Consider the following 71,340-nt stretch of genomic DNA (forward strand, 5'->3'; position numbering starts at 1 on the left):
TCTTGGCTTTTCACTATAAATCCTTCGGGTTGCTCCATGTAAATTTCTTCATCTAAGTCTCCATTCAAAAATGTTGTTTTAACATCCATTTGATGAACTACTAAATTGTGTATAGAAGCTAATGCTATGATGATCCTAATTGTGGTAATCCTAGACACAGGAGAGTAAGTTTCAAAATAATCAATTCATTTCTTTTAAGTGAATCCCTTGGCTACTAGCCTAGCTTTGTACTTGTCTATACTTCCATCAGGCTTCAGTTTCTTCCTAAATACCAACTTACAACCAATTGGTGTAGTACTGGGTGGTAAATCCGTTAATTCCAAGTGTTGTTTTGTAAAATAGACTCAACTTCACTATTTATAGCTTCTTTCCAAAATGGAGCATCGATGGAGATCATGGCTTCCTTATATGTTGTTGGATCACCTTCAATTAAAAAAGTATAAAAATCATCACCAAAATTCTTCTCCACTCTAGGTCTTTTACTCCTTCTAAGTTTTGCAGGAGGTTCTTCTTCATTTGTAACTTGATGGCTAATACTTGTGGATGCTTTGTCAGTACTAGTGCATGATCTATCTACCACTTGCTTTTGCATTCTAGTCTTGAAAGGAAATATGTCTTCAAAATATGTTGCATCCTTAGACTTCAATATAGTGTTATTCGAAATTTCATTTATTTCAGAGTTGATGACTAGAAATTTATTGGCACTACTATTATGAGCATAACCTAAGAAAACAGTATCCATAGTTTTAGGTCCTATCTTCTTTCTCTTAGGTTATGGGATTGCAAAGACTAGGAGATTTGGTGTTCTCTTTTTTCAAATTTTATATGGAGTAGTACTGTTGTCTTTAATGATTACTCTATTTAATATAAAATATGCAGTTAAAATTGCTTCCACCCCCACAAATTTTCTAGTAATCCAGAACTCAAAAGCATTGCATTCACCATGTCCAATAAGGTCATATTCTTCATTTCTGCAACTCCATTTGATTGTGCAGAATAGGGTGCTGTTACTTCATGTATAATACCATGCTCTTCACAAAAAATACTAAGATCGGTAAGAAGATCAGTAAGAGTGTACTCACCACCTCTATTAGACCTAAGTCTCTTTATCCTTTTCTCTAATTGATTTTCCACTTTTGTCTTGTAAATCTTGAATTTACCAAATACTTCATCCTTGGTCTTTATCAAATAAATATAACAATACTTCAAACAATCACCTATAAATGTAACAAAATACTTATTACCGGCTCTAGTAGGTAATCTATTTGAGTCACAAACATCACTATGTATAAGCTCTAAAATTTGGGTATTCCTTTCCACAGACTTAAAAGGTTTCTTGGGTTGTTTTGCTTGTACACAAATTTCACACTTATGCTTAAGGTTCATATTTGACTTTGGGACTAGGTCCAAATCCATCATTTTTTTAATTTTGAACAAGTTTACATGTCCCAAACGTCCATGCCAAACATTACTAGATTCAACATTGAGAACTTTTGGAAGATTATTGCACTCAGAAGAAACACTTAACTTAAATAATCCTTCACTGATAAAACCTTTTCCAATAAATACATTATTCTTAGTAATTACAGCCTTATTGCATTCCATTATAACTTTATAGCCTTGCTTTACTAAACATGATCCACTAATTAAATTTCTTCTAATATCAGGTACATGTCGCATGTCCTTCAAAATTAAGACATTTTTGGATGTCATCTTTAGTTCTATGTCTCCAATTCCAAGAACTTGCGACATTGAGTCATTTCCTAAAGTTACATGTCCTCCACTTGATTTCTGATAGGTTTTAAAAAATTCACGATCAAAACAAACATGTACATTAGCTCCATAATCTACCCACCAATCCTTATTTTCATAAGTAAAATTGACAAAGGAATCATACTTAAAATGTGTTTGAAAAGATTGTTGCTCCATCAGCATATTCACTTGAGCTTTTGGACCATTATGATTTAACTTAGACTTGTTCTCCTTAGTCTTCTTGTAGAAGTAATCCTTAGCCTTATAATTGGTTCTTCCGCAAACAAAGCAAACCCTCTTCTCTCTCCTTTGATCCTTACTCTTGTGGAAGTTCTTATTTTGGTTGGTTGATTTGAATTTAAAATTTGTTCTTCTAGGTTTGAAATTCTTCTTAATGTTTATGGTGAACTTGTTTTTCTTTTTTCCATATTTGTTGGTGTCATTTTCAACTAAGTTCATAATTGTTTGCTTTTCGATTTCCTTCTTTTGGCTTAACATGTGTTTCTCTTCGATTCTAATTGAATTTATGACTTGAACCAAAGTAAATTCTCCTTGTTTGTGCCTTAAGGTTCTAGCAAAGTCATTCCAAGATTGAGGTAGTTTATCAATAAGGCAGGAGACTTTAAAGTCCTCACTGAACTTCGTTCCTTTCTTTTCAACACCTCTTAATAGTTCTTGATACTCATGTATTTGTTCCCCCACAAACTTGTTATTAAACATCTTATAATCATTAAAGTTTGAGACCGTGAACCTATCCATCATGGCATCTACAATTCCATATTTTGCTTCTAAAGTTTCCCAAAGTTCTTTGGCGGTGGATGTAGTAGCATGATACACATCATAGAGGTGATCAGAAAGGGCACTTAAGATTCTATTGTGACAATGATATTCTATTAGTTTAGAAGATGACTCTTTAGAAGAGGAATCTTTGTTTGATTGAGTTTCTTCAAGTACAGATACAAGTCCTAAGACAATTAACTAATATTTCACTTGTTTTTGCCACCTACGAAAATTATGGCCACTAAAATTTTCAGGCTTAACACTATTGGCTTCTTCTAGACTTGCCATTTGTTATGTAATATTGACTAGTAATAAGTGAGAGAGAAATAAGATTGCTACAACACTGTAGAAATTAAAACAAATTTGTCACTCAAAAGTTTCAACACATATAGAATGAACTATACTATTGTATAATATCCTTAGATCAATTAATAGTAATAACTATAAACAGATTTGATTAAAGTACCTTAGAGCAAGTAATATATCAATATTCAATTACAAATCAAATATAACAATTAGATTTGATTACCACTGGGCAAGTTATATATCAATATGCAATTATACGAAATAGTAAACAGTTAGCTAGAAGACTTAATTAAGATATCAAAACACAAACTAATCTGAACCATGCCCTAATTATTCGGGTAAACCAGTGAGGGGTCTTTATCTGGTGGTTCGAAGGTGGTGCTTAGTAAATGACAGATAAGCAATATGCTACAATACCAGAAAATTCAAAGATGTAGAGAATAATATACATGACCCTAATATCACTACCAAATAAATTCAACGACTGAACCCTAAAATCCCACTTTCAACACAAGAAAAACTACAATTCGTAGGGCCTTCAAGGTACCGTAAAAACATATTGTAAAATTTGCAATTATATTATCACACTTTTACGGCTTTAGATTGTGAAATATATTGCAGAAATATACCAACTATTTATATGATCAAATATAACAAATCAAATGTATAATCACTATCGGACTTATGAAAATTAAATTAGGAAAAAGGAATAAGAATATCTGGTCTGTGAACCGAAGAGAGGTGCAATGTCGCTGCCCTAAAACTGTAGATGCCTTCCTAATAAAATAATAATAAATTTTGAATCTTTAAAATAAAATATAATTAAAAAAACCAACAGTGATAACAAATGACTTTACTGTACTTGATATTTGATCCCAGTGTTTTTTCTTATCCGGTGTAGAATACATCAATCAATCTACAGTTTCTAACAATATTCACGTGGAAAAAAATTATGACATACCCTATTATTTAAGCCTATGGATTTAGGATGATACATTATGGAGTGACTTAAAAAAAATGTGTCAAAAAGATGTGTATCTGAATTCAAAAAATATATATATATATATACTTATTAAGAGTCAGAAGAGGACCGACTGATGCCACTTTATAACGTTATTATAGTCAACTATAGTCAACTTAACCCTTAAGAATGTGGGGTTTCTTTTAAATATTTTGGCATAAATTAAGGATAGTCTTGCTTGATATATCAATGACGGCAGCTTTATTCATGCTTCCTATACCACCTTTTGAATTCAATTAGGGTTGGTCGAGGAGTATGATGACATACAATTTGTCCAAAAGCGCTCAAACGCCATGCACCCTACCACCCCGCAACTGCCATGAATTTAAAAATCCCTCCACTATTGTTAAGGGCCATCCTCTCAATTGAGATAGAATACAAGGATCCCTTTAGAATAATATATATCAAATGTATATGTGTATATATAGGATAGGCTAAGACTAAAGAAGCTCCTTTAAAGCATACATGAACCAGTTCTATTCGCATGCTCAAAAGAATCTGTTTTCACTATATATTGTCTATAGTTTGAACGATAACGTCGGTCGATTGATCTTAGCACTATTTTTCTTCACTAGATGTGAGAGCTCTCACTATTACTTAGAGACTAATTAATCACTGGAGTATATGATTTTATATTAATTATAAAATGATAAGAAACTTATAAGGTGAGATGATATAAATACTAATATTATCAATTAATTATTGTATATTAGAGTAAATTACATTCTCTCCTTAGCTTATATATGCAATGATTGTTAATATTGCACGGGACCAACGATCAACTAATTCCCATATAATATATATACTTATGATTTGTAGTGCGATATTGGGACGTCCAACGACTAGCCCTCACACCTCGTAATCATATTATCCTTATGATGACAACTAGGTATAGCTTAATTAGGCAGCAAATTAAGTAAGTTGCTAACTCTAATTTAATTACATGTGTAACTGTTTGGGCCCAAAATATTGGTTTGGGCCGAGTTTAGAATTGTTCTCGGCCTGGAAACCTTGCTCAGGGGTCGTTGGGGGTCATCCGGTTCATGGGCCGCATAGCCAAGGCCGGCCGTGTCCTATCAGGAAGTGGGTGAGTCCCATTGCGAGATGGACAGATGGCGTAGTTGAATCCTGATACAAGAAGGAGTCTCGACAGAATGAGGATGCTGAAACTTAGGAATGAATGCGGCATGATAAGGGGTTGAGTTCAAAGTCCTAATAGGAGTAGGACTGGCCGAGATAAGATTGGATCAGGGTAAGGAGTCCTAACCCGAATATAGTTTTGATTCGATCAGAAGCAGGTTTGCTACTATAAATAGAGGGAGGTGTGCATCATTCAAGCCCTTCAATTCAACGCACAAATTGCCTTACGCAAACTCTCTCAACAACTTAGAGTTTTTTATTTTCTTTTTCCGCCAACATATCTTCAGTTTGGATAAACAACACTGTGAAGGCTACCGGTGATACCTTCAATTTGGATAAACATCACTATCACCGTAGAACCAGCCGACCGTGGAACATCTTCAGTTTATATAAACAGCACTGCGTCGAGGTCGACTGGTTATCTATCTAAGTCTGGGTTGAGAAAGACCTTCGGGTCTTTATTAGCAGAGGTCATCTCATTAGCCTTTTCGGCGAGGTGAGGTGTTACAGTTTACTAGGGCTCGGCACATTGAACGCCGAGTTGTTTTATGATTAGATACTCACGAGTAAGCTTTAGAGTTCGGCATTCTGACGGCCGAATCATATTTACCATCAAGACATATATCTATTTTGAGTATATGTGCCCCTATACTCTGGTGTCGATTCGGCGTGCTTATACCCTTACAAATATAATCACCGTGACCGAATCAGACGCCGACAATTTGTGAACTTCGTAGAACTAGCAACCTTGTTTTCAAGCTCTAGAACCCAAAGGCCGAGAGTGTTCCTTCCTTGGTCGCAATCGCAAGATCGAGAAGTCAGCAGCGCACCTAACGCAACATTAACACATTTTACTCGTCGGCCGAGCTCGGCTGACGAGTTGGCACGCCTCGCATCAACCGAAGGACATAGTTAGCTCATTAGTTACTTGGCCTGCGCGCCACGTAGGTTTAGTAGTTTTTAGGGTCAATAGTAACATAAGTACCTTGTCTAGGCTCTAGAATTTGAAATTTTCTTATTGTTTTGTTCCTTGTCACAAACAATCGCAATTGGCACAACCTGATTTTCATTGTTCATATCTATTGGTACACAATAAATCTGGTTAAATCAGTGAATGACTGAGAAGGACTTGCCCGACATTGTTGAATTCGACTTTATGTTATGATATGAATGGACAAATATTTGAAAATATACAAAATGACACATCGGAGAGGATAAGGGATCACAAGCGATCACCCTAGAAACCCTAGGAATCCTAGGAAAGGAATCAAACAAGTAACAAATATCAGAAAGATCTTACTAGGGGTGGGCACTTAGAACCGAAAATCGAAACCGAAACATGAACCAAATCGAACCGCACCAAATGGTTTGGTTTTGCGATTTTGAAACGGTTTCGGTTTTGAAACGGAACCGCAACATAGAAAACGGTTTGGTTTCGGTTTTGGCTTTTGAAAACCGCACCGAAACTGAACCGCACCGCAAATATTAATAAACATTTAATTAAATGTCTATATTAGATTTCATGTTTTAATTGGTTGTTTGTTAGAATCCATACACTTAGTATGAGACTCAACCACACTAGAATATCATCATTCATCACTTTCTTTCGTTCATTAACTTGAAGGACCTTTGTTATTTTATACCATCACACACACATATATGTATAAGGATGGACTAATCTTGTTATCAAGAGTCGAACAATGATCTAATGAAGTCCACTCATTTGAAGCATGATATCACATATTCTAGTATCAAAGTTTCGCTCATGTTTAATGAATTCAAATTTATTCAACTTGTTTTATGATAAACATTGTAAGGGACACCCTTTTGTTGCACAAACATGTTTTAACATCACAACTGCATGCAACATGCTAATTGTTTACATAAAAAAAAGTCTTTTTCCTATTGCTATTGGGAAATGCTTATTAATATGTTAAATTGCAAATTGTACATTTTTTCTTAAAAACCAAACCGAAACCGTTTGAAACCGCACCAAACCGAACCAAACGGTTTGGTTTTATTTCGGTTTTAACTTCAAAACCGCACCGAACCGAACCGCAAAAAAATTCGGTTTCGGTTTTGGTTTTACTTAAAACCGCACCGAACCAAACTGTGCCCACCCCTAGATCTTACAATACTAAAACCCGAATTAAACACATTAAATGACATAATTCGCCCAAAATCCGACTGGGCTTGTTGCAAGTCTTGTTAATATCTCATCGATCATTTTCTTCGAATCCATATATTAAGGGTCCAAAATTTACACGGACAATGAAAGTAGCATTAATCCGAACAACCTAAAAATCCAAAACATCCACCATCGATATATTTGTAAACAATTTGTTAACTCGTGAACTACCAGTTCTCCAATCACTTTTCTTAACTAAATGGTGCTTCTTTCTTTTAACTTTCCTCCATTTAATTTAATACCAATTCCGTCCTTTTTAAAAAAAATTAATAGGAAACTAAATTTCAAGGTGATTTTATTTTTGGTCCTAAGAATTTTCAGTCCCATACATACTATAGCTTGTATGTGTCCAAACACCACATTACCAAGGAAAAAGTAACATTGATTAATCCATTTGACCAAAACAAATTATATATTTGCCCTAGTAGTAGAAAGTAAAGCACCTTTTTTCCTCTTCTTTTTTAGAGATGTGTATACATGAATAATCATCATGTACAAAGATATCTACAATATATTAGAGAACTTATTTTGTGTGTGTACTATTTATCATATTGTTGAAACGCGTCTTACACCCCGCTAGTGAATTTGACATATTATTTTTAAAATTATCTTGCACCCCAAGCCGTTTAAATATCGTTGTAATTTTAGATTTCTTGTGTATTAAGTAGAGTACGAAATTTCTTGTACAAATGTTTTGTTATTGATCAATGAAAAATTGGCTAGGAAATTCATCTCATTCTATATCTCCTTCTCATTATTCTTTCACACTTTTTTTTCTCATCATTCCCTGACTTTTTTGCCCATTAACTAATATGTATATTGGCCCAAATGGGGTATTTTTAATTTCATCCCAAATATTCTTAATCTTAGTTAAGTTGAAACTTAACCTTTCATATTAGCACTTAGAAATACCAATAAATTATTGGAAATTGATATGACTTGGAGTATGGATTAATATTGAACACCTAATTATTAGTACTGTTGACTGTAGTCCTCCATCTTCGAGTGCACAAGAACAAGATAGCTTTTAGGCCTTTAGCCTTTTAGATATTGCTTCTAAAATCTTCTAATCACTTCTTTGCTATGCGCCTAATTATGCTGAATTAATAGTCAATATATTCAGTTTAGCAACTAATCCAATATATAATAAGTTGAAATTTCTTTCACTGGATTGCCACCATTGTCAAAAAATCAATAAATAATGGCAATGCGTGCAGGAAATATAATATATATTATATATCCTTCAACCATAAAGTTCATGCTCATTCAATGGCTGCAAAATAGGGATCTTTACGTGGTGGGGCTGCCCTCAGCATATAAGAGTGCATGTATTGTCTTGGAGAACAATCAATCATATAAAATTTAGGGTTCAGAAATGATTGAAGATGAATACGTGATATATGTTCTACTTATAATGTGAACATTCGATCCAAAACCAAAAGTTAATGAATGGAGAAGTTCAACATCTTTTTGAGCATTTTATACAAGACTTTATAAATATTAATAGTCTTTGACTCCTCTAATATAAAATACTCTCAGCAACACTTACATTTAGTGATGTATCATCTTATATAGATATTACTATTGATTTTGGAGAAGTGCTTGATCAATATTAAAAACATCTTAGTATTCTTTTGTATTGATGATGACCCTTAATTTGGATCTCGGTATTGAGTAGCGATAGGGATGCTACTTAATTTGCAACCCTAGTTGTCAAATTTTCAATAATTGTAATTAATTTATGGGTCTCATTTTCAGATTGTTCATTTGGTGAATTCCTTCCTCGTTCCTTAGGGTAATGTTAGGGAGACTAAATTTGTAAACTAAATTATGTGTCCCCAATAAGAATTAGCACGTTTATCAACGTGTAAGTAATAATTCAATCATCAAATTTCATGTCATTTAGTTCACAAAATTTTGTTTATAAATTTAATCTCCCTAGCATTACCACATTCCTAATTAGTGGATATTAAGATACTCGTGTATTAATTAGATTTTAAGACCGACCAAAAGTGATATTATATATTAATGGAAAGTTTAAATAATGGATTATAGAATAAAAAGGAAAGTGAAAGAATCAAATATATTCTAACCGCCAGAACTGAAAATGGATGCTAGAATTTGGAACCAAAAATGTGTCGTGGGAAGCTGGGAATCCCCATAACGACGAGAATAGAAAGTTAGAATGGTGACCAGTGAGGTGTATATAGAGTCCCACAAATGTGAAAGCAATCGGTTCAAATCAAAATAGAATTGCTTGGAAAGTTGGAGTTTTCTCTTGGAGGCGATATGGGACGAAGTATTATGTTGAATTGTATGACATGCACATATCAATCAAGATTCAATGTTCGATCAATAATTCAATGATCAACCTTCAACAACTTAATAATTGCTGTGGAAGGAGAAACCCAAAATTATTTAAACAACTAAGCCACCTTTATCAAAAGACCTAATAGAATAGTAGTGATGATGAGAAAAATAGAAATTGAACATTGAAAACAGAAAATATTACCAAGCTCTAAACAATGGAAGAGGATCCTCTCCGGATTAATTTTATCCAGATTCAGGGGATCAACAAATCCTGATCGTTATAATTGATCTTACGGTCAGAATTTCTCTTTACTTTTTCACCCGCAACACTCTTTCACATCTCTCTCCTTCTCGCATGCATTGGATTCCAGAAATAGCCACCATCATCCCAACATGTAGTCGCCAATACATGTTTGTTGCAACAATTTTTTTTGTGACAGATTAGTATGGGTGGCGTTTGTAGTTTTCGTACATGTGGTAGTTGTTTAGAAGTTTATTACAGTTGTCTGTTTGAGAAAATTCACTCTAGATCATTTTCTTGGTCACTGGAGCTATATACTTAATTGGGACAAGTGTATTTGTTTCGATTGATCAATGAAATATCAACCATCGTTTCTTGTAAAAAAAATTATATTATTCTCTATTAATTTTATTTCAACTCTATTTTATCTGATACTTGAACATTTAGAATTTGTAAACTCTTGATTGGTTCTTCATATTGAGTTTAATAATTCTTTCAGCTAGTGTAGATAACAAGGTTATCATGCAATATAATTATGAATAAGGTGAACATATAAAAATATCAATACATATGTTATTTTGGATTTTTGATTAATGTGGATAGATATATTATCATATTTTGGCTAATAATTTTATAAATTGTTGGTGTGGAAGCCAGACTTGTGGTTAGGAGGAGGCTGAAATGCTTTTGTGAGTCTTCACGACCCCTGAAAGGGGTGAAAAACCGTGGCTTACCACCATTTGTCCCTTTTTAAAAATAAAAAATAATTATAAATAATTATCCGTTTTTCTTTCACAATTGTGAGAAATATGACTCCACACAATCCTGCCACTGAATATTATGAAAAATAAATAAATAAATAAATATCCCCAAACTTATACTATCGGCTTTACTTGGTAACAAAATTCTCTTCGACAAAACAAAAGTGAAAACAGATAATATATCTTAAGAAACTCATATTTGTTATAAATAGGTAAAAGTTAGAGAGATAACCCTTTTAAGAACAGGAGCGAAGCAGGTGCAAAATATCACACTATAACTTTAGTAGCTATAACACAAAAAAAATGGCAGATAAAGAGAGGGAATGATACTGATATTATTTCTCTTGCTTTCTTTTGCAGTGTATTTGATTACAGACGAAGTGCTCTATTTATAGAGTGACTCCCGTAACTACAACCATCAAAATATAATAATGATACTTTTGAAAGTATCAAACACTATTACTCACTATTACTAAGTCTTTACAACTTTGAGTGGGCATTCATTATTCATCCACTAATTCTATAACACTCCCCTTTGGATGCCCACATATCAACATCAATTGACTCGTTAAAACCTTGCTCGGAAAAACCTAGTGGGAAAAAACCAAAGCGAAGGAAAAAGAGTACAACTTTACCTGGATAGTTGATATAGTGTTAAGTATGCTTATGTTGCCTCATTAAAACCTGGATAGGAAAAACCCAGTGGGAAAAATCCTAGTTGTAGGAAAAAGAGTACAACAAACATATATCATGAATGCTCCCCTTGATATTTATCTCCCTTTGATTCCACATTTTTCAAATTTAGCTGATTGGTAAGTTGACGTAATCTGATACTCTGCACTAACTTCTAAAACGTGCACTTTGGTAAAGACTTGGTGAACAAGTCTGCTAGATTTTCATTGGAACTGATTTGTCTGACTTCAATAACTTTAGCCTTCTGAAGCTCATGTGCATTGAAAAACTTTGGAGATATGTGTTTAGTCTTATCGCCCTTAATGAATCCTTCCTTCATTGTCCATGCCAAATCGCTTTAGGATTTTTTTATTGGAAGTTGATTGGTGGACCAAAATTCCATTAGCACAATGCTTGATCTGCAGGCTGAGACAATATTTTGTTTTCCCAAGGTCTTTCATTTCAAATTCGCTTTTTAGATATTCAGTAGTTTTATTGAACTCTTCAGGAGGTCCAACTAGGTTCATATCATCAACATATATTGCCACTATAGCAAATCCAAAATTGAATTTCTTAATGAACACACAAGGGCAAATGACATTGTTGATATATCCTTCTTTGATCAAATATTCAATGAGACGATTATACCACATTTGTCCAGATTGTTTCAGCCCCAATGATCGCCTTATTTTGATCGAGAGCATACCTTGTGGTTTGTTAGTTGTTTCAAGCAACTTAAGTCCTTCTAGGACCTTCATGTATATGTCAGTATCTAATTCTCTATATAGATACGCAGTGATGACATCCATAAGTCGCATGTCAAACTTTTCTAAAACCACTAAACTTATTAAGTAACGGAATGTAATTGCGTCCATTACAGGAGAATATGTCTCTTCATAATCAATTCCAGGACTTTGTGAAAAGCCTTGTGCAACGAGTTGTGCTTTGTATCTTGCAATCTCGTTTTTCTCATTGCGTTTTCTTGTGAATACTCATTTGTAACCCACGAAATTTACATCAGGCGGAGTTTGAACTACTAGTCCAAAAACACTTCGCCTTTCTAAGGAATTTAATTCTGCCTGGATTGCATCTTTCCACTTAGGCCAATCTTGTCTCTATTTACATTCATCAACAGAGCGGGGCCCAATATCATCACTTAATATGATTTTAGTGGCTACTACAAATGCGAACATATCATCGATGATTATTTCATTCCGATCCCACAATTCATTAGTACATGCATAATTTATGGAGATTTCTTTGCTCTTATGTACTGTTGTTTCTTCAGGGACATGTGTCTCATCAAGGACATTTTCTTTTTCTAGAAGTCTAGAATCATGAATTATGGATTTGTCATTCATTCTCTCTTCCTAAATGATTTCATTTGGATTCAGCTGTGCCTTTGTCTTTCTCTTTCGAGGGGTTGAATCTTTTGAACTTAGGGGTCTACCAATCTTTAGGTGTGCACCAGATGAATCATTCATTGCCACTTTATTTTGTTCAATAGGGACATCAATTCTTGCAGGTGCATTTGCAGTTGGTATATGTGATTTTGTCACTTTTATAGCATCATTAAATGCATCTGGCATTTGATTGGCAATACTTTGAAGATGAACAATCATTTTTACTTCATTTTCACATTGAGTGCTATGTGGATCAAAATGAGACAAGGTGGGTATAACCCATGTCAACTCTTGCCGTTCTTCTGGAACAGTCTTTTCTCCCTTAATGACAGGAAGACTGTCTCATCAAAGTGACAATTAACAAAATGAGTTGTAAACATATCACATGTCAGGGGTTCCAAATATCTAATGATAGATGGTGTATCAAAACCGACATAAATTCACAGTCTACGTTGAAGTCCTATTTTAGTGCGTTGTGGCGATGCAATAAGCACATAAACAGCACAACCAAAAACTCGTAAATGTGAAATGTTTGGCTGATGCCCAAACACGAGTTGTACTGAGGAGTATTGGTGGTTGGCTATAGGTCTCAATCGAACTAATGATGTAGCATGTAAAATGGCATGTCCTCATGCAGAAATTGGCAATTTCATTTTCATAAGCAGATTGCGAGCTATTAACTGAAGCCGCTTAATCAATGCTTCTGCTAAACCACTTTGAGTATGGACATGAGGAACATGGTGTTCAACATTAATGCCCAATGTCATGCAGTAATCATCAAAGGTTTGAGACGTAAATTCACCAGCGTTATCCAGTCGGATTGACTTAAAGGGGTAATCTGGGAACTGTGCTCGTAACTTAATTATCTGAGCAAGAAGTCTCGCAAAAGCTGCATTTCGAGTAGACAAAAGACAAACATGTGACCATCTGGTAGATGCAGTAACCAAAACCATAAAATATCAAAATGGTCCACAAGATGGTTGAATAGGTCCACAAATATACCCTTGAATTCTTTGCAAAGATAATGGAGATTCAGCATCAACCTTTAGTTGTGATGGTCTGATTACCAACTTCCCTTGAGAACAAGCCTTGCAAGGGTTATCATTTGAGATAGCAATGTCTCTGCTCAATAATGGATGTCCATTAGAGTTGGTAATGATCCTACGCATCATGGTGGATCCTGGATAACCCAGACGGTCATGCCAAAACATGTAAACTTTTGAATCAATGAACTTCTGGTTCATGACAGTATGTGATTCAATTGTCCTTATGTATGTATAATACAATCCACGCAACTTCTCCAATATACGCTTCTGGGTATCATTGGAGGTAATGCATAGATACTCCATATTTTTCTGCACTTTTCGTTTCAATGTGGTATCCATTTAAACGTATGTCTTTGAAACTCAACAAAGTTTAAGTAGTTCTAGTAGCATACAACACATTCTGTATGGACAATATTGTTCCATTTGGTAACATAATCTGGGTTTTCCCTGAGCCTTCAATTACATCTGATTGGCCTAATATTGTTGTTACCTTTACTCTTGTAAGCATCAAGCTTAAGAAATACTTTTGATCACAAAGTATTGTATGTGTGGTTGCGCTGTCTGCAAGATAAATATCTCCGCCATTTCTCATGTTCTGAGAATAACCATAGTTTTTATCCATGCTTTCTGAGTAAAAGGGATCATGGTTAAAAACAACTTATAACAGGAAATTTAAATGCCATTTTTATTGAATTGAAATGCTAGTTTTAAACTACAAGTTCAGAATAATAAAAGTACATCAAACATAAATGATTCAGTCAGACCGATACACTTCATTCCCCATTCCACAATGAAATCCAAGACATCTAAATGTGTTATGCTCAACTGTCCTAATAAGTCGCACACTAGATCAAGTATATCCATTGGTCTAGCTTGGTCGAGAAAATTAGTCTTGACACCCTTCTCATTGAGGGAGGCTTGATATAAATCCACAAGATGTTTTGGGGTACGACAGGTACACACCTAGTGCCCATTGCCATCACATCTATGGTAGGCTTCATCACACCTATTCCACCGACCTCGCTTATGGCCACGTCTTTGTTTATGATTATCGCCACCAGAGGATGTGGTGTTCATTTCGAGGGAAGCAACATTCACTTTTGGGAATGGTGCAGATCCAGTAGGTCGGGACTGATGATTTTTCATCAGTAGCTCATTGTTTTGTTCAACTACCAAGAGCGCAGATATCAATTGGTTGTATTCAGTGAAGCCTTGCGCTCTATACTGCTGCTGCAGAAGCATGTTAGAGGCATGAAATGTGCTGAAAATCTTTTCCAGCATATCTTCCTCAGTAATAGTATCCCTACAGAGCTTCATCTGAGAGGTAATTCTGAACAATGCAGAATTGTACTCAGCCATTGACTTGAAATCTTGGATCCTTAGGTGAGTCCACTCATAGCAAGCTCTTAGAAAAATCACCATTGTCTGGTGATTGTATCTGTTTCTCAAGGCCTTCCAGAGAGCTAACGGATCTTCAACCGTTAAGTACTCGTTTTTTAGTCCCTCATCAAGATGACGACGAATAAAGATCATGACCTTTGCCCGATCTTGAAAGGATGGGCAACTCTTCCCTAATGGTATCTCCAAGATTCCTTGCTTCTAGATGGATTTTGGTATACCTAGGTAAGGTAATTCTTCTCAGTAATGTTCAGGGCAGCAAAATCAAGCTTTGCCAAGTTTGCCATTTTCTTTTCTGAAAAAAAAATGAGATGTGTAAGAACTTGCAATAATATGTATTCCAGCAGGAATATAGTGTTAGAACTTCTGGTTTTTACAAATTTTTCATTTTGATTTTGGGGCCAAAAATGATAAGCACTCGAAACTTCACGCTCGAGATTTTCATGATTAATGAGAAGGGCGACTGTACTGCACCATTCTCAACGAAACAATCATAAGATGGGCGATTATTCCGCACCACTTAAATAGCATGAAAATTTAAATACGCAGAGCAGGGTGGGCGATTATACCGCACCACCTAAATTTGCACTGAAATTAAACAGCAGGCAAATTTAAATATGCAGGGTAGGGTGGGTGATTATACCACTCCACCTAAAATTTGCAGTAAAATTAGATCCGTAGTCCAAGATAGGTGATGATACCACACCATCTTGGATTGCAGTAAGATTAAATTTGCAGTTCAAGATGGGCGATTGTACCGCACCATCTTGGATTACAATAAAATATAAATAAACACTGGGTTAATAATCAATAGCTACACACCAAACAAGAAATCAAAGATATATGTAACTGTTAGGTTGAGAACTAAAAGCAGGCATGGTGCAAACATTTCTTCGCGAGGGTATGTCCAGCAGTTGAGGCAGAGGAAAAAGATGAACAGTAAAATCCTTAGAGAAAACATTTTTTTTCTCTTTCTTTTGGTGAAGGTAGATGAAAACTATTTAAGGTTAGAGAGTCGTGCTGATAACGTGTTATAAATAAGCAAAAGTTAGGGAGCTAACCTTTTTAAGAACAGGAGCGAAGCAGGTGCAAAACATTACACTATAACTTTAGTAGCTATAACACAAAAAAGATGGCAGATAAAGAGAGGGAGGGATACTGATATTATTTCTCTTGCTTTCTTTCGTAGTGTATTTGATAACAGACGAAGTGCTCTATTTATAGAGCGACTCCCGTAATTACAACCATCAAAATATAATAATGATACTTTTGAAAGTATCAAACACTATTACTCACTATTACTAAGTCTTTACAACTTTGAGTGGGCATTCATTATTCATCCACTAATTCTATAACAATATTTCAAAAGTGAAAATTATTTGTGTGCTATTTTTGGTTCACTGATATCTCTATAGGTCCCATTATTTCCCTTCCCTTTGTTTGTTATGGTCTCTTAATAATTAACATGTGTTCCTTGTTCTTAGGCTTGTCCTCCTCTTTGGTTAATATATTATTTATTTAAAATTAAAAGAAAAAAAAAACCTTCAGCTGGGGATATTGTTTCAATTTTAACACAAACTGACATACAACTGATTAAATGAGATAGAGTTTACACAGGGTTTTCAGTGTGTTTGGAACATAGTGTGGTACACAAATAATGAGATACTTGTGTTAAAAAATTAATTACTTAAAAAATAAAACTTTCTACCACTTATCTAATAATATGTGGTACACAATCCGTGTTTCAGACATAAAGAAAATTTCCTCGTCTACATTAGCCACACTTCTTAGTGTTTCTGGAGTATTTTGCTTGCATTTACCTATACACACACACACACACAGTACCAAACATGTGTAATGCAATCTTACAAAAAGAAGTATAGTCCTATACAATGTCATGGATTGTCAAGTAAAAAGTTTACTTATTTCAAAGAAAAGATCTCTGAGTTATGTTATGATGATTGATGGACCTTTCTATTGTGATATTTCTTTTTACACATATGCAATTGACATGGAAGTAGTTTTATTCTTTATAAACACATATAAGATCTCCTTTTTTGGGGACATGAGATTTATAGTCTCAACACACACTTTTATGTGTGATGAATTTTCAAGTTTAACACGTGAGACAATAGAAATCATGTGACGTGAAGTATGTGTAGAGGTTGTGCTTCACAAATAGGCAAACATGCTCTATATCATGAAGGAAGTCGATGTGTCACTATAAAATCAATTGACAATATAAGTAGTAACTCAATTTGAAAGAAATTATATAGATTAGTAGCAAATTCTAGTTGCTTCCCCTTTTCTCTCCCACACAAAAACTAAACCAAAACCCCTGTTCTTCGTTGCCGACTCCTTCCCTTGATTGGGGTCGGCAACAACTCCTTTTTTATTGCTTTTCCTCCGTTTCTTCTCTTTCTTAGTATTTATGTATGTGTCCTTCCATTCCGCTGCCTATGGTTGTCGAATTGTGAGGTCACAACTCCTTCACAATTTTCCCGTGTTTTTCATCGTATCTTTCCATTGACCCTAATCCCCATCCTACAACCACCCTCCTTTAACCCCCAACACCCATTCTCTTATATCTTGTTCATTTGTTTCTCCTCCCATTTCATCCCTTCCTTATCTTTGCTTAGAGCCAAGAGTAGCACACTTGTTTTGGTCGTCAGATAACCCTCTCTTCCCGCTCCGCACCCAATCAACCAACATGCTAGAAAATCGGGGCCAAGTGTGTGGTTTTGCCCAAAGCTATGGTGTTTGAGATGCCCCATAGCCCGATCCCGTTCCCTTTTGATTTGGTTTTTTGGTTCTTCTTGCAAAGTCATGTAATGGTGGTTCATATCTAGGATCTCCACCATTGTGGCGGTTTTGGTGCCGAAATTAGGTTGGGGTTTTTTTCCTTGTTGAGGGTTGAAAAGTTTTATGCAGTGCTACCTTCGTCGAATTCAACGTGGTGTTGGTTTTCTTAGGACGGCTGCTCTTGTGACTGTCGGCAAAGTCGTTGCTGCAATGGTGGCATTTTGCTAGATAAGGATTTGGGTTATGGTTTTTCTTATCAATTTTTGTTCTTGTTGAATGGACTTTTTGGCTATCCTCAATTTGCATTGTATTGTTTGATGTAACTTGTATTGGGTCTTTTCCCATTTAATGAATTTCTATTTCCTTGAAAAAGAAAGAAAGAATTATATAGTTTATAAAGAGAGGTGACTTATCAATGTCAAGGGTCTCTTGTAAAAGAGTAAAGTGAAATGTTAAAAAAAAAAAAAAAAAACTGGAGGAGAGATTTGTTGGCAACTCGAATTTCAAACTCATCGATTGGACATCCATTGTCAACACTCTTTATGTCTCTCTATAATTAATTGACCAAGAAAAACAAAAATGAATGCAAAATTATAGAGTGTATAAAGGGGGAGTATATTCGTTTTAATTGACTTGGTTACACTCGTATGAGTTATGTTTACAGCTTCAATTTTATTTATTTTAACATAACTGAATAAGAAATTAACATGTCACTGTATTTGAGCGGCAAAATCGTTCTCTAGCTCCAACTCGGCAAAAAAGTGGGAAACACATTGAGTAAGCAAATTTGGGACGAATAATGTTGATGAAATAAAATTGTTCTTCATATATAGTCCAATAAAATTATCTTATGTGCACATATTTTTGTTATTTACTAAACGCATGTACTAACACATTATTTGGTTAACAAATTTGGGACGAATAATGTTGATGAAGTTATAGCCTTCTCACCGATCTAAAACTGTGGTTTCCATATAGTCCAATCAGACAATTACATATGTCCTTAAAAATTCTCTCAACTAAAAATCATGGAGAGGAGAAAATGAACCCAAACCCATGTTGAATTTGAAAGGGTAGAAATGTGAAGTAGGACTATAGTGGTTGGGGGTGCCTTTGAAAAAGGAACTTAAAACTTAAGTAATAAAATTCGATTGGTGCGATTCATGCGCCTTCTCGTTCGTCACGTGCCTCCGGCGTGAATGACGTGTACATACTTTCATCATAAATATTTCTAAAACTCTGTAGACCAATATCTCTCTAATTCTATAAATCTCTTCCCATGGCTAAGTTGCGGGCTTAGCTCCAACCAGTATTAAAGCATCATATCTTTGTAGTTTGGAGGGAAAAGATATCTGGGTTTTGGTTGAAATTAAGAAATAGAAATGTTGTGGCAGAAGAAGCAGCGTTTTAATTGGGTAGTGCAGATGCTAGTTGCTGTGGGATTAGTACTAGTTGTGATTGGAGCTAGTAATTTGCAGACTGTGGAAGGAAGGCCTCACAGGATTCTTATCGATACAGATGTCGATACCGATGATTTCTTTGCTCTCTTGTACCTCTTGAAGCTTAACAGATCAGAGTTTGAGTTGGAGGTGAGTTCATCATCCATCATCATCAATTGTTTGTGTTCATCCAGAAAGAAAGGGCTATAAGTTGGGTTTGTCAAAGCTAAGCTTTCCAAATCCGTAAATGCTTAAAGCTCTCAAAATTTACATGTCTCTTCGATATACGTCTTTCCAATAATTGTACATGTATGCATATACATATACATATATATATATATATATATGCATGCATGTATATATACACACGCATATATATATATATATTATATTCATTTCTTGCGTTAGGAATCTAAGCAAGTGATGATAACCAGAAAAACTCATCGAATTAGTTTTGGTTGATTTAAATTTTAATTGATATTTGGCTTTGAAGGTGCAGAACTTGTTTTTTTTTTTTTTTTTTTTAATGCCTTGAGGACCGAGTCAAATGATTCATACGGTTGAATAGATTCTATATTTGGGAAAAGGTATAATTTAATAAAAAATCAAGACAATGTTCTTGGAGTTTTAATATTTTCTCAAGCTAAACCTTTTTTAACTAATTAAAAATTAATCTTTTTGGTCAAACGACATGTAAAAGTAAAACAACTTTTATTTCCTTTATGTAAAAGTGAATCATTGTTTTTACCTTAAACATGTTTTCTTGCAAAGTAGAAAAATAAATTCCAACTATAGTTTTCTTCCCTTGCACCCAAATCTTGTCTCCTTCTGCAGTTTTCATCTCTTGCAAAGTAGAAAAATATATTTCGACTACAATTTTCATCTCTGGCATCCAAGTTCGTGCCTTCTTCTACGACAATTGGAAAAGCGTTTTATTTTAAAAAGTAAAAATAAATAAATCATTATTGTTTCCTTAAACCTTGGTAATTATAGAACTGTAAATTTGTTTCACCACAGGCAGTGACTGTAAATGCAAATGCTTGGACCAATCCTGGGCATGCTGTGCATCAAATCTATGACACGTTGTACATGATGGGACGTGATGACGTGAGAGTTGGAGTGGGTGGTGAAGGTGGGATCAAAGAAGATGGTACGATTTTGCCAAATGTTGGTGGATATCTTCCAATTATCGAACAGGCATGAACGGATTATATATCTCAACTCATGAATCATAATTATGCTTAATTAATCATGTTAAATTCATATTTACGGACACTAATTTATATTACTTTAAAAAACAATTAACTTCAGAGGACTACAACAGCAGGAGGATGCAGATATAGACAAGCCATTCCTGTAGGTGCTGGAGGTCGATTGGATATTGATTCTAATTTTGGCCTCAGAAAATCATTTCTCCCCCAGGTAAAAATAATGTACACACATTAATTTTAAGCTGTATTTCTGATATATTCTCTGGTTATTTTTGTCTTCACTTTGAGTCTGCCAAAGTTTCGCATACCTTTTTTCTCCTTCTGCATATAACTATTTAAAAATGTATCTTATTAAAGAACGATGTGAATGAGAAGAAAAAGGACTGTGTAGAAATCATTTTTCAAAATTAAATCTTTGACTTGAAATATAGTGACTCAAATGGCTCTACGTTGAAAGCTGATAGGGAGAAATTATAATTAGCACTATTACTGTAGTAAATCGACATCATCGACTAAGGTTCTAAAAAATGCTAAGCGCTAGTCAGACGACGGGCAGTGACCTAATGCCTAGGCGGCTAGGCGGCTAGGCGGGGAGCTAGGCAGATTAGGCGGAATTAATTAAATTTATTATATAACATATAAATAAGTGCTTACTTACACTCTAAAAAATAATAACATACTTGTATTGAGAATTAAGAAAAGTTAAAAGTTAAAACTTAAGCCATATTGTCACCATAACTGACAAATGCAGCAAAAAAAGAAAAAGAAAAACCAAACACCAAAATTGAAAATTCACTAATTAAGTAGGTTATTTAGAAAAACCTTTAACTTAATTAAAAAAAAATTAAAAACAATGGAACCTCCTAGCCCCCGCCTAGCCCGTGTAACGCGTCTAAGGCCATCTCCAACTAATGGCTGGCCAGACGGCTCGTTTTAGCCCTCTGGCCCTCCAAGATATTAATATTTTAATGAACAGTACATGGCCATATTTGCCTCTATCTCCAACCGAGGGCCAAAGGGCCAGAGGACTTGTTTTAACCCTGTCACAAAAAACCGTCTCCAACCGAGGGTCATAGGGCCAAACATAATTTATTATTTAAATTTAAAAACTACAACAACTTAAATTTAAAAACTACAACTTATATTTAAAAACTACAACTAAAATTTAAAAATGACAAATTAAATTTAAAAACTACAAATTAAATTTGAAAACAACATTAACTTAAATTTAAAAATTTTGTGAGAAATGGTGAATGAATGGTTTAGGTATTGATGGGAAAAAAAAATAGAATTTTTGAGAATTTAAAAAAAGGTCCAAAAAACCTAAAAAAGAAAAAAAAAATTGAATCCAACGGTAACTGGCGCTAGCTAGCCGTTGGATTCAAAATTCTTTAACTGACAGGATTAAGCGGTTTTTTGGCCAGCCCTCTAGCCCTCTCAGATTCTGTGGGGCCCTCTCAGATTCCACAGCCCTCGATTGGAGACGGTTTTCAGTTGGATCCTTCGGTTGGAGATGGCCTAACCAGCCTAACTCACCTAGCCCGCTTAGCCGCCTAGCCTGCCTCGCCCGCCTAGCCATTGCCTAGCCTGCCTCGCCCCTACCCAATTTTTTTTCCACGTTTCGACCTAAATCGCATCGGTCCTCCACCATCTAGCTACCTCAACTGATTTTTAGAATACTGATATTGACCCATACTAATACTCAATTTATGTTATATAACTACTCTTTAAAGCTATTAAGTTATTACCACACCAATATATATCGACAACATATAAAAACGATATCGATATAATAAGACAATATTTACATCATATTAAGATGATATCGATATAATACGACTATTTGATAACAATTATAGTGTTATGGAAGAACACTGCTATAGTGATAATGTTATATCATTATGATAGATTGTCTGATAAATTCATACATGAACTAGTGAAGAACTGTTTTCTTTATTCATTTTTTGGTGTTACATTAATTCTATATCTTGCTCAGGAATTTTTTTTTTCTTTTCTTTTCTGTAAATGAAATTAGGGCAGCAGGAGATATACTCCCTTTCGACAACCTACTGCTCAGCAAGTGATGATTGACAAAATATCTGCAGGTCCCATTACTGTATTTCTGATAGGAGCACACACAAATTTTGCCCTTTTCCTCATGAGCAATCCACACCTAAAGAAGAATGTTGAGCACATTTATGTCATGGGTGGTGGTGTGAGATCGAAAAACCCTACTGGTTGTTGCCCGGAAAATTCCACGTCATGTGTTCCTCGGCAGTGTGGTGATCCTGGCAATGTCTTCACAGACTACACTAGTAATCCTTATGCAGAGTTCAATTTCCTTGGTGATCCCTTTGCTGCGTACCAGGTAGTACTACAGTTCAATATATATTTTTCGGCCGTGAATCATTGCTAGACAGTGAATTTTGACCTCACATTTTGACAACAGCCGTAAACAGAATCAATGGTTCAAATTTACAGTTTGACAACATAAACATCTTATGTTGCCAAGCAGTGACAAGAGAACATTATATAGTTTTATGGAAAACGAATTATTATGTTATCAAATTCACACATTCGGGCGAGAATCAACTTGGTTAATGGTTCATATTCACAGTAGGTCTAGTCTAGTACATACGTCGTCCAATAGTTTGAGAAGAGAAAATTTTCCGGTTTTATAAATGGTCGCGTTGGTGACAACGAAATTGATATATTTCAGGTTATACACTCTGGGATTCCAGTCACCCTTGTTCCTCTGGATGCAACAAACACCATTCCCATTAGTCAAAACTTCTTTGATGCCTTTGAGAAGAGCCAGAACACATATGAGGCACAATATATCTTCCAGTCCTTGAAAATGGCTCGTGATACTTGGTTTGATGATCAATTCTACACGGTACATCCACGATTATTCGATTTTTCTGTTTTTATTAAACTTTGCATACCTTTCTTAAGGAATCAAATAATCTGATATGATACAATGTGACTATTTTCAGAGCTATTTCATGTGGGATTCATTCACAGCTGGTGTGGCGGTATCAATCATGCGAAACAACTCGAATAATCCTAATGGAGAAAATGAGTTTGCGGAAATGGAGTATATGAATATAACTGTGATTACTTCAAATGAACCTTATGGGGTAACTGATGGCTCTAATCCTTTCTTTGATGGCCTCAAAGTTCCAAAGTTCAACTTAGACAAAAATGGTGTGCATAGTGGTCATGTTCAAAAGGGACTAAGAGATCCATTTTGCATTGGGGAGAATGGCAAAGGGAAATGCAAGGTAACTAACTTGCTTTCTAGTTTACAACTTCCAAAATATAATCTCATGAGCCTCGTTTGGAGTCTGGTATTGAATTGGAAGGGATAACTCACTAGATTTAATGTTTGTTGAAAGAAGCAATGGATGTCAAATTCTAAATTTTCATCCAAGGTAGAAGATGGATTAGCCATGAAGGAGACTTATCCTTCCGAGTCCTATCATTTTGTGGGGATTGGAAGAAATTTGTTTTCTTTATGACTTATCCATCTTCTACTTTCGACGTGGACAAGATTCGAAATTTGGCATTGGTTTCTTCATCCAATCCCAATTATAGAAACCAAAAGAGGATTTAGTGGTTGTAAGCTTAACTTACATGAATTCTCATTTAAGGCAAAGTGCAATCAAGTTTATCGATAACATATGCACATTCTTAAAAAGTTAGGATAACTACACTACACAAAACTTTGCTTGCTTATGTTATATTCTTTGTAAACTTGATTTTGTTTTAAAATCTTGAAAGTGCTTAAAATAAGGGTAAGCTTGATTTAATGAACAAGAATGCTAATGTTTAAACATGATCTTCAAATGTTGATGAATTTCCTATTTTGATACAGGATGGTTATACAGAAGAAGTAACAGGATCAGAGGCAGTGTCTATGCTTGTTGCTACAAAAGCCAAACCAAATCAGGACCCTCAAAGCCCACTTGACAGAGAATTCTTCATAAGTTTCTTGGATGTAATTAAGCTCACTTAAATCTTTTTTCCATTTAATTTTTGCAGGTTTGTATAATTTTTTTTACTCTTTTCCAATTTTTTTTTCCTTGCAGGTTCTGAACAACCCTCAACAAAAAGGGAGATTCAATTTAACAACCCAATTTCCATTTTACAAGGAAGTTACATACAAACCAGAATTTGGAAACAGAAAACTTGGAAAACCTGTTGTCTTTGACATGGATATGAGTGCTGGAGACTTTGCAGCTCTCTTCTACCTCCTCAAAGTACCTATTGAAGTGATTAATCTCAAGGTAGAATTTTTGTTGCTTCTTTTTTCTAACTTAAATAGGTTAGTCCCCCGAAAACTGATAATGTTAGCGAGAAACTCTTAAAAAATCAAATTATATGTATAGAAAACCACTCACCAATAGCACAATAACAGTTGGGTTCAGGTTCTTTTCTTCGAAATGGAGCTTTAAACCCTGAAGATGCTTATTTGCGAAGAACCCCTATTTTTTGAGAAAATTGATTGGCGAAAAAACTTAAGAGAGTAGCTTAATTTGTCATTGATTTCCATATATGAGAAAAATCTGTTTGTGTTGGTTTCAGGCAATAATAGTAAGCCCAACAGGATGGGCAAATGCTGCAACAATAGATGTGATTTATGACTTGCTGCATATGATGGGCCGTGATGACATCCCAGTAGGTCTTGGAGATGTATTTGCTACAAACCAGTCTGATTCAATCTTCTCTGCTGTTGGAGACTGCAAATACCTGCAGGCCATCCCTCATGGCAATGGTGGATTGCTGGACTCAGACACTCTCTACGGCCTTGCTCGCGATTTGCCACGAAGCCCACGAAGGTATTACTTTTCCGTCACTCACCAGATGATGTGTCAGATACATGTCAGTATCTAATGAGGTTAACAGCAAACCAGATTTGAATAAACGAAACACTACCATATTATTTAGTGAACTTAACTTAGTAAACAAATTTGGTGAGCTTAGCGATACTCTATGCAAAATCGTATGTTCCTTTAGATGGACCGAGAGTGAATTCTTAAGTCCTCTTTACCAGGTATACAGCAGAAAATTCTTTAGAATTTGGAGCCCCTCGGGATACAGATCAACCTGAACTCAGGCAACCACTGGCATTGGAGGTTTGGAAGGCTGTGGTGAAAACACTGGATCCAGGATCCAAGATTACCGTACTGACCAATGGACCCTTGACTAATTTAGCAAAGATCATTTCATCGGAAAAGAATACCACCTCTCTAATGCAGGTGAGTTCATTGATTTTAATTCGTATATTCTCACATCAAGTATTTGCAGCAATGATGCCAATGTTGCTCATTGCAGGATGTATATATTGTTGGAGGGCATCTCAGCAGCAATGACAGGGACAAAGGAAATGTGTTTACAATTCCTTCCAATGAATATGCAGAGTTCAACATATTTCTTGACCCTTTGGCTGCAAAAACAGTCTTTGAGTCCTCACTTAACATCACACTCATTCCCCTCGGCATCCAGCGCAAAGTTAGTTCGTTCTCGAAAATCTTAGAAAGGATGCGCTGGAAGAAGAAGACACCTGAGGCCAATTTTGCCCGGCGTTTGCTGTCAAGGCTCTACCGTTTGCAGCAATTGCACCATAGATATCATCACATGGTAAATTAGCTTCTGATCTAAGAATATATGCATGAAACACTCTTAATCTATGGTAGGGTGTCTTCTCCAACACTACTTCACATATCAACCGGTTTATTGTCAGACTCACACAATCGGGCAACCATCCACCTGATTAATGGTCTAGATTTACGGTCTAACTTCTTATGTTGCCAGACAGTCTGACATCTTAGGTTCTCGCTTCTCATATGTTATATTATGCTGCAGCAAACTTTTTTGGGGGAAATTCTTGGAGCAGTCCTCATAGCTGGTGATTCCCATCTGAATGAAACCTTCCAAGTGGAGCCCATCAAAGTTTATGCTGAAGGTTCTGAATCCAGTGATGGACAGCTTATGATCGATGAAAATCAACAGAAACTGGTCAGACTATTGGACAGTGTAGATCCTGAGGCTTATTACGATCTTTTTGCAGACCGGCTTAGCGATTCAAACCAGTCTGCTGTATTAGCTAGTTTCGAAGAGCAAGTAAACTTCTGGCGGAAGCCTCCGAATCAGTCCGGCACTGCTCCGTAAGACGTAGAAATTTGTATGAACAAAGTAGAGATTCTGCTTCAAATGTAGCACAAATGGCAAAAACAAAGAAAGGAATACGAAACGGAAAATGCCTTTGGAATGGTTCATTGGCTCATTTGTTTAACAAGGTAAATTGTTCATTGATGATTCACTGTACTTGCACACACAGAGGCGAACCTGCTACATCATATTTTTATAATGCACAGGTTGTCACTAATAAAAGTAATTATAACAATAATTGATCTCATCTCAACAGATTAAGCTTCCAGGAACATGATCATAACCATGTCATTATCACTAATCATTATTATAATCTCACCACCCCAAGCCTGCCAACTTTCCATGCTTTATCCCTTGTTGCACCATTGTTCGATTTAACCACCTATTGCAGGGAGTGACAACTCTCTGCAACAGGAGTATATCGCTTTTCTTCCTTTCTCACACATGCGATGTGTGAAAATGAAAAAAAAGGTGTATACCAAGGTGTGAGAAAGAAGGTGAAGCAGTATAACCCCGTTTCAAGTAAGTTATAATGCATAACAAAAAACCTTTAATATCGAATATTTTCCTTTTTCTATTTGAATCAAAAAACAAAGAAAGATAATATTGTTAAAAGGAACAAAATGTTATTGTCCAGTTGTGGTGATCATTGACCCTTCTCATTGATTCTCCTTTCCTTAAAGAAAGAATTTGACGAGAAATGCACGTTTGAGCAGCAAACAAATGGCCAGCAAAGCAGATCAAGATTGACAATTAGCTTCAAAGCATCAAATCTTTCACATCTATTTTATAATACGGATTTATTAAACAAGACTTCATGAGTCATTTGTTTAATCTCTGCTGGCATCGATGACAACTAAGGATTGATACGAATGGTAGGCATGTAATTCTACTAATAATACACGGGAAATGATTTTCGCACTTTCTTTTCTCCTACCGCGCTTACCTGCTTGTTTCTGTCCTTGATCAACCGTTTGATTTGTACAATCCTGTGGCCAAAAATAAGAGGGGGAGTGCAAGAGGATAAAGAGCGAGTGTAAAATCATTTCCCTAACACAACAACACCAACAACGAGGAATGGGCAACACAAACTTGAGCCCTTTCAAAGTTTCCACAAAAGCAGAAACTGCAGGCTGGAGATTCTCACGATCAAAACCCTAGTCGAATACAAAAACTTGGGATCGGTTTGCGCAGCCGCAGTGTCAATCACAACGACCCAAAGACATGAATAGGTAAAGTAATTAAGCAATAAAGCATATCACCAGCTAGTTTTGGAAGGGAAACTCCTTTTCATAATAACAAGGTTAAAGGTTCATCAAGAAGTGGCACCAGATGGAAAAACTACTACCCATAACATTCATACAAGCACAAATTCAACAGTGAAGAGAAATTTCAATCAATTAAGAGAGGTGTTATACAATACTCATGTGGCGAGATCTCTCCAACCACCCTAACCTTCTTGTTTCTTTTCACAATTGTAGGCTTAGAAATTCAATTCCAACATAGGAATCGACCCGCCAGCTGCCATAATTTGTTGCTCCATCTGAAATCAACAATATTTAATTTTGGAAAGAAAAAAAAAAGAATAAGTAAATGGAACAATTAAAGTTACACATAATAAGCAACATTAAGCGTCTATACAATTCTACTCACCGCGAAGAGAGTTTCAAGCTTGCTCTTCACGAGGTAGTACTCATGCTTTACTTGTTGAACACATCTAACACACCTGCTAACGAAAAGTTTTTCAGTTTTCATGGTTCAAGACCTCACAACTTCGAGAGCTGATTAAGAAAGAAATAAATGCAAAAGAAAAACACTATATAGGAATGCTTAGAGTAAAGTAAAATCACCCTTCAGTGTTCTGTTCCTCGCAGAAATTGCGGAAAGCAATGCAGGCATTTTTAACTCTTTGCGCACCAATACTGTTGAGCACAAAAACTCTCATCAAACACATTCAATTAAACATGAACAGCAATTTGCTCTCAAACCTATGTCCCTATATCTGAACTAGATTAAGTTTAGGCTAATGAATAATGATCACACTCCCATTTTCTCCTTCTGTACTCCTACCCTTTTTCTGTTTGAACTATTCAATCCAAAGACTAGAAAAGAGGGAGTGCAGAGGGAAAAAGGGGCGTGTGAAAATTATTTCCCGAAGTTTAATCTATCCAAGCATGTACAAATTGGATTTATCTCAGGTTGAACAAAATGCAAAACTGTCCAACAAACTATACAACTAGGAGTTCGAAACAGTAAAATGAGCAGTTCCAACGATAAAATCAACTAAGAAATTCAAAAAAGGACCAACTTTTGCTACTTCAATTCATGTTTCTTTTTCATAGGCAAAAAAATAAGCAAAATTGAAGTGTACCTGGAGCTACTACCCTTGAACTGGTGAACATGGGCATCAACCCTTTTGAAGTCTACAGTTGGCTGTTCTCTGTGCAAACAAAAAAAAAGGGAAAATCATGCACTCCTCAAAGTATCCAGAGCAAACTATGAGCACCACACAAATCAATCCGGTCCAATCCAATCCTAGAGAAGAAACGATAGTGAAAAGGTAAGATCTTGGATTCTTACAGAGCTCTGGTGAGATCATTGAGAAGCTTCTCAGAATCTTCAAAGAAAAGGGACACCACTTCAACAACAAAATCTGGGTTGCTCTCATCCTGCAGCTGTTGGAGCTGCAAAAACTGACCATCCAGAAACCCCTTCTCTCACCCCAAAAAACAAAATATCAGGAACAGAACAAGCAAATACAACAAAAAAAAAACGAACCCATCTGTGATTTAGCTTAAATTTCACACTTTTCTGTTGCGTTTACCTCCAGGAACAGGGATTTTGTGTAGTCAACCCACTGTCTCTGCATTTGCCCCACCTCCATGTCTTTGCTTTTGTTCCTCTCCACACAGACAGAGTAAGCGAAAGAGAGCCACCCAGGTGAGAAAAGCTTGTGCCTTGAATTGCAGATCTTGAGGAATTATTGCACAAATCAGGGAGTCCAAAAGTATAAAAACCTAGAAAAAGGGTTTGGTGAATTCAATGTGAAAAAACAAAATCCAAAAGCTGCTTGCTTTGGGGTATTTGTCTACTGTCTAGTACGGGTAGAGTCTGACCTCCCCTTCTACCTCTTTATGTGGATATGTGCTCTGCTTTTTACTATTTTTCCCACAGAATCACAGACCCCACCACTTGCCCTCCTTTATATATAATAATAATATTAATTTATTATTAGCATTTAACCTCCTGCACAATACACTATACACTCTCTCTCTCTACCTTTGTTTTTCTTGTAATTTTGTACATTTTTCAAGTCTATGGGCTTTTTCTCAAGGAATAAACCCTAGGCTTGGAGAAAGACATGTCGACTGGAATGTTAAGGTGGTGGTAAAGTCGTTCCATGTGTTGTTATCATTTGGGAATGCTGCGGTTCTGCTCAATTCATACTTATAATTGTGAAACCAATCAAAGTTTTTATACAGTTCATTAAGCTTATTTCATGAATATAAATTATCAAGAAAAACAAAATCAACCCAATTCTAAACATGTTCTAGTTTGGTTCGATTGGCGGCCAGTTCTATTTGGTTTCGACCTTGACCCATTTGACTTGACGGGCTTTAAAGAGCCCTAAGCCCTAATAAAAAAAATTGGTTGCAAATTTTTAATTAACATAAGACGTAGGGTGAAACTTAAACGAGTTGGAAGGTCAACCTAGGCTTCACAATTTGGACTCAAGTTTGAGTTTGGGATCATTTGGCATCGTTAGGGCTTGAGTTTACTTGGGTTATAGGCTCATGTTGCTCAACTTTGTATTCAACACAGCTCGTTCTGGTTTGATTCATGACGCTGGTGAATTATACAATAGTAGCTAATGAAGGCTAAAATGTCTCTACCCAACCATTGAAATGATAAACTATCGTGACTTCGCTACCAGTTGTTCCCTTTTTAAAGGGAAAAAATAAATAAACTCTCTTTTCACTATCAACTGTTTATTTCGTACCGCCCAATGCTAAGATTATTAAAGAGAATTCTATAACCGGATACAAAAGTAAATTGCATCACCCAAGAAAATAAAATCTGATTAAAATCTTAGCTAACTTTCTACAACTTATTTAAAAAAAAAAAAAAAAAGGCGTGGTCTATGCTCCCTCCACGTATAGAGGGAACAGGACCTGTGATTTACAAGCTGTTAGCGGTTTTGCTGGTTGGAACTAAACCCCGGCCAGCTTGTTAGGGATTTTAGGGTTATTAAAATTAAAGATAATTATTAGAATAATCCCCAACTAATCAAATGCCACCCCATCCCAATATCCCATGTGGCAGAATTATCATTCGCCAAAATCGTGAATTAAGCCGGTTTGGTAGGACGTGTTAAGATTTCTTCTAATTTCATTGTCCGGAGCTTAATGATTAAGAAATATGCACCACTCAAATTAATCATATGGTCCTTATTAACACATTTTATTAACCCTCCTCACATCAAATAAGGGTTCGGATCTCTCTTGAACAATCCAAACTTCTTAATCATTGAGCTCCGAACAATGGGATATAAAGAGGATCTCAACTTGATAAGACCACCTGATCTTCAAGACTTAGAAGTTGGAAGCTCTACCATGTTAAATGTACCTTCCAATCTTCATGCCATATTTGATGAATGTTTGTTTATTTCTCGAGACTTGTAATTCAAGTAATTCAAAACATTCATACCTATACTAGAATGTTGCTCTTGTATCTAAATAAAAAATTGTTTGTTTATTTCTTGGTCCAATAAGCAATCCCCAAATATAAGAGGATCTTGAAATCTATCTTACAGCTGTTGCTGTAGTAATCAACTGTGGATTGTGTTTTGTCAACCAAAAACACAAAGCGCCAATTGTGTTTGTCGAAGCCCTCCTACTTAAACCTAAACCTTTTTCAATTCAAGAAAATTGCTCCGTTGGGTGAGCTTTGGACAGTTCGGAAATGTCAAAACTGTCGAGAGAGAATCCTCCTCTATATTTTCTCTTTGTTTTTTTCTCAAAAGACAAAGTAAGGTGTCTTGTTATATTCTAATTTTTTTTTCATAAATGGTGATGAAAATTGTAGCATTTGGGTGGAAACATATTCTTATATTCCTATAGATAAATGGAACATATTCTTATTTAGTTGTTTAATGCTTCAAAGGTTGTAGCTATTTGTGCTCCATTCATATATAGTTGGATATTGCCAAACTCAAAAGCTCAGTTGTCCACGTGCGACTGGATAGCTTTTGATCGTTGATGCATTGTTCGACATACATCAGCGTCTAGAAACTTGACCATCCTAAGTAAATTCAAGTTACAGACTCATGGTTGATAAAACACGATAAGGAATCATTGGCGTCACCTTAATTCTACAAGTAGCAATTTAGCACCACCTTCCTTCCTTTCTTTATATTCAAATATCCTGTTAGTGGCGCCCAAAATCCGTTACCAATACGTTTACTATGCCCCAATGTACAGACCGAATTCAACAATGAATGATCCAACAACTATAGACGTCAGTGTATAGTATAAACGGTACATACTAGAAAATCTCTTTGTTTACAACCTCAACTCTCGTATAATCGAGCACTGGGGGGGTTGACCGATCTTGAACACAATATTGACATGTGTCCCATGCTTTTTCTATGAGTTACCAAATCATAGAATGCATCGGATGTGCCAAATGACCTAATGGTAGGACATACATGCAAAGGAATAAGGACCACTACTCTTACTTGGGGGAGGGGCCTCCCTCCCTTCTAATCATGGTGGTGGGAATCTAAGTGAGGCCATCTCAAGTTGCAGACATCATGGCATGGCACGACTATTTCAACCCCCAATCAAACAGATATAAGAAAGTACATACTTTAATTTATGTGGCTTACAAAATTATAAGAAAATCTATGTGTGACACCACTGAAAATCAGGACGAATTGAACCTTGCGAAAATTCTACTATGATTTGGTGTATAAGCATATCAAGTACTTGCATCTCTCTTTCTCTTGATGCGCAATAACGCATGTAAATGGCGGTGCGCAAGTGCAAACGTCTCAGCTCTCAAACTTCAAGCATGTGAAATGCGAGTTGCGACATGGATAACATTACAACTCCTCCTTCTAATGGAGAACAAAATGGTCGAATAGTGTGAAATTATAAACATACACATAGCGTAATACTCCAAGCAATCAGCTAGATCTTTAAACGTAGTGTAAAACTTCAAGTCGTTATTTCAGGTCTCAAGAATATACATGGACACATTTCTTTTGGTGGTTTCTATCGCCGAATTTCGTTTCAAATAGTAACAGTACAGTTATAACCCAAAAAATTAGTGAATGACCGCAACAGGAACAGGAAGCCTCCAACAGATGCTCCGCGTGGAAATCACGAGGTGAATTCTAACATACCTTACAACTCCTTCTACAGTAGCCAGGAAGGTCGGGAGTTCCAACCATATACTCTCTGTTCTTGGTGCATTCCCCAAGGGCAGCCCATCTCTCACAACTCTCATTCAGATCTCCACAGTTCCCGCCAGCATCCAAGTTCTTGTCAAACGAGTCAACATGAATCCACTTCGTTGCTGACCATTTCTCACCTTCAATCACTGGGCAACCCGCATGGAGACTGTTCGGGTCTGGAACAGCATGTGGGGTGAGACTGAAGAAAAGAAGGGCATCTCCTCGTCGTGGTTTCACTGAATATTTCCAAGGTGAAGAGAGAAGCAACAGAATACATCAACTTTTCTACAACAATTTCTATATTTTGATAAAAGCTGTATTAATTTATAATTTTATATAGAGCTTACCTGCAATTCCTTTCTTTGCACACTCAGAGAGACTGTGATCTATTTCTGCAGCCTTACGGCGTGAAGGTATCTGCAGCCAGAGTGGTTTACAAAAATAATTATTAACAACATTAACTAAAGCATACAATCAAGCTGGTAAAAACTTCTTTATACTCTACTACCCAACCCCGTCTCAAGACTCTCAACCAATTAACAGAACTAGTAATTTTTTTATCTTACTTTCTATGCCTCCGTATCCTTTTAGTTTTTCATAATTTTTATAATAGACAATTGTTGAAAGAACTATAACCATTACCAACATTTTTGCTAATTCAAATGCAATAGAGAACAACGTAATGCAGATTCACGAGCACGTCAGTCATGCTAATATTACCATTCCAAGAGCAGCCAGGGGTGGCTTATGAAAATAAATCTTCCAGGATACAGATTAGATGATCCCTATGTTGTTAGACAACTATCACATAGAAATTCTGGTAACACTAATCTGTTCAATGGTGCTCGAGTTAGCTCAATAAAAATTACAGAATCCAGGAGGTGAATAATGCAGCTAACCTCTGCTTCAGGGAACACAGTTTCACCACCTTTGGCCACATCAGTGAGATACATCAGTACAGTTGCTACGCGGTGTCCACCCCTAGCAATATTGACCTTGTCAACAAAGTAATCATAGTGTGGTGCATATTTCTGCCCAGGTTCATATCTCAATACTTGTATGTCTTCACCATTTTCTGAAAGTCAAGAAACACATATCACATGTAAGATTGCCCCAGCAATGAAAATGAAACGTTTTTCAAATTTTCATCACATCATTCTTTCTTTCTCAATCCAATATTTGCAATGCTTTTGATGTCGGAAGAATAGATAACCTCTGAAATCTTACAAACATGGCTCTCCAAACATTCAAGTTAGCATCTGTTTTTCCCATGTTCACCCAATTCAGTAGCAGCAACAATATTACCAAAAGTTATGCTTGTCGTATTTTGATTATCTTCCCTTATTTATACTCGGTTTTCACTTCAATCTTCTTCATCAAAACATCTAAACATCAATTATAAGCAAAGAAGGAAAAGAAACACGTCGTATTGCTAAAATCTAAATATATGGCCCTGTCAATGCAACATACGAGGACCTCAATAAAGGGACAACAATTTTGATCCATGATTCGACAAGGTATGACTGTGAATATTAATTGTATTATTCAAAGTTAACTACCTGTTGAAGGTTATAAGAAAAAGAACAATACAACCAGTATTCTTCGGCAAAGGGTTTACCTTTTGGAAGAAATGTCCATGTTGCAAGCTTATCCTCAATACCAGCAACAATGGGATCCTACACGAATTTAAGTTGTAAAAAACCACATTTGATATACATCCATACGTTGGTGACTTGCAATCCAATTCATGACCGATGATCATCCCGTCAACAATCAAACATCCACGGCATGTCTATATACACACATTTATAATGTAATCAATGCACTTCGGGCTACAAACGTAAAATTTAATGGCAATTGGCAATTAGCAAAGCCTAACAAAAGTAGTATATATAGTTAAGGAACACATACATATGATATAAAAATGATCAGAAATGAAAAAGGGAGAGAAAAAAGAAGCAGAGACCTTGGCCTTGGGAATGAACATTCCGGAGCTGGTCCGGACCTCGCTGAGCTTGCTCTGACCGGACAAGTTATCGGCGACGGCGGATCTCTTCAGCTCCGATTTCGCCTATTCACAATGAAATCAAACACATTGATAAAAGCGTGAGAAAAAAAATATATCAGAATTGAATAAATTAAAAGATTGAAATGCGCGTAAACTCACGATGGAGATCAAGTGATCGCACTCGGCGTCCGTCAGCAGACCTTCGTACACGAAAGCTCTGCAAATTGATCATCCAATCCATTCCAATCACATCAATCCAATTCCAATCGAAAAATTAAAAACAAAACATTGTTAGTTTAGAAAGAGACCTAGGGTTCCATGAGATCTGTTTGACTTTGGACGGATTGACGGTGAAGGTGGAAGCAGAAGAGGAGGTGGAGCAGATTGAGAGCAAGAAGAAGAAGAGGAGGAGGAGGAGGAGGTGAAGGCAAGCCCTAGTCATCAGTGCTCGGTCGGATTCTCAATCTCTGAGACGGAGAGAGACAGACTGTGTCAATGTCAATTGAATTTCTAATCCCGATCCTAAATTCCTAACCCATATCTCAGTGCAGTGCTGCTGTTAACCACCTGTGGCTGCCGCCATGCCTTCTGCATCTTAGTTTTAACTTCACTGTTTCGCACATTTATTTTTATTTTTCATACACTCTCTTCCTAATTTTCTTATCAAATTTTTCTTCAATTCATTGGATTCGACTGCTGAGACATGATTTTCTATTTTAAAATCTTTGTCCACTAGGGCAATATTTATTTACTTACTTACAATTGTTCTGCTGTTTCTTACGTTAACTAACACATTCAAAATAAAAAAAAAATACATGTAGTTCTTCTATTATAATACATAATCATAATCTGATATCGAGAAGCTAAAAATTAGTTTCGTTAAGAGAGAAGTTAATCATATTCTCACTTCTATACATAACATTTTTGCTCCATCTACATAAGCATGTTATAACGAGTAATGTTGTTAATGACATGTTTACCTATTTAAAATGTGGAACTCATGAAATCAAAGTGAATATGATCAACTATTTTTCTTAGTCACTCTAATTCTTCGTTTTTCGAATATCAAATAAGGAATTGTGTTATTAAATACACAAGAAACCAAGAATCATATATCAATTCTCATTTCAAGTAAATATTTCACAAGTTCAATCACAAAGAAAATTCTAACTTAGAGATTTCTTTCAACATTGGAAAGAACTTGAATCATTTTCTTTTATGGCTAATGTTTCATGTTTGTTAAACCTTTGTGTTTGTTAGATAAATCATATTTTTTTCGATCTCATTTTATGATAAGTGATAAATTTATGAACAATTGAAGATAATAATTAAGCTTGAAACTAAATTGATTGGGCAAATGAGTGTTTCATTAATTCAAATATGGATTTGTTTGTTGTGTGAAATAGCAAAGCATAGTGCATAACCACTTCAAAACAAGGTTCTAAAAAATGCTAGGCGCTAGTCAGGCGGCCGGCTGGCGCCTAGCGCCAAGGCGGATTTAAGTATATGTGTAAAATTTAATACTTTTTATGTTGATTTTGTAACATTTAGTCACCCTATTTATTTTAATCATTGTTGGACCTTTGTTTTTGATTAAAAATGAATTGGGCCTTGTTTTCTTATTAATAAAAAAACAGTTTATTCTCTAGTTTTTTTAAGACACTCATTGCTGGACATTCAGCTCACTTTGGGCTCCCAACCTCGTGGCCCCTTCACCTTCCTCTCCCTTTAAAAAAGAAAAGAAAAACCCTAGCTCTAATTATCCAAGCTCAGCCGTCGTCCCGCTCCATCACCTTTCTCTACCATTGCAAAAACCTCTCTCTCTCTCTCTCTCTTTCTCTTCCCAGCTAAGCCATCCCTCTTCTTTACCTTGCAATTGCAGATCTATCTCGTCCCACATCTTTACTCTTTAATTGCAGATCCACTCTTTAATTGCAGATCCATGGTTATCGCTCTCATCCTAGCGGCATCCAAATCGTCTTACTTCATTTCTCTGCAATTGCAGATCGAAACTGTCGGGATGGTCGCCCAGTTGTCCAACCACAGTACCACAGCAAAAGAACAACGTTGTAATCGACTTACCATCGAAGCCGCCTAGCCCGCCCAACGACTGTCTAGGCGCTGCCTAATACCCTTTTTGATTTCTTCAACGATTTTGGTTTAAATCGCGGCGAACCACCGCCCAGCACCTAGGTGGCCGCCTAGGTTGCGTTTTCGAACACTGCTTCAAAGTTATATAACTTGTCACTTTGGTCTCTGAAATTTAAAATTAATGGAAGCAATTTCAGAGATTGTTCATTGTCAATCATTTTGGTCTTCCATGAAAAATCTATGTGAAATTGAAGAAACCATCAATTCAAGTGAAGAGGTTGATTTGACAAAAATACCCTCAAATTAATCTAGATTTTTTCACATAATGATCAAAATGACTGACGATAGAAAAGACCACTTATATCCGTTTTAAGTCTCAAGGAGTTATGTCAATTTCAAAGATTATTTTGACTTAAAAACCCAATAGAAAATTCGTTTAATTGTGTTTTGACGGTTTTACCCCTATTTTTAATGCTCTTTCCCCTTTAATCTTATTCCTCGAGGGTTTTCTGATTCGAATGAGAGATTTTTCAGTATGACCGGCATATGAGGTGGTACATCACGTGTCACTGTACAAATGATGAGATATGTGTGTTAAATAGTTAATAACTTTAAAAATAAAATTTCCCACCGCATACATAAAAACACGTGATGTAACACTCGTGTTTCTGTCACAAAAATTTCTCCATTTGAAGACGTTCGCCCTTCATGAGAAATCACCTTCTCACTTGTTCCAGCAGCTGTACATACATGCTCACTAAAACCACTCACCCTCTCCCTTCAAGCTTTTCTCTCATTCAGACGTCGTTTCGATTACATTCATTGTACAGACGATGAGTAATTAACAAAGCACATATAACATTAACATCTCCCACAAACGTCCTTTGCTCTTCTCTTCCTTCTCTTGCATGCTCATCGTTTTCTGCTTCTGAAACTGTCTGGTTTTCGCGCGATCGTTTTCTGCTTCTGAAACTGTCTAGCGTTTTTGGTTCGTGGACGGATTTCAGAGCAATGTGAATCCGGCCTTAAGAAACAAATTCAACTACCCCAACACCCCATACATAGAAAGTTTAGGCCTCATTAGAAGTGCCCAAGATAAACTCCAGTTGTTTCTCTCTATCACTTAAACACTTGGTTGAGTTGTAGTCATCTGCATCCAAGAGCTCCTCCGAATACGTCCTTTGAAGTTTAGACTTTTGACGTTTTGTAGCGTACTCCAAACTGCCTTCATCTCCTTCTAAAATTTCGACTATCTGCAGCGGATTTAAAACAAAATTAAAACAAAACGCAACACAAACTTGTTAGTTAAGTTCTGACCAAAAAAAAAAAAAAAAAACCTTGTTAGTTAGGTCATCACATATATTGGCACTGTAAAATCAAACTTGTGAGCAGTCATTGCTAGAAATAATTACATGCCTGGCTCATTTGCGGTCGATTCACTGAAGACTGGTGTATACAAAACGAAGCAGTTAACACAAGACGTTTCATTTCTTTCAAATCATAGGCATCGCCAAGGTATGGATCAACTAGCTCATTCATATTATTCATAGAGAGCAAAGGTTTGGCCTGGAAAGTAATGTTTCAGTCAGATCGAATTTGTCAACAAGTATTCCAGTATACTTCTGAACTACCTACAAAAATTAAACAAGAAACCTAGGTACACAGAAGCGAACGTACCCACATGACGAGGCTTTTATGTGACCTATCCAAAGCTTGCCTGCCGGTGATGAGCTCTAATATTAGCACCCCGTAGGCATAGACATCGGTTTTTTCATCTACTATGCCGTGCATGAAAAACTCGGGAGGAAGATATCTGTCATGATTGGGGAATGGAATAATGTCAAATGATTAGAAAAACAAAACTAATTTAGTACAAAATAAAAAATCTAAATATTTTGGATTAACAAACCCAAATGTGCCTTCGAATTTCGATACAACATGGTGAGTCCATGAATCTGGTAGCCATTTTGCAAGCCCAAAATCAGATATCTGGATTCAAATTGGAGTAACAGAGAATTATTAACGTAATGCAGCTTTTCGGTAATCCTTTGTGTTAATTGATCAAAGAGGGTGTACCAGAGGCTCGAAATCCTCTGCCAGTAAAATATTAGAAGCCTTAATATCTTTGTGAATAATTCTTCTCTGGCACCCTTCATGAAGATACAGTAGACCCTTAGCCGTCCCTAAAGCGACTTTGTATCTGATGCCCCAATCCAGATTCTCTCTCGGTCCTAGAAAACACGCGACGAAGAAACAAAACCAATGAGTCACTTGTTTGTGAAATTGGAAGAAATTCTGGTGTTCAAAAGATTTGCAATGATAAACAAACCATAAAGTATAGACGATAGGCTTCCATGGGGAGACAAATGTAGAACAAGATGCATCCCTCCTTCAACCCCGTAGCCAATCAATTTCGCAATATTAGGATGGTCAACATGAACTATGACACCAAGCTCAGATAAGAAGTCTGCAGTCATTTCTTCTTGAGTACCGCGAGTCAGGCATTTGATTGCGACAATCTGTCCATCTTCCAATGTTCCCTTGTAAACGTCAGCATAGCCTCCCTCCCCGATCAAGTTCTCTTCAAGAAGACAAATCGAAAAGTTCTATGAGAATATAAGACAATGACAACCTTTCTAGAAGATCATAATTCTAGCGATATACGATTAATGCAATGTAATATTGCTCTAAAGAAATGTGAGTATATAAACCGTGGCTGAAGTTGTTGGTTGCGGCTTGGAGCTCTAGGAATGAGTAATTCTTCCAGGAAGATTTGAAGCGGCAAAAGTCAGCATCGAATGACCTAGGGGCAGGAGAGTTGGGCTGTGGAATGAATTCCTCTCTTATTCTTTTGGTTTTCCTTCTGGTGAGTTTTGGTTTTTTAGAACCTTTAGGAGGGAAGGTTGGGAAGGGATTTTGGGGTCCTTTTTTCAACATTCCAAAAAAACCGCGCCGGTGATGGTTGGCTCTTGGATTCGAGTCTGAAGTAGTAATGCTACCTCTTGCATCCGAGTCTGAAGTGCTGGCCTTGGGAGATGATGTTTCGGATCCTACGCTTCTCGGACAATATTCATCCTCGGAAACTCCTCTTGAAGAGGGCTCATCTACTGAGACATCCTCATCCAAATTTAAAGATCTCAAGTCTGTCATGACAAATCCCAAAAGAATTAGTACCACATTGCTATATATCTGCAATATCAGTAAAAGAACAGGAAACAAAATCGTTACCTTGGCTTGAAAAAGAGTCGGAGAATCCAGCTCGTGCTCTTCTTGATCCTCCGAGAGTAGAAGGCTTTGTTGTAGCCTGCGCTTCTTCATTGTCTTTGGCCGTTTCGCGGGAACCATTGCTGCCCATACGAAGCAATATGTCAGCAAAGAACAGAAAATATGCCAAAACCTAACAGATTAAGTAACCTAAAGAGCAAATTCAGCCAAACCATGGTAGTATTGCAGTACCGACCATCCAAGTGGGGAGGGAAATAGGAAGAAAAAGGCCACAGAATATGACACATGCATAAATAAATAACTCTAGATATATAGAATCAAACAAATGATTTGCGTATGGATTATAGAAGAACCGTTGAAACATCATCTCTTGAGGAACAGGGAAATTCAAGCAAACAAAAATAAAACCAGAAAAAAAAAAAATCGAAAGTGACATTTTAACCAACAAAACCATGTGCAAATGAATAACGTAACAACAAAATCATAATGCTTAGTTCCTCGCATATAAGAAACAAACCATAGTCATGTTGGAAAATATTATTCTTTAGATTTATTTTAATGTTTGGTATTTTGGGCTTAGCCCGTTAGTATTAGGGTTTCGTTTCCTTGCCTATTAGGGTTATGTTAGTTTTTTATATATATGGTACTTTGTAACTCTATAGAAGAATAAGTTAGTCACAATGTAGCATCTTAGGGTTTTGTAGCCGTTTCGGCATTCTCGTTTGATATCAATAATATTTCTTATTTTGTTAGTCTTGTTCGTTGCGCACTCTGATATTCAACTAGTCAGACATTATACAAAGATATAACCACAAAATAAAGAAGCAGACGTAGGCGTAGTCACATTGGTTAGAAGTGGATGTTCTACCCTATGCAATTTAAGTTGGCTTAAAAGAAAAATGTCACTTGTTTAAAAAATGTCAAGAAAAATTTCTACACATAAGTTACATTTTGATTTGTTTGCAAGGAGGAATGACTCGTATTTTTACCCTAATGAATGCAATGTGACAAGTAGATGCGACCTCCTAGGATAGACATTCATATTACTAAGAGGAAATGAAAATTTTACCATTGCAGGATGAGAGTTTGAAAAGCTTACTACTTGGAGACAAAAGCCGCCAAACCAGAAGCTATGATCTGAAAAGCAGGCACGGAGGCGATGACCATGAAGAAGTTTCTGGTTCATATTCTGGGGCCTAAACCATGAATTCTCAGAGGCTGGCACCAACCCAAGAGAGCCGCTGGAGGTTTTAGAAGCCAAGGGAAACGACACACCACACACACAGAAACCTAGAGAGAGAAAATCAAGAGAGAGAAAGCAAGAGAGAGAGAGAGAAAGAAATGGAAAATAGGGGCTGCCATGGTTTTTCCCTTTTTTCCCACTAAATATTCTTGCATTTTTGGACAATCAGCGACTATTAATGCACAAAAATCGGCTTTTAATTGTTATTGGCACATCGTTAATTAGCTTCTTAATCCAGTCTATGTGATCTGTCTTAGACTCTTAAGTAAATAGAAAAAACGTGTAATTTTTGCATGTTTGTGAAAGGGCTTTGCAAGCAAGCATGTATGGTTATGGAGATTCCCCAACTCTTACAGTTTACACGTCTTCTGAGTCTTTGACATGTGGCAATAATTAACAATCAACGGTCTGAAACGAGGAGGGAGTATTCAGTAGGCTGTGTTGTGCATGAGGAGAAAGACTTGTATGGTACGGGTATATCGTCACAATAGTGTTCTGTTCTGATATTAAAATGACATGTGTTAGTTTCTCTCCAAGGTTCCATTATTTTATTGGACTCCAACAATATACTTATGTCATACAAGTTGCTCTATGCATAGGACGAACAAGTCATATGGTCCTGAACACAGATGCATGTAACGAAGTTTTTCTCTCCATGTATCTTATTAACCTAAAAGCTTATTAAGACTTGTCTTAATTTGACCTGAGCATGGAATGATAATTTATCTCTCGTTCACTAAATTTATCCCTCATACTATTAAGTATTGACAAAGAAATCACCCCTTAATAATGTCATATCCAATCAGCTCGTCAGTTTGTTAATTTTATATGAATTAACCATGGTACACTCAAAAGGATGCACTACGTTAATTACCTAAAGTACAATTTCAAAAGCATTTCTTGACGTTGTGACTTGTGAAAAGCCAATCTTCAGGGAAACAACACCACTTACTTTAAGGATGGACTCTAACGTAAGTAATATCAAGTCGTTTAACATACCACTGAGTGATGAGAGTTACGCAAAATTTAGTCACCGATTTTCCGGCTTACTCAATAGTGCGTAATCTCGCAAAGTTACTAGTCATACAGTTAAGTAGCAGGAGTTCAAAGAATGGTTTTAGACTTCCAGTACACGTTGAATTTGTATTTAATTACAGCAAAAAAAAAAAAAAAAACAGATTAAAGTGCCAAGCATACGTGGCGCGCAGGCCGAGTAACTAATGAGTTAACTATGTCATTTGGTTGATGCGGGGTGTGCCAACTCGTCGGCTGAGCTCGGCCGAGGAGTAAAATGTGTTAATGTTGCGTTGGGTGCGTCGCTGACTTCTCGATCTTGCGATTGTGGCCGAGAAAGGAACACTCACGGGCACATATACTCAAACCAGATATATGTCTTGATGGTAAATATGGTTCGGCCGTCAGAATGCCGAACTCTAAAGCTTACTTGTAAGTATCCAATCATAAAACAACTCGGCGTTCAATGTGCCGAGCCCTAGTAAACTGTAACACCTCACCTCGCCGAAAGGGCTAATGAGGTGACCTCTGCCAATAAAGACCCGAAAGTCTTTCTTGATCGAGACTTGGATAAATAACCAGTCGGCCTCGACGCAATGCTGTTTATCCAAACTGAAGGTATTCCGCAATCGGTTGGTTCTACGGCGATAGTGTTGTTTATCCAAACTGAAGATGTGTTGGTAGAAAAAGAAAATAAAAATCTCAAAGTTGTTGAGAGAGTTTGCGCAAGGTAATTTGTGCGTTGAATTAAAGGGGTCTTGAATGATGCACTCCTCCCTTTATTTATAATAGCAAACCTGCTTATGATCGAATCAAAACTATATTCAGGTTAGGACTCCTTACCCCGATCTAATCTTATCTCGGCCAGTCCTACTCCTATTAGGACTTTGAACTCAACCCCTTATCAGGCCGCATTCATTCCCCAGTTTCAACATCCTTATCTTGCCAAGACTCCTTCTTGTATCAAAATTCAACTACCCCATCCGTCCGTCTCGCAATGGGACTTACCCACTTCCTGATAGGACACGGCTGGCCTTAGCTATGTGGCCCATGAACCTGATAACCCCTAGCGACCCTTGAGCAAGGCTTTCGGGCTAAGAACAATTATAAACTCGGCCCAAACCAATATTTTGGGCCCAAACATTGCCTCCTCGCTTCTGAGGTCGTCGACCTACATTCCTTGGTCGAGCCTCAGCTTGAAGAAGCAAAACCGACCTAAAACAAACATTGAACCCTCTCGAGAAATACCACCATGCGTATTTATGAGACATGATCTCACGATCTCGATTCTCCTAACCGTCCTGCCACGTGTCGATCCTTTGGTTAACCTAATAGCCCTTAATCATGAGCCTCGAAAACGTGCGACAGCTGAAACGTCTCTTCTACATTAAATTCGTCGTAATATGCAATCGTGCATCCTCAAATCGCGAAAACCTCGGTCTTTTCACCTGAATTCTCTGAATATCCACAATGATTAGCGACTTTCCCGCTCGATTCTACCCCCAATTTTGAAAGTCAAACACTTAAACTTCCTTCCAAAATGCCTATAAATACCTAAATCATTTCCATTTATACTTTATGCTTTCCAAAACCCTTGAAACCTTCTTGCCATTTTGCTTTCAAAATCCCAGAAAACCCCAAGCTCTTAAGCCAGAAATATTCGAGTCTTCATCAATCGTCTCATTTATCTCCCAGCTTTCTGACGAATGCAACATGTGCAAGGACTTCATCGACCGGAATGCAGTCAAGACTCTGCGCTTCGAGAGTGATTTAAGCACCACTCATCAAATCCTGGGACCACTTTTCAAGGACGCAGTGCCATTGTCTATCACCAACCTCTTCAAATACCACTGCTTGACACCCTTGCTGCAAGGGTTTGATTGGTCGAAGTGGTGCCTAACGAAGCCCCAAGGAGCCTGGCCTTCAACCAACGCGACTTGGGCGGCCTGGGTCGAACGGATGAAAAGATTCTTTGGCAAAGAATAGGAGGCTATTGGCATTTACGACGCCATCAAACTTTCGACCATGGAGATTGCCATGGATAAAGAACTCTTCATGGCAGCTCTGAGCTTCTGGTGCTCGGCCACTAACACCATGATCCTTCCCTTCAGCCCTATCAGCCCCACCATCCTCGACATCTAAGCTATCCTTAGGACTTCTCCCTCTGACATCCCAATAGATATCGCCCTTTTTGGGTGCCCGTCGAATCTCAACCTTAAAGCACTATTCGACGAATGGGCCGTCAAGACGCTAAGCCAAGAAGGTCAAGAGCCTTCAAAATAAGAAGTTCATAAGTTGCACAAGAACTTCTTCAACTACAAGACCCTCATCCTCCACTTTCCTGGGACCGGGGGGGGGGGGAGGCGAGTCTACGGAAGGGAGAACACGAAGTCTTCCTATTTTACTGGTACAACAAGTTTATCTGTTGTACCAAGTCAAATAAATGTTTGGTCGAAAATATGCTGGTGGTTAAAGCCTTAGTTAGTGGTCACTCATTGACGCTCAGTCCAGCTATCCTCGCCAACCTCCTACGTTGCCTGGCCGAAACGACCATCAACGAGATCGACCCGCACTAGAACGGACCTCTCTAGATATTCCAACTTTGGCTGCAGGTCTATTTTTCCACACTTCGGCCAGAGACCCCTAACTTTCAGTCTATTACAGCGCTCGGCCTTCAGTTGGCCTCTCGACTGGCGCCTCCTCACCGGGCTGAATAAGTCTTCAAATACTTTTTCAGCCTAGATGTCATCTCTGATGACGAATTTTTAATATGTCGTCGTCAAGAATACCCATTTTCCATCAAGCTTCCAACATCAACATGGAGTGAAAGTGAAGATGTTGGTCTTCGTCAAAACTAGGGATTGTTCGTGTTAACCCGCGACCTTCCCCTTGGCTGCAACATTAACCGAGCAAGCTGGGAGGTTTACCACCCCCACTTTGCTGCCCGACAGCTCGGCTACTTCCAAGGTTGCTCAGTGCCTCTACTTGCTTCCCGCTTCCTCCTAAGCCAATGACACCTCTATGGTTCCTCAAAGAGGGAGTGCAGAGATACCGAGAAATAGTTTTAGGAACGGTGTAAAAAATCTGTCTCCGACCAACTGTTCCTGAATCTCTCGGCACTTAAACCTTCGGTAACTGGTGGGAAGGATACACTCATGACTTTTTTGGCGCTTCGATCGAATACGTGGTCAACAAAATTTTTGGCGACCGACCCAAAAAGCTTATGCCCCTCAGTCTAAAGAGATGACCCAAGGTATACGACTATCTCTTCCTTTATTCTCCAAACACTTACTCGATTTTACTAACTTGATTTCATTTTCTCGGGCGGTCGAGTACTGAAACAAGCAGACGTGATCGCCATGGTTGCGGCCAGGAAAAAATTTGGCCCTTTCCTAAAAAAAAATAAAATTGCCTCACAAACCTCGCCGAGCAAACGGCCTCGCTAGGAAACCAAGATGGCAGGTGAAGCTTTTCGTCCCACAAAACGTGTCAAGAAATTGGTGAAGAAAACAAAACGAGAGATTCACTTTATTTCCAGCTAGACCACTTTTAGTGCCTCTCCTCCTGCTCTCGTTGTCCAAGCTTTGACGGAGAAGCGGCCAACTCCAACTAGCCCAGCACCCAGCATTCCAAATTCAACCTGTCCTTAAGGTCCCTAAGGTCATGATCAAACGAGTTGCTGCACCGCTGGTCGAAAAGCATGCAGCTCCGGGGCTGACCGTTGCACCCGTCTTGAAGGAGGTAACCCCTTCGGTTGGGAAAAATCTGCCTAAAAATCCAAAACAATCAGCGATCATCTTGGAAGAGGTATGATTATGTTGTTGGTAACTCCCTTCTCTCATTAAATTCAAAAGTAGTAACAGCTTTTTATTTTAGGATGACGAGAACGACGAGATTCTGCTGGCAAGTCGCCTCGACCAACCAAACCTCCTTTCATCGATCCTCCCTATGTGGTTGAGGCAACTGACCAGGTCGATTCTTCTGCAACCAATCGTGGAAAAAGACTTCATGTTGAGCCTGAAACGATGGCAGAAACCCCAATTCACCTGCAGGATCAAGACCTCGACATTCCCCCTCAAGAAACGACCTCGACTTTTGTAAGGCTCGATTACTTTCTTTTGTTAACTTTGCTATAACGAGTCTGAACCGAAAAAAAATATTAAATGTCAGGTGCCCAATTATTCATTTCACCGAAAATTCTATGCGCCGAAGGGTGTTGTCTATATTTCCTGGCCACCTCATTGGCCGTCGAATGTAGATAACCTTCATCGACCGCGTGAATTGAGAAGCAGTCTAAAACACTAGGCTCGGCCATTAAGTTCTTTAGGTTCGAGCAATGAACCAAGAGACATGGCCAAAGTCTCATCTCAGCAGGTCTAATACAAATTTTCTCTGCTATATTCTTTTACGATTTTCCTTTTGCCTAAATTATTTTCATGTGCAGCCTTTATGGGAAGTCGAGTTCGATGCTCTTCATTTGAATACTTCGGGAGCGGCTGGCCCTTCGACAGCTACAACCGAGCCCTTCGTATTAACGGCCGAATCAAATGCTCTTATTAGGCTGCATGAGCTCTTGTCTTTCTCAGCTTAACAAGTTTTCGAATGCTAGGGCCTTGACTTAATGGGTGTATGTCTGAACGATCTCGTAGCTGATGGTCAATTGAGCACTAAAGCTATCACTCGAGTGTCTTCTATCTTGGAACGAACCCGAGAATAATTCGGTATTTTCAAGAAAGCTCTTCGGGTTGAAGACGACTTGAAAGCTGCAACGGTTGTTCGAGGCCAAAGGTCGAAGTTTTGAAGGCAAAAAAAGAAACATTGGCCGACCTTGACCGTTAAATTGCCGAACTCCAAAATCGAAGATCGGTTGTTGCTTCCGAGCTTGCAAAGGATTTTGAGTTGAGCGGCAAATCTTGCTTAACCGAATATGAGGCTAGCGTGAAGCGAGTTGAGCAGCTGAAAATGGATAAGAAAAATCGGCAAGCTGAGGTCACAATGGGCGAGGTGAGGTGGTTGGAGTTGAAGGCCGTTCTTGAATCTCTCATTCTTCATCACCCTAGGATTAGTTTTAAACTGATCGACTAACTCTATTTGTACACCCTTTTGCGAACTTAATGAAATGAACTTTTATTCTTGTATCTTCCATGTGACTGGATAATATTTCTTTTAAAACTTCCCGTTGATTGGCACCAGTTCGATCCCTAAGATGGTATGCCCCATTGTCGAAAACTTTATGAACAATAGATGGCCCTTCCCAATTCGGCGACCACTTGCTGAACCTAGGGTCTTTAATTCCTACGGGTAGTACGGTTTTTCAAACCAACTCTCTTTCGCCAAACGTTTTTTGTCTGTCTCGTTGATTATAAGCTCGCTCGGCGATCTTCTTTTGCTCTATCAATAAATTATAAGCGTTAAGTCAATTTTCTTCCAAATCTTCTAACTCTTTCCGCATGGCCTGACTGTACTTGGCACTGAACAAACTTCTTTGTTCTGGGCTCGGTCATTATTTCTTGGTTGAACGTCTACTCAAACTGCCGAGATTGTTCTTCTAGCCGTCTTTGGAAAAATGACCTAGTTGGTGGATCAGAGCCTTCACCACCATCCTCGTCACAATCTTCTATTAAAACACCCCCGATTTTGTTAGGGTTCTTGCATTATGAGGTTAGCCGCCAAGGCCAACGTCTTTTTCCCGGGGCGTCGCGCTTATGGCCTCAGGTGTCACAACGACAAGAGGATTATGTGCCTGTGATGAGTCCTCTTGTCCTGGGTTTTGGACTGGAAGGTTGGTCTTGGACTTTCCCATGACTATTTTCTTTTTAACTGATCGTGTCTCAACGGTCATGAACTTTGTAGTTTTTAGCACTATTTTCTACCGGGCGTGCCAAAATGTTGACCTTAAAAGCTACCAAGCCTACGTGGCACGCAGGCCGAGTAACTAATGAGTTAACTACGTCATTCGGTTGATGCGGGGCGTGTAAACTCTTCGGCTGAGCTCTGCTGAGGAGTAAAATATGTTGATGTTGCGTTGGGTGCGTTGCTGACTTCTCGATCTTGCGATTGCAGTCGAGGAATGAACACTCTCGGCCTTCGGGTTCTAGAGCTTGAAGACAATGCTACTAGTTATACGGAGTTCACAAATTGTCGGCATCAGATTTGGTCACGGTGATTATATTTGTAAGGGTATAAGCACGCCGAATCGACACCAGAGTATAGGGGCATAGATACTCAAAACAGATATATGTCTTGATGGTAAATATGGTTCGGCCGTCAGAATACCGAACTTTAAAGCTTACTTGTGAGTATCCAATCATGAAACAACTCGGCGTTCAATGTGTCGAGCCCTAGTACATTGTAACACCTCACCTCGCCGAAAAGGCTAATGAGATGACTTCTGCCAATAAAGACCCGAAAGTATTTCTCGATCGAGACTTGGATAGATAACCAATCAACCTCAACGCAATGCTGTTTATCCAAACTGAAGGTATCACCGATTGCCTCCACAGTGCTATTTATCCAAACTAAAGATGTGTTGGCGGAAAAAGAAAATAAAAATCTCAAAGTTGTTGAGAGAGTTTGCGTAGAACAATTTGTGCGTTGAATTGGAGGGGCCTTGAATGATGCACTCCTCCCTCTATTTATAGTAACAAACCTGTTTCTAATCGAATCAAAACTATATTCGGGTTAGGACTCCTTACCCCGATCCAATCTTACCTCGATCAGTCCTACTCCTATTAGGACTTTGAACTCAACCTCTTATCAGGCCACATTCATTCCCCAGTTTCAGCATCCTCATCTTGCCAAGACTCCTTCTTGTATCAAGATTCAACTACCCTATCCGTTCATCTCGCAATGGGACTCACCCACTTCCTGATAGGACACGACCGACCTTGGCTATGTGGCCCATGAACCGGATGACCCCCAACGACCCTTAAGCAAGGCTTCCAGGCCGAGAACAATTCTAAACTTGGCCCAAACCAATATTTTAGGCCCAAACAAACTGGCTTTTACAATCAAAATAGCATATAGGTCCTTGTTATCCGGCCCAAATATCTCATCTGCCTTCTGTAGTGTCTCCTGAAATGTTGCACAATAGCAGCTCAATCAAGTGTTAATGGAAAAACTTATAAATGAACATATGCAAATGGAGAGAGAGCGGATGGAAGGAAGCACGTACCTCTTTTGTTTGCTTGTTCCTGTTTAGTTCCTTAACATTTTCCAGAAATGCACTAAACTGCTCGTAAGATAGACGACTCCTTGGGGGGAAAAGAAAAAACAGATCAACGGTGAGAATAAACTTCCTCAATCTTAATAGTTTGAATAGCAAAGTAAAATAGTTTGTAAACTGGATGCAGGCCGAACTCGAAATTTTGGTTTTTGGTACTAGTAGTGAATTTTCGGTATTTGAGACTCAAGAACCGATTCCATACTTTATGACTGTATCAATTAGTAACTAAGAAAATCGAGATGGCAATGCATCAGGCTTATTCCTTGCGCAGCTCATAAGCATTCATGGCCAGTTACATGGAAGTTAACTTAGAACTACTTGAAATATTGGTTGAAAGCTGCTAAATTTGGTAGTGAATGGATTGTAAACCTGGTTCAATTGATTTAAAGCTCGTAAAACAACCTAAGCGATTTGGGGTTGTTCTGCGTTATTACTAGCGAGGTGCATGCAACCGGAGATACCTAGTCAAAATGAAATTTTCGACTATTTCAATGTTCTTCAGACATAAGATTCTGTAGCTTGTTCTTTCCCACCAGATTCAAATTCAAAACTTAATTAGTGACTTTACCTGACTTGACGGAAAAACTCTTTCCCATCCACCCTAGTTCTTCCTGAAACAGATTAAGAGAGAATCAGATGAAGTGGCGAAGGACATGGAGTGTCGCTTTGGAGACACAGGTTTCGATGATCTTGTTGGTGATGTGGATGCAGAAAAGATAGGAGGAGAACCAGGGGGAGTGAGCCGAGGTGTGCTAGTTTGGGATGCTAACAGTACACTGTGTGCTATGTTAGGTATTGAGGCTGCCATTGCAACAAGAAAACGCAAGATATACAAGAAAATTAAATTTGACATGTTAAAAAGTTCTTCACTCTAAGCATAACTGAAAGCAATTTTTTTCGTGACCAAGATCTTAATTAAAACCGTACCATTTGTGTCGCGATCCTCATGAAACCTACTTCCTGCTTCACAAAACGTGCTTTGGACTGAAGATGACCTCGATGGTGGTAATGCTGAAAATGAGACATCACCTTCTGCAATTACCGTCAAGTTATGTTTTTGCTGTACATTGCCATTTAAGCAAAGAACCAAAAGATAGAGCATATGGAGTTGGCCCAAAAAAAATAAAAAAGATATGCAAATAGTAACGAAGTGGACACATATAACAAGTAACAAACAAAAAAATGTAGTCACATTCTAATGGTTAATTTTTTTTTTATGATTTACTGTCTAACAACATAACATATAACTGTTTTACGACAATGAATTGCATGTACGATTAGAAAAAAAACCTACAACGAAAAACTTAAAATTAAGATTTCGGGATAACAAACCTCCATGTCCAACATGTGGTTTAGAAGACAAGTTCTCTTCAGCTTATTAGTAGGCTCAGCAGCAGCCTCTGAAGCTCCACTGTGTCACAAAATCCAATCCAACATATCAAATTAATTAAAATAATTAAAAACAGAAACGTAATTAAATAAAATTGACAAATAAAATTGCTCACAGGATTTTCTTCATCCTCTGCAAGTGATCGCATAAGCGTCTTTCTGAACACCTCCAGCTGCGCACATTAACAAACTAAGCTCAGTCTAAGGAGAAAACGGCGTCGTTTCAACCTCCGCAAAAATTCAGTTACCTTCGATACATCTTTGTTCAGCTTCCTCAGTGTTGGAGAGTACGGCCCTCTCCTTCACCAATCCCTCCTGCAATTTCCGAACCGAAGTCAAATTTAGTCAACGCATTCACTGAAACTGAAGCGGTTTAAGATTCGTGGGTCGGGTTGGGGCGGGTCGGACCTTCTCCTCGTCGCGAGGGCGAGTTTGTCGGCGGTCTCGGAGAGAGAGGCGTCGAGGGACTCCACCTGGGATTGGAGGTCGGCTATGATCTGGTCCTTCTCGGCGAGCTTCTCGACCAGAGCGGACGACTATGATTCCAGGGCCGAGACACGTGTCGAGAGAGTGAGTGACCTGATTTTGCGGGCCACATCGAGCTGCTCTAAGGGATCCGACGGCAGTAATTCCAACACTTCCTCGGGAAGATCGAATTCCGAACTGCCCGATTCCTTCGCAAGCATCACTCCTTTTTCTCGCTTTTTCTTTTGGTTTTTTGTTTTTTTGTTTTCGATTTTTTTAATAAGAATGATGGGAAATTTATTTCTTAAGTTATTAACTTTTTATCATACATATCTCATCATTTATTTAATGACACGAAGTGTAAAATCTCGTGTACCGATCATACAGAAAAATCTCTCATTTCCAAGCATCTCTTCCTTTTCTCGCCTTTTCCTTCGGTTTTTTTTTTTGTTTTCGATTTTTTTTAACTTTTTTGGTTTTTTAATTAGATATTGGTTGATTTGATTGGAGGGAATCGTGTGGTTTGGTGATTGGATAGGATTTTGAGAACAAGAGACAAACGTGTGCACTTGTACAGTTTGAGGAGAGAGGATCCTCTTTGTCATTGTGAGAGAATTATGAGAATCCTCTAATTACATTTGTTAATTGTATATCGTGTGGTCAGTTTTTGTCAAGTACTGTTTATAATCAATTTTAAATAAAACAATTTATAATAATTTATAATTGTGAATGCAAATTTTTGCCTTCTTCTTCTTGGACAAAATTGCACCTATAAAACAATTAACACCTTAGGTCAAAGCCTAGAGCCTCACGCACCCACGATGAATTGGGGGGGGCTTTGGCCGAAGAACCTCTGATGCCAAAGTTAGAATTTAGAGATAAAAATATTTGGAGAGTTTTTGAGAGTTTTGCAAGAGTGTGGACTTGGCTTTTTAGAAGAAATAAGGACTTATATATAGGGAATGAGGTGGCCGGCCCTTAGAGATTTTGTGTGAAAATGGTGATTAATTTGGTGATTAATGGATTAATTAGGAATTAATCCATTAATTAGCCTAATTAATCTAATTTGTATGGAGGGTTTTGAAGGTTATGGAATGAGGATGGATGAGACAAATTTGAACTTGTTTCCAATTTTGGGTACTCCTGATTTGGTTGATGGATGATTCTCCACTGCTCGCGTGTAGGAGACCTGGTATGCTTGGAGAGTAAATTTGTCATCTTCACCCAAAAATTCACGTGTCGTCTTGTGATTATTTTTGGCTCCACAAATGCCCCCACACCTGCTGGGCTACTCGTAGGAAATGGCAGTAGGTGTAAAGATCTTCTTGCTCTAGGAAATTTAGGACTGCTTCCTGTTTTGATGTAGATTCCCTCTTTAATATGAAATTAGATCCTTCTAGGAAAGGGAAATAATTTTCTCTCAAAGCCTATTTAAGTCCACCTTAAGTGGGTTATTAAATCAATTTGGAAAATGATTTATTCTACCCTATAAGAGAGAGAGAGCTTAGAGGATATTTGTTCCCCCTCATCTAGCAATCTTCTACATATTGCCCGTGCAAATGATCGTCTTTCATTGCTTTCTTCGTCTTCTTCGTGCCGCACCAATAAAAACTTAATTCTTCTTGTCTTCTTTTTGGGTGGTGCTGCCACGAGGCAGTGGTTGGGGTTGTGTGACACGTCAGCTGGCCGGGACCAGGAGTCGGCTTGGCATAGGCCAAGAAGGTGATGTGGCAGGGGCCATTGCTTGAGCAGCTCAACTTGATTGAAGCCAAGGATTAATCCGGCATGGGTTGAGGAAGTAGCGTGGAATGGGCAATTGTTTGGGCTGTCACGTTTGGGCTGCCTGCTGAAAATGAGGAAACTGCTTGAATTTGATTTTTCAACTGCTATAGATGGAGCAATCATGGATGAAGCTGCCAAGATCGGAGTTGCTGAAGATAAAATGTCGGATGAGCAAACTATTAAGTGTAAAAGTGGCTACTGCTTCCTAACCATTTGTTGCTTAGTTAATCTTCAAGCATTCGATCTTTTGAACTATGTGGCCTTCTTGCACTGGAGAGCAAACTCATATGGGTGTCGAGGAATTAGTTTACCCTATCGTACTGGAGAGCAATTAGTTTATCCTCTCGCACTGGAGAGCAGACCTATATGGGTGTCGGGGAATTAGTTTACCCTCTCACACTGGAGGAATTAGTTTATCCTCTCATACTGGAGAGCAGACCCATATGGGTGTTGGGGAATTAGTTTACCCTCTCGCATTGGAGAGCAATTAGTTTATCCTCTAGCACTAGAGAGTAGACCCATATGGGTGTCGGGGAATTGGTTTACCTTCTCGCATTTGAGAACAATTAGTTTATCCTTTCACATTGGAGAGTAGACCCATATAGGTGTCGGGGAATTACTTTACCCTCTCGCACTGGAGAGCAATTAGTTTATCCTCTCGCACTGGAAAGCAGACCTATATGGGTGTCGGGGAATTGGTTTACCCTTTCGCACTGGAGAGCAATTAGTTTATCCTCTTACACTGGAGAGCATAGAAGTCGTTGTCGTGAGTGCAGTTGAGGAAAGCTGGACTACTGGACAATTGAAATAATCTTCATGCTGCGAGGTCTTGTTTGGCGAATTGCTTGAGACTTCGAACTGCTTGTGGAACCCACGTAAGGGTGTAAGCACAGTGAAATGCTCCCTGAATTATTGTGCTTCATCTTGTGCCCTTTTGAGGCTTAGTTGGCGCGAGAAATTGCGCAATCACTTGGTCATAAACCTTTCTATTTCTTCCTGAATTTTCATTTGTTGTGGTGGCAGAGCTCTCGACTGCCCCCAATCGTGATGTGCTGGTCTAAGTTGTTCTTCCATATGTTCGGCTCGTCTATGCCGCGGCTGCTGTGGGTGTAGTATGTTCCTAGCAGGCAAGCGTGTAACTCACAGGCTGCTGGTTGAACTTGAGCCGGATTGAGTGACTGCTTCTTTCCGTCTGTTGTACTGCCTGCTCATAACTGATGTGGAAGATACCCCTTGCGGGCCTAGCTGCGAATGAATACTTCGCTTGGAAGGCTGCTCATGTTGATTATCGAAGTGCGTCCTCAACCGTGAGTGTATGCTCGTCCATGGGCTTAGTTGATAGTGCACGCTCCTCCGCATGCTAAGACGAGAGTATATGCTATCTCGGGGGCCCAATCAAGAGTGTACTCTACCTAAACGTTATGTTCGTGGATGATCGAGTGGTTGCTTGCCGGGATGCTGCTAGAGAGGTTCTTCATTTGCCCTTGTTACTTTGGGACACCTCGTTTGGGGCACGTTGCATCTTGGTGCGCTGCAAAAACTGGTTCACCAAGGTTATCTGTTGTGCTATGATGATTGTCAACTCTATGACTTGTCGAGACAAGTGTTGTTCGCCATTTGGATTGGAAGAACTTGGAAGGAATGTGCCTCCTTAAGCAGTGGAATGGTGGTAGACTTCGGGCGCGAGATTTGAGTTGGGAAATGTCAAATCCACAGAGAAATGTGGTGAAAATGCCCCCAGCTCAATGGTAGGTCCGGATGGTTGAGATAGTTTTGGGGCAACTTGGGCTGCTTGGAAGGCCACGGGAGCAGGCTGGGCCACGAGAGCAGACTGCTTAGAGGGAGCAGGCTAGGCCACGAGAGTAGGCTGCTCGGCTAGAGTAGGCTAAGCCACGGAATTAGGCTGCTCGGCGTGTGATACACGCGGGTGCGAGGCTTGAGCTCTACTTGGCAATGTGTTGGGCTTGGAGTGACATAGCTTGGGTCATGGCCTTGGTGCCGTGGGCCTTGGATGACACGACTTGGGCTTGCTTTGGTGGCACGGCTTGGGCCGTGGTAGTGGTGCCATGGACCTCGCCGCGGGTGGCCACCATAGTGGCCATTGCGGTGGTTCCCGTGGTGGTGGTGCCAATCCCCTTAGGATCACATTTAGTCTCATGGATCGCCGCGATCCCATTTCTTGAATATTGGAATTTTCACTCATGGAGTTTTCTAAATTTCTAGCCATTGTATTTCTCTTTTTCATTTTATCAAAGAATCTTTGCAAATAAAAAATTATAATAATAAGAACGTACGAAAAATACAAGTGGACTAGAAAATAGAGAAAAACCTTTTTATGTGAGAGTCTTCTACGAGGGTGAATTTCAACTCTCAATGAAAGCACCAATTTGTGGATGCAAATTTCCGCCTTTTTCTTCTTGGACAAAATTGCACCTACAAAACAATTAACACCTTAGGTCAAAGCCAAGAGCCTCACGCGCCCACGATGAATTGGGGGGGGGGAGCTTTGGCTGAAGAACCTCTGATGCCAAAGTTAGAATTTAGAGAGAAAAGTATTTGGAGAGTTTTTGGAAGTTTTGTAAGAGTGTGGACTTAGCTTTTTAGAAGAAATAGGGTCCTATATATAGGGAATGAGGTGACCGGCCCTTAGGATTTTGTGTGAAAATGGTGAATAATTTGGTGTTTGATTTGGTGATTAATGGATTAATTAGGAATTAATCCATTAATTAGCCTAATTAATCTAATTTGTATGGAGGGTTTTGAAGGTTATGGAATGAGGATGGATGAGACAAATTTGAACTTGTTACCTATTTTGGGTACTCCTGATTTGGTTGATGGATGATTCTCCACTGCTCGAGTGTAGGAGACTCGGTATGCCTTGAGGGTAAATTTGTCATCTTCACCCAAAAATCCACGTGTCGCCTTATGATTATTTTTGGCTCCACACTAACCATACCATGTATGACGAACGGATGTGATTGAAGGATCTACATGATCTTCACAAAGAGGATCCAGCGAGGATCCTATAGGCAGTTTGAGAATGCATGTAAATCGACTTCAAGTTCAATTTGCTAACCCTACTAAGAGAGTTTTTTTAATGTGTCGTAAACACGTATCGTTACATCAAGTATTATAAATTATAATACAAGTTGTTGAATATTTGAAGAAAAAAAAATGTCAACCACTTGCATTGATAACACTTAAGGTACCAAGTCGTGTTACTGACACATTGAAATTTTTTTCCTATAAATAGATTTTAAGTTAAAGTTACATATAAGTTTTAATACTAATACATTTTAAACATGTTTTTTTTTTCTTGGTAAAAACCCATTTTAAACATGTTAATGAGTTTGTATCACTAACACAATGATCCTATGATATTTTGCTCTAATTGTAAGTGGGAGGTTTCAACTTCGACTTTCATAATAACGAGTTAGATAACTAATTACTCATCCAAAAATTGCCCCCTCCACTCCCCAATATTATTGCATCACAAAACAAACAAAAAAATGATCGGACAATTAAAGATTGGGAATGTCACTAGCATTGTGAGTACAACCAACAAGATAGGCATTTTTAACCTACATTAGGAATAGTTATATCCCACAAATTTGTCACAAAAAGGGATATTTCTTTAATACTACATAACATTTAATGATATCAGAAATAAATGATTGAGATTGAAAATAATTTTTAACTAATTGTGAAAATAAAATCTAATAACTAAAACACATGTAACAAAGCCGCAACAAAAACTGAACTAAAAGATCTTTCAAGATGTGGAGCGTCCATACAGAATGCAATCAATCACTAACTTCATGATACGAAAATACAATAGCGTATACACACCTATCTCATTAAGGCAAGCTCACGAGGGTACACAGTTGGGACCGGGAATAACTTGCCATCCTCCAGCTGCTGCTAGGTCGTTTTGTGTGGTTGGAATTGCAATTTGTTACGTTGAATACAGGCCAACGAAATTCATCTTTACCAGAGAGGTTGATGATATTCGGAGGTCCATGTACGGCTGAAGCTAGAAGAGCAGAGTGTTGTGATTGATTTATGGACTCCTTTTTTTTTTTTTTTTTTTCTGTTAACAGTTAGATTAAATCAATTTAAAAAAAAAACCGATAAGTTTTGAGAAAAAAATGAGAATGCGAAAAATATTTGTTTTAATTTAATTTTTCTAGTTTCTGCTATGAATTTTTCTTCCGTTGAGACTTTGAATAGGAACAATTTTGCAAAGTAGAAGCCGGACATAGAATTTGCTCTTGGAATCAGGGATCTTGACTTAGCACTAAGGGAAGATGAACCTGTAAGAGTATGAGTATGATTTTTACAAGTCTTGGATAATTGATATTATAAAGAAGTCTAAATCATGTTGACAAGAGTTAATCCAATCATATTGGTATATTGAAGACTCTTGTGTTTGCTCGTTTATAAGAGTCATACTGATATAAGGAATGCAATCTTGTATTCCTTGTAGGATTGTAATAGGGCAATCTATGTTTAGTATAAAAGCATAAGCCACTACTCTCACAAAAAATGCGCTCAATATTGAACTAAGACCTATTGTTAGTTTGAGTACTTTTGGTTTTGCAAGAAAGGAGAATGTGCACTGTTTGAAGTTTGATTTGGCTTCTTCTTCTACTGCTTTTTTACGGGTTAGTTTGTCATTATGTTTATCGAATTGTGATTTTAATACTTGTATAAATTTGTGGTTCATGAGCTTAACCTCTTAACTTGTATTTTTGATAAGTTTAGTCTTACAGAACCTCCTAAGCCGACTGGGGGTAGCTCTAATGAACAAACAGCAAAATATGATAAATGGGAAATGTCTAATCGCTTGTCTATGTTGACTATGAAGAGAGTCATGTCTTACATTGTTCCGGGAGGAATTCCTAGTTGTGACAATGCAAAAAAGTTCTTAAATACTGTAGAACAAAACGTTAGAGAGTCGAAGAAGGCTGAAACCGGAAACCTATTGTCACGCCTCAATCTCTCCAGAGTTGACATGATGATGTCCTCTACGTTCTTGTGTCACGTGTCGATCCTAGACATATGTCAGGATCGAGACATGACAATTTTTGGTGGTGTCAATGCTAAGGTATTGGATGCCTATACCTTTACCTTAGAGTAAGGAAGTCTTGGGTAGGTCATGGGTAGCTAGACCTTTAAGTAAGCAGTGTGGGTTTGTTCCGAGTCTTACTTATTCTCTTACACTGAATTATTTCATTCTTCAGTCGTATGATGATGACAACACATGGTTCTTCCCATTCGATTGGTATCCTGGATGCATGTCGGGATCGAGATGTGACACCTATTAAGTTGTTTAATGACTATGAGGTATGATGGCAATGGCATTGTTCGTGAGCACATCTTGATGATGTTAGATATGGCGTATAAGTTGAAATATTTGGATATTTCGATACCGGATTCATGTTCAATTCATATCGCTCTTAACTCTATTTCTCCACGGTTTGGACAACTTAAGACAGCTTATAAAGTTATAATGCGCAAAAACAAAGGTGTACAAAAAAAAAAAATTCTAAGCACCAAACAGTAAATTAAGTACCGAAAGTCTGTCACTTGTGTCTTGAACTATATAAATCACATATTGATGAGGAAAATGTTTTCTTGACATAAGTGCTGTTAAAAATCCATATTCTATTGGATATATACCAAACAAACACTGAAGAAACTGAACCTCTTGCTTACGTAGAAAGAGAAAGTCAAATGGACATGGCCAGCCACTTTTGACTAAAACATGTTCCTACCTTTACTAAACTCTTATTAATACATAGCCACCAAATAATCAAATAATCATGGTTATGATGAAATATTTATTTGGGTAAATTACATAAAATTACCTCAACTATTAGGTCATTAACAGTTTTATACCTCGTCGTTAAAAAGTTTCAATGTCATATCTTATTTTTGAATTTGTTGCAATATCATACATTCCGTCAGTTGTCTGTCAATTCCTCTGTTAAATACTGACATGGCATGAGACGGGGCCCACTTTCTATTAAAAATATTAATACAATATTACAATATATATATATATATATATATGAAACCCATATCCCATCACCCCCACCCCCGAAACCCCATCCCCTTCATCATCTTCATCTTCCCGTCCAACCCCCCCCCCCCCAAAAGAAAACCTTCCTTCCAAACCCAGAACCCCACCCCCACCTCCCCCACTGATAACTCATATATTTCATGCATTTATACCATCCATATCTAGTCTCTTTGTGATGTTTTTGAGTTAAACTGGTTGCATTTTACCTTATTTTGTGTTAGTGTGCAGTTACATGTACTTTAGGATCAATTTGAAGGCAAAAGAAGTGAAAACATGCCATATTTGGGGTTGACCCTTATTCAAACATGGAAAGAAGTTTAGTGGCCTGTTTTGAAGCCCAAATAAAGAATCCAAGACGAATCTGGCTTGTTAGAAGACCAGGAAAAGAATTGGAATATCTAGCCTGATTTGGATGAGCCAAATAAGGAAAAACATTCAAAACTTTGGCTTTATGATTGGGATCACATTGCAATCAGCTACAGCCCCCATTAGCATATAAATACTAGGGTTTCATATCACTTTTACACAAGGCCCTTGGGGGTCGCCCAAAAGCTCTCTCTTCTCTTTCTTTGACCTTTCTTTTAGAAACAAAACCCTAATTCCCTTCGCCATCTGTTGCCATTGAAGAAACCATGCAGCCGCGTTGTTCTTGAAGAAGTTCAACATCAGAATTGCTTCAAGGGGGTTTCTTCTATGAACTTTAGTTTCACTCATGTTGTTCTTGATATTTATATATTTTGTAATCATGTTATGTAATTAAGTTCATAGCTGAGGATTTCGATGTAGCCTTGCAAACCTACTATATGTTATTAAGTTAAAGTATTTAAACTACCAATATGTGTTCTTGTTTCATTCACTGATTTTATAGTATAATTTGTTTGTTAATCTTAATGTTTGATCACCATTAGGGCTGCTTATGAATTATTTGATCAAGGTTATAGTACACTTCATGCTTAATCTTGGCGGACATGTGAATGAATGAAGAAACTGCTATTCATACATCCTGCCATGTGATTTCTTCGGTTCTTTGAAGTGTTCTTGTTCTTAATGGATTCTTACTTGCTAATCTAAGTTGAACATCACAACTAGGTTGCATATTAGGAGTACTTGATCACAACCACACATCAAATGGATGATCATAAATAAGTAAAACAAACCCTAGTTGCAGATTAGAGAGTTGAACTCGTTTTGACTTAATTTTCATGGAATTGACATGTAATGGTGAAATTAGTATCCCTAGTTCCGTTCCCATCGTTTCTGAATCAATCTATCATTCATCTTTATCTTGTTTTGCATTTCAAGTTACTTTAACTTTCAAAACAAAAATCTAAATTCAGTTTTCATTTTCATTGCTTAGTTAGGGTTCTCATAAAGATAGTAATTTGTAAAGGTCTAATCAGTCCCTGTGGTTCAACACCCTTACTTGTGCCATTATACTATCCTTATATTTGCACTTGAAAATTTTGGCACCGTTGCCAAGGACTAATTTTAGTCCCTTATTATTGCTTGCTTGATAAACCCTATCTATTTTTCTTTTCTTAGTTTAGATTTTTCATTTACATTTTAGGTTGTTTGATTTCAGGTGGTATAGAGAGATGTACGGCGAATGTCCGTTATGTGCTAAAACTGGCCATCCTCTTCAATTCTGACCAATGAGAGATGAGTTTTCTACATTTGTCCGAGAGCACTTACACCGCATGTGTTTCTCTAACCAAGAGCCACTGCAACCATTGTCAAACACATATAGCCCTGCTTGGAGGAACTTTGATCATGGCTCTTGGAACAACATAGAAGCTCCAAATCAAGCATTTGCACCTCCATCACAGCGGGAATCCTTTGACACTACTTTGGAGGACACTTTGAAGCTATTCGCTCAAAGCACTTTACAATTTCAACAATCAATGAGTATCATGATTCAAGAACACTCCAATGCACTTACCAAGTTGGAAATTCAGTTGGGGCAGATTGTCCAAGTATTAAATGAACATCAATCTGGTGGTGATGATTAAGAAGAGGAGGATGATGAACAACCAAAGGAAGCTTGTTGTGCATATTTTCATGAGGTTCCTGAGCTTTAAGAAGATGAAGGGCCTTTCATTCCTCCCAAGCCATATGTTCCACCAATTCCTTTTCCAGGGAGATTTGTCAAACAAAAGCATGATGAGCCACCCATAGATGTGCTTGAAGAAATTGTGCCAAACATAGTGTTTAAAGCTCTTCCTCAATCTTCTAATTTAATTGAATGTTTTTCAAAATCTGTGTCGGATTCTCCATGTTGTTTTACATCTTTTCATGTGCCATATTTGGAGTCTTTGGAAGATGATTTGTTACCATTTCAAGATGAAAAAGAATTGAAGTTCGATAAAGAGACCTTGTTGCCATCTCAAAAAAAGAAAGAGGATATGGTCTTGCATTTTATTCACAAGGAGAGACAAAAACACCATCACAATCAAGTCTTTGTGGAAATTCAACGCACCATATTCAAAGTCCCTCAAAAGAAACCACTTCTTCCAACCAAGGTTCAGAGGTACCGTGACTTTCTGCCACCCTAAGCATTCAGTTATCATGATACCATGTCTCGCCTAGACATTAAATAAAGCACTTGCTAGGAGGCAACCTAGTTGGGTTTGTGTTCTTTCCTTTTATTCGTGTCTTTTAGTTTTATTTTATTTCCATTCTACACACTCTGCCTATTTGCACTGCATGCATTCCATTCATTTTTAAGCATTGAGGATAATGCTTAGTTTAGTTTTGGGGGTGTGGGATTGAAAATTTTCATTTATTTTTAGTTTTGGTTAAGTTTGCTTTTGCTTACTAATGTGAATGTATATGAGGGCTATGTTTACAAACAAAACTACAGTGTTGTCATGAAAAAGTTCCGTATCTTATTTTCTTTTACAAAGTTGTTACTCTTGGAATTATGATGGTTAAAGTATCATGCTCAAATTCTGCAAGAAGAATAGTGGAGACTAACCTAGTGAGTTATTTTGAGCCTATTTGCTTCTTTGAGAGGGTTTAAAGTGTTGCTATTCCTATCTTTTTATGTCAGACTCACTTCAAATGATTTCATTATTTCTCTTTGATTGAATGTTAAGAATAATCCTATGTTGCAGATACCATGTGTTTATTATCACCTATGAATGAACTCATTGAGACGATGTTATTAGGCTATGCATGTTTTAACCATTAAAGGGCCTAGTTTTCATCCCTTTGTGTGCTCCATTCACCCTTGTTGCAGCCAAACACTTTCAGCCTAGTTCTTTCATCACCCACACCAAACTCTACCCATCTTAGCCCATTACAGTCATACCTTATAGTTTGGGGAATACTAAAGTGATGAAGACATAGATAGATTGAGCTCTAGATCAAGAACGTGGCGTGTACCGAGGTAACATGTGCTGGAATTGCAAATAAAAAGAATATAAGCTACATAAAAAAAATCAAAGAAGATGCAATTCCCAAATCTTCCCATTATCATGCATGGGTCCTAGATGCCAAGAACAAATAACAAAGACCAATTCAAGTGAAGAGCCTGCATATTTCATAACAAAGACACTCTGGTATGTTCCAAGTTCTAGTATTTTCTATCCTTTCTTTCATAGCCTATACCCTAAGCCTTGCATTACAACCTTGTGAAAGACCTAGCTGATCTTTGGGGACGTATTCATAGGTGCTGGTAAGTACGTGTGCTATCCATATTCTTAATATTTGATTCATTTCATGAGATATGTTCAGAAATTGTGCTTTTATTTTGTATTTCATATGTGAGAATTTTGATTCCATTTACATGATTTCACTCACATATGTTTGTGGAGAGACTACACCTTAGGATCTGAGTGAAAATTTGAGTGATATCTGTGAGGAATAGAGTTGAGGCGAATTCTATCTTTAGCATTTGAGTATGGTGTCTTTAAAGTCGTGAATCATGGAGTAATATTTTTACACTTTACACATGATACGATTCTTTGAAGTGGCAGACTTTTGGTTTGGATGTATGACTGAGCTTTCATTGGTTCTTATTAGTTTGTGTCAAGTATGCTTTAACCAATTTGTTTGCAGAGTCTTTAGATGTTTGTGGGCGTCATCACTGTAAACCCTCAGGAGACACAACTCCTCTGACTAGGGACACCTAGAGGTTTAAAGGCTTGTTGCACATGCTCAGTGCAATCGTTTAGCCAATGAAAGTGGTATAGTTAGATTTTATTGTTTTTGTGTGTTTTTAGTTATAGTTTTGCTCGAGGACTAGCAAAAACCAGGTTTGGGGCTATTTGATAACTCATATATTTCATGCATTTATACCATCCATTTCTAGTCTCTTTGTGATGTTTTTGAGTTAAACTGGTTGCATTTTACCTTATTTTGTGTTAGTATGCAGTTACATGTACTTTAGGATCAATTTAAAGGCAAAAGAAGTGAAAGCATGCCATTTTTTGGGTTGACCCTTATTCAAACGTGGAAAGAAGTTTAGTGGCCTGTTTTGTAACATTTGGAATATATATATATATATATATATATATATATATATATATATGTTTGTATCATACTTGACCAATCCTGAAACTACTGAGCACCAGTCAACGTTATACCGTCAATGACCCAGAAGAGTTTCCTTCCAACTAGGAGGCCAATCACAATGCGACATGTGTCGACATCAGAAGCAAATCATAACGCGACACGTGTCAACATCAGAAGCCAATCATAACACGACACGTGTCAATGTCAGAACAAAGCTAGAAACTCTCTTCCATAAATAGAGATCATTCTCTCACAATATTTTCGAATGTCATTTGTACTAAATCATTCACTTGTACCCATTATAAGAGAGCTTGAACCTATGTACTTGTGTAACCCCTTCACAATTAATGAGAACTCATCTACTCTGTGGACGTAGCCAATCTGGGTGAACCACGTACATCTTATGTTTGCTTCCCTGTCTCTATCCATTTACAAACTTAACACTTTCTGTTGTACCAAAGTCCTCACTGATTTTGTGCATCAACATTTGGCGCCGTCTGTGGGAAACGACACTTATTCCCACTCTCTTCAGCTTTGCCAAGATGGTTTCCACCATTCGTACACTCTCTTTTGACCAGGCATCCCTCTCCAACATGGGGAGCGAAGGAAGCCACAGCACACAGAATGACACCCCTCTTGCACCTAGTGCGAAGTAACAAAAGAATGAAGGAAAGAGAATTGCTCTTCAAGCTAAAGTCGATGAGCTAGAAGCTCAGAACAACAAGATAGCAATGAAGAATGAGGTCATCTAGGAGCAATATGAGAATCTCTTTGAGACGCTCCACGAAACTAGGCATACTCAAACACGCGAGCTCGTTGCCCCTGTGGACATCAACCATCATCTGGGTGACCCCCAACACGGAGGGTCACCTCCTTTCGACATGGGTATCCCTGATGAGGAGCGAGCTAATCATCAAAACATTGATCAACATGAGACTTCTCTCAACCCAGATGCTTCGACCCGAAGCAGAAGAAATGGAGGAAGACACCTCCTTGCAGAAGGGTTGGAGGATCGAAAGCCGTATATCGTGACTGCTGAGGCTTCCTAAAGTAACGTCAAGAGAATCCCCTCCACATATAGGGATGGGCAATGGTTATGGCGGGCGGGTAACCGCAGTTATTTACCCATAACCGTTTATGTTCATACCTGCATAACCGTTTACCTGTTGGGTAATTACATAAATGGTTATACCCATAACCATAACCGTTTATAAACGGTTATCCATACCCATAACCGTGTACCCATTTAACCATAACCATAACCATTTACCCGTTTACCCGTTTTTTCGCCTGTTTATCCTTTTTACCCATTTACCTTTTTTTTCGCCCGTCTATATTATTTTTTTTAACAATTTGAAAATTACAAAAGAAAAATTTGTCATAATTTTCATTTTATGACAATTAAACACCGTTATAAGTACATTTTAGCATACATTTCCCTATTTTAATCATTTAAGTCCTCATATAATTCCAATAATTGAAATAATAGTTTACGAAAGATATTTTTCTGCTACACCCAAGCAAGTCTTTAATTATAATCCATATGATTAAAAAGCAAAGCTTCTAACGGTCACATAGCAACCATCAGGTGAATCAAGTCGAATCAACAAGGTTTGGAACAAGATAAGAGTACAGCTAAACTAAAAATCTCTCTAGAAATTGAATTACTTCAGACATCTAAACTAAAAATCAACCAAGGTGTCTCACCTCATTAACACACCCGCACAACTGACTATACCACCCATTGTACATCTAGAGAACTCCAGAATTCTTCATTAACATCAAGGCGAGGACAACAAAGCATGGATAAGGTTGTATGTGATTTTCAGAGGGAGAGGCGGAGAATGTGGGGTTGTCTCGCCCCACTTTGGCTCTTGTTTTCTCTCAATCCGTTACATGTTTTTAAAAAGTCTTCTCATATATTTGAAATTAGACATGACAAGGAACAAAGCCCAATTTATTTCATTGATTTTGGTTGAGATCTTCTATGGAAAAATATGATTTGAAAATGTGAAAAAATCTGCAAATCTGCAATTTTTCTGCAAAAAAACTGTTTGTGAACTTAACTTTGGAGCTTGATTATTTTCTTCTCTTAAATCTATTTTGGGAAACTCTGATTAGATTATAAACTAGGTTTGTTAAGCTTTAAAACCCAAGTATTTCATCCTTTTCTATGGAGTTTTGAGGGATGAAAATGGGGTCACAATATGGGGACTTATGCTTGGTTCATCAAGAGGTTCTGACGAGGGTATATTTGGGTAAACTTTTGATAGGCTGAAATTGAATCTTTAATCCATCTTTAAGCTAACTTTTATTATTATTATTTATGTGATTTTAGGTCTAGGAGTGACTTCGAACACTTCGGAAGCTTAGAGAGGTATTCTAGTTAGCTGGACTTGAGGTGGGGCTCTATTTCCCGATGATAGTTCTATATCATGTTTAATCTTTGTGATATTAGTAATTATACCTATTACAATGCGACACGTGTCGACATCATAAGCAAATCATAGCTCAACATGTGTCAACATCAGAAGTCAATCACAACACGATACGTGTCAATGTTAGAACAAACCTAGAAACTCTCTTCTATAAATAGAGATCATTCTCTCACAATATTTTCGAATGTCATTTGTACTAAATCATTCACTTGTACTCACTAAATGAGAGCTTGAACCTATGTACTTGTGTAAACCCTTCACAATTAATGAGAACTCCTCTACTCCGTAGATGTAGCCAATCTGGGTGAACCATGTACATCTTGTTTGCTTTCCTGTCTCTATCTATTTACATACTTATCCACACTAGTGACCGGAGCAATCTAGCGAAGGTGACAAACTTAACACTTTCTGTTGTACCAAAGTCCTCACTGATTTTGTGCATCAACAATATATATATATTAGGAGTAAGATTATTTTAGCTTAAAAAAAAAAAAAAAAACAAGGAAACGGACAAATGATGGTCTATACGTGTAGACCATCCCAACTCTTCTTCTTCTTCCCAACCATCACACGGTGGGGAACCAAGATAATTAGATTTTGTCCATAAATGTTGGGGGTGATGTGGGTAGTCTAAGGGGAGTGAGTAAGCATCCTAAAACAGAGATGCAATGATAGGATTAAAGGGAGTATTTCTAACTCTCACTGAAGAACTAGAGGAGAGTGAGAGGGTTTGGAGAAGGAAAAGTAGGAAATCGGAATAGGGGAGCTAAGAGGGTGCTAGTGTGATCTTCGATAACACTTAATTTTGTTAATTTTTCTATTTTCTAACCACTGCAACTTTGATTTCTAAAAAACAAAAACTGCAATTTCGTGAGCCTCACTTTGGCTCTTGTTTTCTCTCAATCCGTTACATGTTTTTAAAAAGTCTTCTCATATATTTGAAATTAGACATGACAAGGAACAAGGCCCAATTTATTTCATTGATTTTGGTTGAGATCTTCTATGGAAAAATATGATTTGAAAATGTGAAAAAATCTGCAAATCTGCAATTTTTCTGCAGAAAAACTGTTTGTGAACTTAACTTTGGAGCTTGATTATTTTCTTCTCTTAAATCCATTTTGGGAAACTCTGATTAGATTATAAACTAGGTTTGTTAAGCTTTAAAACCCAAGTAATTTCATCCTTTTCTATGGAGTTTTGAGGGATGAAAATGGGGTCACAATATGGGGACTTATGCTTGGTTCATCAAGAGGTTCTGACGAGGGTATATTTGGGTAAACTTTTGATAGGCTGAAATTGAATCTTTAATCCATCTTTAAGCTAACTTTTTTTATTATTATTTATGTGATTTTAGGTCTAGGAGTGACTTTGGACACTTCAGAAGCTTAGAGAGGTATTCTAGTTAGCTGGACTTGAGGTGGGGCTCTATTTCCCGATGATAGTTCTATATCATGTTTAATCTTTGTGATATTAGTAATTATACCTATTACAGTAGTAATGAAATGCTCGAATGTATTGGAAACATTTGATTGTCATGATTGTGTAATGGGTTGATAGTTTCCTCTCTGGTGTGTTTATATATATTGATTTTGTTAAATGTTATTATGTGTTAATGAGTGGTTGAGCTATGTAAAATTTCTAGATTGAATATGTTGAGGTTTACAATTGTGTCTGTTAAATTGAAATGCTCAGGTTGCATTACATGTTTTAGAGTCAAGTGTTGGGTTGTGTAAAGTTGGTTAAACAAAGTATTGAAAACTTATATATGTTCAAGCGTAGGGTGAAGGTTTTGAACATGTAGTTGGGCGTTGGGGGAAGGGCCCATATTAATGAAATTGAAATTACAAATAAAATTCGGGGTTAAGGGAGGAATGGGAGTTAACTTATATTTTATGGTGTTCGGAACCAAGTGGTATAAGCATGGTATGGGACGTGCAGGTTTGGATGCCACAAATATAAGTTAGAGGGATTAGAAGGGAGTGAGTTCTTGTGTACTTCTTTGTCATATCATTTGTATTTTACCATATTGTTTGATGAATGACACTTTGATTAACTGTGATAAATTCTTTGTGATATCATTTGTATTTTACCATATTGTTTGATGAATGACACTTTGATTAAATGTGATAAATGAACTTGAAGTATATGGTTCCTACTGGGCATGAAATGCTCACACCCTATTAGCTATTGTAGATACCAGTGTGGAGGAACTTGATGATGACCTGTCTCTAAATGGATAGCCATATCATGTGTGTGCTTGTTTCCTAGTTATGCTTAGAATAAAGTGTCTTGGTATCTTAAGAGTATGTTGTAAGAGTTGAACTCTTTAAACTCATGATGTACCAAAGAAACAGGTTTAAGTGAACCTTCGCTACCTGTTGCCACTGAAGAAACCATGCAACCGCGCTGTTCTTGAAGAAATTCAACATCAGAATTGCTTCAAGGGGGTTTCTTCTATGAACTTTAGTTTCAATCATGTTGTTCTTGATATTTATATATTTTGTAATCATGTTGTGTAATTAAGTTCATAGTTGGGGATTTCGATGTAGCCTTGCAAACCTATTATATGTTATTAATCTGTGTTCTTGTTTCATTCACTGATTTTATAGTATGATTTGTTTGGTAATCTTAATGTTTGATCACCATTAGGGCTGTTTATAAATTATTTGATCAAGGTTATAGTACACATCATGCTTAATCTTGGTGGACATGTGAATGAATAAAGAAACTGCTATGCATACATCCTGCCATGTGATTTGTTTGGTTTTTTGAACTCTTGTTCTTAATGGATTCTTACTTGCTAATCTAAGTTGAACATCACAACTAGGTTGCATATTAGGAGTACTTGATTACAACCACACATCAAATGGATGATCATAAATTAGTAAAACGAACCCTAGTTGCGGATTGGAGAGTTGAACTCATTTTGACTTAATTTTCATGGAATTGAAATGTAATGGTGAAATCGGTATCTCTAGTTCTGTTCCCATTGTTTCTGAATCAATATATCATTCATCTTGTCTTGCATTTTAAGTTACTTTAGCTTTCAAAACAAAAATCTAAATTCAGTTTTCATTTCCATTGCTTAGTTAGGGTTCTCATAAAGCTAGCAATTTGTAGAGGTCTAATCAGTCCATGTGGTTCGACACCCTTACTTGTGTCATTATACTATCCTTATATTTGCACTTGAAAGGAACACAACACCTGCAACCCCCTCTTTCTCCCTCCTGAGCCTCCCACCCACCACCATCTCCTCCATTCTCTTCACCTTCCCTCCCATTCAAAATCTAACAAAAAAAAAAAATCCAGTTGAGGTGTTCCGACTTCGACGGGAAGGATGAGGTGGTCTGGGGAAGGAAAGGTTGGGTGGGGTGCGATGATCTGGACAATCTGTGTTCAAATTTGTTTCTGAATTTTTATTTATTTTTTGTTAGATTTTGAATGGGAGGGAAGGTGAAGAGAGTGGAGGAGAGGGAGGTGAAGGAATTATTTTGAAAAACATGTTCATTTGAGCAACATCATATAGCATGCAATTAACAATTAAAGGCGGAATCATGCTTACATGCACTCAAATACAAAACATTTACCCATGAAATTCAAAGCCTAGTAGATTGGTGAACCAATAATCAACTCAAAAACAAAGTGAGTTGAAATTAATACCTTTGTAGATTCCTCTTTGCATAAGCAAAGGCTAATCACCCAAAGAGATAGGGCCTTCATTCCTTGCTTCTTAGATCCATGGATTTGGATGGAAGAATAGGTTCTCCAAGTTCCCAAAATTGAGAACCTCTAATTCTCGACACCAAGGTTCGATTGTAGAAGAAATGAGTGACCTTGGAGTAGTAGGATTGCTAGATGTACCCTCCAAGGTGTTGGCCTCTTTAGAGAGAAAATGGAGAGACAATTCTCACCTATTTTCCCCAAAAATAAACCCATTTATCACTTAATGAATATTTAGTTATAAAGTCATTTATATAGTCACTTCTTTAAGTGACCTAAATAACCAAAACCCTAATTCATTTCATCATGGCCATCCATTTAAGGGATTTTGGGCTTTTGGGCTTTAATGAATCTTTATTCATTAAATTGTCATACAACTTAAGTTAATGGGCTTGACGTTCGAAGCCCATTGGGCCTTAAGGTCCAAAACTATCCCGAAGTCTTTAACGAACTTATTCGTTTGATTAATTAACATATTAATTAATCATTGCCATAAATAAATGATTAAACCATTTAATCATTCTTACTCATTTCCGTTTAATCTCCAATCTCCACCTTTCACGGTGTGCGATCCATTAGGTTCCTTTTAGCGAGGCAGTGGGCGATTAAAACCATTTTACATCGATTGTGAATTGAAACTATTTTCAATTCTCCCTTTAGTGATTATACACGTCTAGGGCTTCCACAAACCATGAGTGACACCTAGCAGCATATCATGGTTACCCAAGCTAATCAGAAGAGGTTAGAGAACCTATTCAGTTCGAGATTACAAATGCAATACGGTCCTTCTCTAATCTAATACTCTTGACCACATTGTTTGGTTTGATAGTTTATTTTCTCATGTCTACTATCCAATGTGTGTCTTGTGCTTATATGATTACCTTGAATGTGATTAGGAACGCATTCCCAAATCTCATTCATACTCTGGCCAGAGATTCAAATCATATCAGAGAGTATTCTCCTTCAAACGGTTTGAAGGTTAGAGATCCCTTGTTGCGCATTCACTTGTCTCCATAGCTAAGCGGCTTGACCCCAACGA

At 37.6% G+C, this 71,340-nt stretch overlaps 5 protein-coding genes, 1 long non-coding RNA gene and 1 pseudogene across 12 annotated transcripts; 2 read left to right on the forward strand and 5 right to left on the reverse strand.

The window, feature by feature from the left end:
- Nucleotides 1-14,583: 14,583 nt before the first annotated feature.
- On the reverse strand, nt 14,584-15,042 carry LOC126609137 (uncharacterized). The gene has a single exon (XM_050277139.1). It carries the CDS (start codon nt 15,040-15,042, stop codon nt 14,584-14,586), a length of 459 nt encoding a protein of 152 aa, XP_050133096.1.
- Nucleotides 15,043-19,002: 3,960 nt separating this feature from the next.
- Nucleotides 19,003-26,771, forward strand: LOC126608282 (nucleoside hydrolase 3-like). 2 transcript variants are annotated; one of them, XM_050276145.1, is made up of 12 exons: nt 19,003-19,409; nt 20,277-20,456; nt 20,571-20,681; nt 22,506-22,838; nt 23,190-23,366; nt 23,467-23,754; nt 24,348-24,470; nt 24,562-24,759; nt 25,058-25,311; nt 25,527-25,731; nt 25,808-26,113; nt 26,339-26,771. In XM_050276145.1, exons 1-12 carry the CDS (start codon nt 19,203-19,205, stop codon nt 26,642-26,644), a joined length of 2,688 nt encoding a protein of 895 aa, XP_050132102.1. In that variant the 5' UTR covers nt 19,003-19,202; the 3' UTR covers nt 26,645-26,771. The 2 variants fall into 2 exon arrangements, with proteins under 2 accessions (XP_050132102.1, XP_050132103.1); XM_050276146.1 differs by lacking the exons at nt 19,003-19,409; nt 20,277-20,456 and having other exon boundaries at nt 20,568-20,681; nt 22,576-22,838.
- Nucleotides 26,772-27,913: 1,142 nt separating this feature from the next.
- Nucleotides 27,914-29,767, reverse strand: LOC126608283 (histidine-containing phosphotransfer protein 1-like). Its single transcript, XM_050276147.1, has 6 exons — nt 29,469-29,767; nt 29,225-29,355; nt 29,016-29,084; nt 28,495-28,566; nt 28,298-28,370; nt 27,914-28,187 (listed from the first exon to the last, which is right to left on the reverse strand). The coding sequence occupies exons 1-6, from the start codon at nt 29,526-29,528 to the stop codon at nt 28,128-28,130; spliced, it is 465 nt and encodes a 154-aa protein (XP_050132104.1). The 5' UTR covers nt 29,529-29,767; the 3' UTR covers nt 27,914-28,127.
- A 3,052-nt stretch (nt 29,768-32,819) lies between these two features.
- Nucleotides 32,820-35,772, reverse strand: LOC126608575 (probable prolyl 4-hydroxylase 4). 2 transcript variants are annotated; one of them, XM_050276521.1, is made up of 7 exons: nt 35,418-35,772; nt 35,269-35,326; nt 35,068-35,172; nt 34,720-34,777; nt 34,001-34,176; nt 33,449-33,521; nt 32,820-33,337 (listed from the first exon to the last, which is right to left on the reverse strand). In XM_050276521.1, exons 1-7 carry the CDS (start codon nt 35,549-35,551, stop codon nt 33,042-33,044), a joined length of 900 nt encoding a protein of 299 aa, XP_050132478.1. In that variant the 5' UTR covers nt 35,552-35,772; the 3' UTR covers nt 32,820-33,041. The 2 variants fall into 2 exon arrangements, with proteins under 2 accessions (XP_050132478.1, XP_050132479.1); XM_050276522.1 differs by having other exon boundaries at nt 33,449-33,518; nt 35,418-35,767.
- Nucleotides 35,773-37,792: 2,020 nt separating this feature from the next.
- Nucleotides 37,793-47,449, reverse strand: LOC126606749 (receptor-like cytosolic serine/threonine-protein kinase RBK2). Of its 5 annotated transcripts, none has more exons than XM_050274140.1 (9): nt 41,525-47,449; nt 40,429-40,547; nt 39,912-40,343; nt 39,530-39,781; nt 39,277-39,431; nt 39,110-39,189; nt 38,878-39,013; nt 38,617-38,766; nt 37,793-38,453 (listed from the first exon to the last, which is right to left on the reverse strand). In XM_050274140.1, exons 1-9 carry the CDS (start codon nt 41,590-41,592, stop codon nt 38,271-38,273), a joined length of 1,575 nt encoding a protein of 524 aa, XP_050130097.1. In that variant the 5' UTR covers nt 41,593-47,449; the 3' UTR covers nt 37,793-38,270. The 5 variants fall into 5 exon arrangements, with proteins under 5 accessions (XP_050130097.1, XP_050130096.1, XP_050130100.1 ...); XM_050274139.1 differs by having other exon boundaries at nt 37,793-38,449; nt 38,613-38,766; nt 41,525-43,153; XM_050274143.1 differs by having other exon boundaries at nt 40,200-40,343; nt 41,525-43,149.
- A 1,760-nt stretch (nt 47,450-49,209) lies between these two features.
- On the reverse strand, nt 49,210-51,982 carry LOC126609138 (uncharacterized protein At4g15545-like; annotated as a pseudogene).
- Nucleotides 51,983-66,479: 14,497 nt separating this feature from the next.
- On the forward strand, nt 66,480-68,946 carry LOC126606754 (uncharacterized). Its single transcript, XR_007617359.1, has 2 exons — nt 66,480-66,544; nt 68,775-68,946. It is a non-coding gene; the product is annotated as an uncharacterized LOC126606754 (long non-coding RNA).
- Nucleotides 68,947-71,340: the final 2,394 nt, after the last annotated feature.

The sequence above is a fragment of the Malus sylvestris genome, chromosome 16 (assembly GCF_916048215.2).
Source record: "Malus sylvestris chromosome 16, drMalSylv7.2, whole genome shotgun sequence".
In the NCBI taxonomy this organism is placed as follows: domain Eukaryota; kingdom Viridiplantae; phylum Streptophyta; class Magnoliopsida; order Rosales; family Rosaceae; genus Malus; species Malus sylvestris.

Bases quoted from the DNA above. Each gene is read 5' to 3' on its own strand.
- LOC126609137 (XM_050277139.1), bottom strand. From the start codon at position 15,042: ATGGTGATTTTTCTAAGAGCTTGCTATGAGTGGACTCACCTAAGGATC.
- LOC126608282 (XM_050276145.1), top strand. From the start codon at position 19,203: ATGTTGTGGCAGAAGAAGCAGCGTTTTAATTGGGTAGTGCAGATGCTA. The intron at 23,367-23,466 runs GTACATCCACGA...GACTATTTTCAG, and splicing joins TTGATGATCAATTCTACACG to AGCTATTTCATGTGGGATTC. The intron at 25,312-25,526 runs GTATTACTTTTC...CCTCTTTACCAG, and splicing joins TTGCCACGAAGCCCACGAAG to GTATACAGCAGAAAATTCTT.
- LOC126608283 (XM_050276147.1), bottom strand. From the start codon at position 29,528: ATGGAGGTGGGGCAAATGCAGAGACAGTGGGTTGACTACACAAAATCC. The intron at 28,567-29,015 runs GTACACTTCAAT...TGTGCTCAACAG, and splicing joins TTCAAGGGTAGTAGCTCCAG to TATTGGTGCGCAAAGAGTTA. The intron at 28,371-28,494 runs GTGATTTTACTT...TTTCGTTAGCAG, and splicing joins GAGGAACAGAACACTGAAGG to GTGTGTTAGATGTGTTCAAC.
- LOC126608575 (XM_050276521.1), bottom strand. From the start codon at position 35,551: ATGACTAGGGCTTGCCTTCACCTCCTCCTCCTCCTCCTCTTCTTCTTC. The intron at 35,173-35,268 runs GTGAGTTTACGC...CATTGTGAATAG, and splicing joins GCGATCACTTGATCTCCATC to GCGAAATCGGAGCTGAAGAG. The intron at 33,522-34,000 runs GTTAGCTGCATT...CCACTCTGGCTG, and splicing joins CTGTGTTCCCTGAAGCAGAG to CAGATACCTTCACGCCGTAA.
- LOC126606749 (XM_050274140.1), bottom strand. From the start codon at position 41,592: ATGGTCATCGCCTCCGTGCCTGCTTTTCAGATCATAGCTTCTGGTTTG. The intron at 40,548-41,524 runs GTAAGCTTTTCA...TCGTATGGGCAG, and splicing joins GCGGCTTTTGTCTCCAAGTA to CAATGGTTCCCGCGAAACGG. The intron at 39,014-39,109 runs GTTTGTTAATCC...CAATCATGACAG, and splicing joins AAATTCGAAGGCACATTTGG to ATATCTTCCTCCCGAGTTTT.